Source organism: Arachis ipaensis, chromosome B6, assembly GCF_059453495.1.
Source record: "Arachis ipaensis isolate K30076 ecotype BB chromosome B6, ASM5945349v1, whole genome shotgun sequence".
Taxonomy (NCBI): domain Eukaryota; kingdom Viridiplantae; phylum Streptophyta; class Magnoliopsida; order Fabales; family Fabaceae; genus Arachis; species Arachis ipaensis.
In genome coordinates, this window is record NC_142441.1 from 18,206,769 (window position 1) to 18,278,857 (window position 72,089).

The 72,089-nt window shown below is 34.0% G+C and overlaps 3 protein-coding genes and 1 pseudogene across 5 annotated transcripts; all 4 read right to left on the bottom strand.

Moving 5' to 3' along the window:
- Positions 1-23,286: 23,286 nt before the first annotated feature.
- Positions 23,287-24,159, bottom strand: LOC107647982 (germin-like protein subfamily 1 member 7). Of its 3 annotated transcripts, none has more exons than XM_016352014.3 (2): positions 23,988-24,159; positions 23,287-23,837 (listed from the first exon to the last, which is right to left on the bottom strand). In XM_016352014.3, the coding sequence occupies exons 1-2, from the start codon at positions 24,142-24,144 to the stop codon at positions 23,287-23,289; spliced, it is 708 nt and encodes a 235-aa protein (XP_016207500.2). In that variant the 5' UTR covers positions 24,145-24,159. The 3 variants fall into 3 exon arrangements, with proteins under 3 accessions (XP_016207500.2, XP_088347404.1, XP_088347403.1); XM_088491278.1 differs by having other exon boundaries at positions 23,287-23,853; positions 24,013-24,105; XM_088491277.1 differs by having other exon boundaries at positions 23,982-24,105.
- A 12,554-nt stretch (positions 24,160-36,713) lies between these two features.
- On the bottom strand, positions 36,714-40,737 carry LOC107646405 (protein FAR1-RELATED SEQUENCE 5-like). The gene is made up of 6 exons (XM_088490483.1): positions 40,584-40,737; positions 40,492-40,535; positions 38,409-39,144; positions 38,180-38,320; positions 37,933-38,093; positions 36,714-36,821 (listed from the first exon to the last, which is right to left on the bottom strand). The coding sequence occupies exons 1-6, from the start codon at positions 40,735-40,737 to the stop codon at positions 36,714-36,716; spliced, it is 1,344 nt and encodes a 447-aa protein (XP_088346609.1).
- An 18,990-nt stretch (positions 40,738-59,727) lies between these two features.
- Positions 59,728-60,620, bottom strand: LOC148554762 (uncharacterized; annotated as a pseudogene).
- A 3,806-nt stretch (positions 60,621-64,426) lies between these two features.
- Positions 64,427-66,763, bottom strand: LOC107646404 (uncharacterized). The gene is made up of 4 exons (XM_016350589.2): positions 66,430-66,763; positions 65,789-66,207; positions 65,360-65,566; positions 64,427-64,843 (listed from the first exon to the last, which is right to left on the bottom strand). The coding sequence occupies exons 1-4, from the start codon at positions 66,761-66,763 to the stop codon at positions 64,427-64,429; spliced, it is 1,377 nt and encodes a 458-aa protein (XP_016206075.1).
- Between the last annotated feature and the right edge of the window lie 5,326 nt (positions 66,764-72,089).

Sequence of the window (72,089 nt, forward strand, 5' to 3'; positions counted from 1 at the left end):
TCCGAAGGGATGCGAGCGGGATCTATTGCCACCGACCTCACATCTAAGTGCAAGCGGGACGAACCACCGCCCTTACGCCGCCGCCGCTACCTCGAACAGGCGGGATCCAACCTCAGCCCCTTTCCGGGCGCATAGCGTCTCAAAAACTCAATAAAAGTAGTACAATGGTTTTTAAAAACATTTTTAGCATAAGATGTATCCATCACTTCATTCAAAGCCCTCGACTCTTCTCAACCACTGTTCATTCTCATTTCATTTCCAAACTCAACAGTTCCTTAGTTCTCATCTCATTCATCAACCATTCTTCACCTACCATTGGACCACCTTCAGTACGCCAGAAACCTAGGCCTCCGTTTTTCTAAAATTTTCCAAACAAACATCAACTAAAATCCTTAGCTTATTTCCCATATTCCCATACTCAAAAGTAGGCCCAAAACCTTTAAAATGGTGTTATAGAAGCTTACAACCTTGTCGGGAAGCTGAAATAGTTGAAAACAAAGTTTAAATTTATGAAACAGGGCATGTGCGTCTGCACAGGGGTGTGCGTGCACGCCCAGCAAGATTTTGAAAGCGTGCGTACACACAGGGGTGTGCGTGCGCACAGGTACTAAAATTTATAAAGTCTGTTCACTCGCACAAGCTGTGCGAGTGCCCCTAAAAGACGTCCCTTCCCGACTTGTGCGTGTGCACAGGGCTGTGCGTTCGCACAGGTCGTAATTCTTCATTGATGTGTGCGCGCTCAAGCTGTGCTAGCGCTGCCAACAGAATGCACTTTTCTGCCTGTGCGTGCGCACAAGGCTGTGTGTGCGCACATATCAGAAAATCTTGAAATTCTGCAACTTTGCAAAATTTCAAATTTTTAACACCAATTTTGAATGATCATAACTTTATCTACAAAATTCCAAATTTTGCAAACTTTATATCAAATCGAAGGGTTTCCATATAATCTTTAAATATAAACCAAATTCAACAAATTTTGAAAACCGAGGCAAAAGTTATGATAAGGAAAAGTTCATCAAAATTCCACTTTTACCTAAAACCTCATAACCTCAATTTTAACCAACCTTCCATTCAAAACCAAATCAAAACCTACCCAAACATCATAAACCACTACCACACATAACACATTACCTCTTCATATCATTTTCCTTAATTTCACTTAAATTACTCAACCATTATACCATATCTCACTACCAAATCCATAATTTCCTACAAAATCATAAATCCACACTCCTAATCATAATCAATAAACAACAACCTCGACCACCAAAACAAATCCTCATAAATTCCAACAATCATTATCAAACCCTATCCCTCATAAAGCTCATCAACACCAATGATACCCAACAATACTCAACAACCACCATAACCAACAATCATAAATCATCATCAATATATGTCATCAAACACCATAATCATCAATATCCTTTATTCCAACCCACCATAAATATTTCACATTAACTCATCATCTAAATTCTCAAAAGTATCATTATTCATCAATATAAGTAATCATCATCATCCACAATAATTCCATACACCAACAATTAACATCAATTCACATACAATTACTCATACACCTACAACATTCAATCCTATCTTAGGGTCAACTAGCCTAAGTGTCCATGAACATTACATATTACATAAAAGAAACTAAAATATACCTTGGACGATTCCCAAAACATTCCAAACATCAAAATGAAGCCACCAAACTTGCTCCAATGTCTCAACCAACACCAACAAACACCAAGGTTAACACTAACAACACATATATCACCAAAATCAAAACCTAAGATACATAAAACAACTAAACACAAGAAATTAGTGAAGCCTTACCTTACCCAACGTGATTAGAGGTAAAATTCAATATTTACCCGCTACTAGAGATCACCTAAACAAGCAAAACCACAAAATCTACTCAAAAACTAAACCAAAAAATGAACAGAACCTAGGGCACGAAACCGGAGTGTGAAGAGATAAATCTTACCAGATTTTTTTAGATATAAAGGAAGAGCTTGTTGAGAGCTTCGCGTGGCCACAAACGGCTCGTCAATCGGAGCTCCGGATCAAAAGTTATGGCTCCCGGAAGGTGGAGGTGAAAAGAGCACTCTCTCTTCTTCCTCGCTTCACTCTAACCGAACTCTCTCTCTCTCTCTCTTTGTGCTGAAATGAGCTTCCTTGGCTCATTTACTCACTTATATATGTTGGACCTTGTGCCCAGTTTGGACCTGGTCCAACCCGTTAGCATTTTTGGTTCGTTTGGCCTACTTTGGGCCAAAACCTTTAAGATTAGTGTCCGGTTTTCGATTCTAAATTATTTTCCTCCTTTCAAAACAATAAATCACTTTACAAATATTATTTTCCAAAATACGCAGTGTTGGACAGACCAGAGCCGGTACTGCTGCCTTACTCGTCAGTATGCATTTTTACAAAAACTATTCGAAAGAAATACATTTTCCAACTCAGAAAAATTCACTGAAACCAAATTTCTCATTTATATTTTTAAATTAAAACTTCTAAATTTTGAATCTATTCTGGGCACTAAAATTATTTTATTAAAACGGTTTTACGTGAAAACGCGGGTTCTTACAGACACAACTAATACCAACAATTGGTTAACCAATTTTTTATTTCGGACATCTTCTTCTAATCTCCCAAGCCTCCAATCAAAGTTCATCTTCACTTCATGATTATCTTCATAAGATTCTGGTTTCTCAACTGGTTCATCCTGCCCAATATCTGCCCACACAAAAAGCCCACACCATCTCTTTCTACTTGTCTGTAATCAAGCAAACATATAACATGCTCAAGCTTCAGGGAAGAAGAACAAGAGAAGAACAGTCAGGTAGGTAGGAGCAATCATAACAACACAAGTAATACTGATAACTCACATTATAATTGGGACAACCAAAAAATAGTTTATTTGGGTTTGAATCTGTCCCAAACCACCTGAGAACTGGGCGGCAGCTGCAACCGCACCATTTCGGCACCCCAGATCTTCTGCTCCTGCTTTGCGTTCTCGTCCGATGGCCACTGCACGGTGAACTAATAGAGCTTCCAGCTCTAGTGCTTCCACCACCCATCATGGATATTCACTTCCAGCTCCAGGGACAACAGCAACAACAAGAATGAGAAAACAACGATGAAGAAGAAGAAGAAATTAACTTACTGAACATTTGGGAATTTAGGGTTAAATATAGAGGGAGGGACCACATTGGATATAAATTGAAACTGTGCTAGCTCAACTAGCCATTAGCACCATCTAGCATGGCAAAATGAGGCCACGTCAGCGTCTTGATGATAACTCATCACCGGAAAACTGTTCAGGGACTATTATGGTGCCCGGAGCCTTATCTGGAGGATTACAATGGTGCAATTGGAGTCTCAGGGACCACATTGAGTAATGACCCGAATCTCAGGGACCATTATAGGTATTTACTCGCGTAGGCGCGCTGCCACAAATTGATTGATGATGCTGCACTGCTGCCATAAGGTTTGAGACAGAGGAGATTTATATCTAGGGATTAGGTTAATTTTTTTTATGCTGGGACGGCGGCGGGTTATATCCAATTGTCCATAAGCCCAACAGATAATGTTTTTTTTTTTTTTTATAAATAATCCAATAGATAAGGTTATTTTTATTCATATCATCGAGCTTTATTCTTATGAATAAAAATAAGACTTGATTTGTATATAAAAAAAACTTAATTTTTAATATTTATTTTATTTTTTGTTTTTATCATAAGATCAAAAGATTTTGATTGGTATAATATTTTAAATTTAGATGACATTTTAAGATTTATATCATACTATAATTATATTTTAGTGTGTGTATTTATATTTTATTTATTATTTTATTATAAAACAGTTTTTTCGATTAAACTAATGGTTGAATCGGTTAAACCAATAAACTGATGAATCAGTAATTAACACAGTTCAATAACCGGTCCGATTTTTAGAACTTTGTTACTGTTTGCCTCAAATCATGTAATTGTTGTCTTTGTTTACCTTCTATATATTGTTTATCAATGCTTTTATTAATCATACAGCTAACAAAGTCACCAAAAGTATAAAACTAGAAGATATTCCTCTCAAATTAAAAACTCTTAAATCCTTGTCAAAGTTTTCAAAAGTTTACACGATCATTCCTCCCCCTAAGTACCAAAAATCCTATTGAATTTAATATTCAATCTTAAACCTTGAGTGTAATACAAGTGAATGATAAATTATGCAGGAACTCCAAAGTATAAAACTGACTATAAATAGTTCTGGTAACATTAAAATTGATCTACAGATTCTTTAAATTAGAAAGACGATGGCAAATTGATAGCTAGCTACGGGGGTGAACCAGCATTATATATTTGCAATATAAGTAACACTTACCTATGTATCATCGACAAGAATACCATCAATTCTTCTTTCTTTTGAAAGAAAATAAACAAATGTCAGTAAGCATTGCCTAATTAAACTTCATTTTCAAAAATCTATTCTTTTAACAAAGTTAAATTCTCACCTTCAAATTTAAAACACAAATGTTAGAGAGTGAGCATTGCCTAATTAATTCAAAAAAGATGCATAAAAAAAACCATCTGATTTAAAAGTGTAATTTCATAAATCAACAAACAGTGTTATTTTACCCAAGCCATGGACAAAATCTATTCGTGCTTCAAACAATTTTAGATTTATAAAACCAATTCTTTTTTCTTTTAATTCTCAAAATATCTAGAGAATCTAAAATTGATGCCATATTTATAAATCTCAAATAAAAGCAACAAGGTCATACCTTTGGGGCAACTGTGGAAGAAGGACAAAATTGACACTTATTGGGAACTAAAACGACACAAACAGCAAGCAGGAGTATCAGCGACACAACCAGTAGCAGCAGTAGCCAACGAATAGAGTTTTTGACAAGAAGAAATCAAAGAGATGCGCAATAATAACATGAACAAAGGCTCAGCACAACAGAGCTTCTGATGAGAAGCATACATGATGAGTTTAGAGAAGGATTGAGAAGAAGGTTTTGAATTTTGTGAGTCTAGGTTTTTATTTTGCGTCATTAGGATTTTTTTAAATAAATTAAAAAAATAATAGAGAAAGGGAGGAGGACAACCTACCTGGAGGGAGGAAGGAGGCAACTCCGGTGACAAAGAAAACAGTGGCGGCAGTAGTGGCGGGAGCGATGAAAACGTGGTGACAGCGCGACCAATGCGGCGCAAGGAGCACCAGCCGAGTCCACATTGTCTATGGACGCTATTGGTGGTGGCCAACGCTAGCATAGGGGCAGAGGGCTGTTGGAGGTAGTTAGGGGAGAGAGAGGGAGAGAGAGAAGAAGAAGGTTAGGGAGAGAATAGTTCGAAAATGAGGAGAGAGTGAGTTTGCGATTCGAATTTAAGATGAATATTATCTTCAGATTTATTGGCAGATAAATTCGACGGTAACACTTTGTGAATAACTAAAACATAGCGTTGCACTAATTAAGGTTACTAGCGGTTTTTTCGCCGACAAATTCGACGGTAATATTCGCGCCAATTTTTTTCCTTTTTCCTCTAATTATTTCCATCGAAAAAAAATTCACCGATAACTCTGTCGCTAAATTCTAACGCTAAATTCGACGAAAATTCCAATAATATTTAACATTTTTCTTGTAGTAATGTACGTATAAAATCACCGTAAAATTTATAGTAAGAAGATCGAATGGATTTTGCTAATAAATGTCGTTATTAATTTCATAAATGGTGGTATCGCTATGTTTTTTATTTACTAATGTTGGAAAATAGAAGAACAAGGCACACACACTCACGAAAAATATAAAATGAAGAAGAATGTATTGAATGTATTTGTGTGTTGTTCTTTATGAAATGATTACATATGTATTTATACTTCTCTTTGACATCTAAACTTAACACATCCTAATAAAAAAATGATTTAAATTAAAACTAAATATAGGCAACCCATTCAAATTGTGGTTTCTATTCATTCTTAAATTCTAACCATCAAGTTTATTTTTAACATTCTCCCTTAAACTTGATAATCTTCCTACTCCAATCATAATTCTTAACTTTTGAAAAGTATCATATTTTAGAGGTTTTGTGAAAATGTCAACAACTTGATCAAGTGATTTCACATACTCAACCTCCCCATGCATGTTTTCAATACATTGTTGAATGAAATGATACTTTGTTTCTATGTGCTTGCTTCTGTCGTGAAACACTGGATTCTTTGCTAGGACAATTGCTGACTTATTGTCCATCATGATCTTGGTGGATTCAGCTTGCTCAAAATAAAGTTCCTTCAGTAGTATCTTCAGCCAAATTGCATGACATGCACAGGCAGTGGCAGCAACATACTCAGCTTCACAAGTTGAAAGAGTGACTATGGGTTGTTTCTTTGAACATCAAGAAATTGCATCATTTCCTAGAAAGAAAACAAATCTAGTAGTACTCTTCCTAGCGTCAATATCTCCAGCATAATCACTATCACAATAGCCTATTAACTTGCACTCATCTGAAGTTGAATAAAACATGCCATACTCAAGAGTACCTCTAAGATAGCGAAAAATTCTCTTGACTGCCTTCATATAGGTTTCTATTGGATTCTCCATGTAGCGACTGACTAACCCAACTGAAAATAAAATGTCAAGTCTGGTATACAGGTCAAATACCTTAAACTCCCCACAAGACTTCTGAATAATGTTTGATCAACTTTTCTTACACCTTCTTTCTCTTTGAAAAGTTTGACTCCACACTCCAAAGTGTATTGGTAGGATTGCAGTCTAGCATGTTGAGTTTCTTCAATAGCTCTCTTGCATAAGTCTCTTGTGAGATGAAAATTCCATCCTCCATTTGTTTCACTTCAATTCCCAGATAATAAGACATTAGTCCCATATCACTCATCTCAAATTCTTGAGCCATTACCTTCTTAAATTCTTCAAACATTATTTGATTGTTTCCTATGAATATAAGGTCATCCACATAGACACAAACAAATAACAAATTTCTTCTTTCGTCTTTCACATAGAGTGTATATTCATGAATGCACCTAGTGAAACCATTATCTTGAAAATACGTATCAAGACGATCATTCCAAGCTCTTGAAGCTAATTGCTTCAGTCCATATAAGGCCTTTTTAAGCCTTAACACCTTATTTTCACAACCATCAACAACAAAACCCAAATATTGTTCAATATAAACTTCTTCCAGAAGATTACCGTTCAGAAAAGCAGACTTCACATCCATTTGGTGGATTTTCCAGTGGTTTTGTGCTGCAAGTGACAATAACAGCCTTATCGTCTCCAAACGAGCAACTGGAGCAAACACCTCATCATAATCTATTCCTTGCTTCTGCTTATACCATTTTGCAACGAGTCTTGCCTTATACCTTTCTACACCACCTTTAGAGTTAGTTCTTCTTAACTCTGTAAACCCATTTGACTCCAATAGCTTGATGACCACTTGGAAGTAATGCAAGTTCCCAAGTGTTGTTCTTCTCAATTGTTTGAATTTCTTCCTCTATAGCTTGTATCCATTTCTCATCTTTGACAGCTTCCTTAAAACTTAAAGGCTCATCATTCGAGAGTAGACACAATAAATTCTCATCCTCTAGCATTATAGTTTGCTCATAGAGATTAGTGAGACTTCGATATCTGCGAGGGCCTTCGCTTGAACTAGAGAATGGAGATGACAATAATGATGATACTGGGGTTAATGCTGGTGTTGAAGGATCAATTTCATCTTGCACTTCTTGCATTGGAGCTTCTTCTTCCTCAAAGTAAGGCAAAAAAACATAAGTAGCTTCATCTTGTGTAGTCTAATCCCACTTTGTACTTTCTTCAAACTCAACATCTCTGCTTATTATTACTTTATTGTTGTTGGTATTGAAGAACTTGTAGCCTTTAATATTTTCTTCATAGCCAATAGATACGACCTTTTGGCTCCTATCATCAAGCTTTGATCTTTATTGCTTAGGAATTTGGACATATGCAATAGATCCAAAAATCCTTAAATGTGAAACATTAGATTTCAAACCACTCCATGCTTCTTGAGGTGTTATATCTCTCAAACTCTTGGTAGGTGAGCGGTTTGAGAGATAACAGCACATGCAACTACTTCTCCCCATAACTCTTTTGGCAATGACTTGCTCTTTAACATCATTCTCACCATATTTAGAATTGTCCTATTTTTTCTTTCAGCAACTCTATTTTGTTGAGGTGATCTAGGAACAGTCAGGGGACGTTGAATACCATGGTTTTCATAGAATGCCTTGAATTCATTTGAAGTGAATTCTCCACCTCTGTCAGTTCTGAGAGCTTTTATCTCATAGCCACTTTCCTTTTCAACGAGGGCTTTGAACTTCTTGAATGCATTAAATGCTTTACTCTTTTTCTTTAAGAAATAAACCCATATTTTTCTTGAATAATCATCAATAAAAAATAGAAAATAAGCACTCTTACCAACTGATAATGGCTTGATAGGTCCACAAACGTCCGCATGGATTAGTTGAAGTGGCTTGGTAACTCTTGATTTGGACTGTTTTGGAAAACTCTTGAATGTTTTCCAAGTAAGCAAGCTTCACATAACTTATGAAGATGATCAATTGTTGGAATTCCTTTTACCATCTTCTTTGTTTCCAATTCTTTGAGCCCACCAAAATTTAAATGTCCATATCTCATATGCCAAATCCATGGTGGATCTTCAATACATGACTTTAAACATATGGCTCCACCACTTCTCATGTTTAACAAGAACGTACGATTTCTTGTCATAGAAACCTTAGCAATAAGATTTCCATTTTTATCCCTAAGCCAAAGATAACGATCTTCCATGACTATCTTGCAACCATTCTCCATAAGTTGCCCAATACTCAAGATATTATTCTTTATCTTTTGGATGTAATAAACATTGGAAAGAATCTTATGACTTTCGTTCTTTAGCTCGAATATAATCGTCCCTTTGCCAGTGATCTCTACTTTTGATTTATAACCAAAACGGACGTGTCCTTTTACGTTAGTGTCAAGTACTACAAATTTACTCCTATCACCTGTCATATGGTTGCTAGCTCTATTGTCAAGATATCATGTACAATCTTCAGAATTTTGATCTTCCTTGAGTGTAAGGAATAATGTTGGTTCTTCATATTTTCACTGTGCACAACAAGTTTATTCTCTTCTTCTTTGGATGTCTGACATTCTCAAGAATAATGTCCATTCTTTCCATATGAATAGCATTCAATGTATCTTTTGTCAACTGTTCTTCCTCTTCCATGTCCTTGAAAAAAATTTTGATTTCTTCTCTCTTGAAAATAATTTTTCTTATCTCTTCCTCTTCTGTAACTACGTCCTCGTCCTCGTCCACGGCCTCGATCTCGTCCTTGTCTTCCACTTTCGTTTGCTTCTCCTCTAGCATTCCACGAAAGTTTTGTCTGCAAGACCTGCTCCACACGTTCTTGCTTGCTTTTATCCATTCTTTCTTCATGGGCCCGTAAGGAACCATTCAATTGACCAATGGACATAATATCCAAATCTTTGAACTCCTCAATGGCTACCACCACATGGTAAAATTTTGAGTTGAGAGAACGAAGGATTTTCTCAACAACACCAACATCTTCTAATTTTTCTCCAAGTCTTTTCATTTGGTGCACTATCGCCAAAACTTTGGTGAAATAATTCGAAATGGATTCAGTCTCCTTCATCATTAGAGACTCAAACTCAGCCCTTAGAGTTTGAAGACGAACCTTCTTCACCTTTTCAACTCCTATGACGGAATTTTGAAGAGTATCCCAAGCTTTCTTTGCGTTGGTTATATCAGCAATCTTCTCAAATATATCATCATCTAAGCCTTGATGAATGATAATAAGTGCACATTGATCTTTCTTTCTTTTGTTTTTCAATTTGTCCTTCTAAGCTTCTGTTAGCTTCTCCACATTTTCTGGTTCTACATAGCCTTTCTCAACCATCTCCCACACTCCTTGAGCATCGAGAATTGCTTTCATTCGGGATGCCCAATTGTCATAGTTGAGCCTAGATAATTATGGATATTGAAAAGATAAAGTGGTTCCACGAAGACATTTTATAAGTGGCTCTGATACCACTTTATTGGAAAATAAAAGAACAAAACACACACTCACGAAAAATATAAAATGAAGAGGAATGCATTGAATGTATTTGTGTGTTGTTCTTTATGAAATGATTATATATGTATTTATACTTCTTTTTGACATTTAAACTTAATACATCCTAATAAACAAATGATTTAAATTAAAACTAAATATAGGCAACCCATTCAAACTCTAGTTTCTATTCATTATTAAATTCTAACCATCAAATTTATTTTTAACAACTAAAACATTAAAAAGATATAAAAAAATGTGGCATTAATAATAACTTCTCACTAATTAAACTCAATACATAATTTATTGAACCAAAAATCAAATAATCAAATACAACAAATCTGGTATATATATATTGCTCGTGCATTTTATTTATTGTTCTACATTATATATGAGTTCAAACAATATATCATACAAATGGAATGAAGTGGCTGGTGATTCACTCCATCAATTAGTTATTGTCATACCAGAACTGTTTTTCAAGGTAGTTAATTACTTTTTTGTCCACTTGAAAAGCTTTAGTCAAAATTTCAGAAGAAATAGGTGGAGTCGATCCAAAAACAGCATTTGCAATTGTGATGACATCTGAATTCTCACTGCTAAGACCAGCAATAGCAACAGCGTTGCCATAACCCACGTTCAATTGGAAGTACATAAGACCAATTAGGAACACAAACACATCACCCTTGTTGAGCACTTTAGTAAAAAGACGGTTGGCGTTGTTTTGATTGGAAGTGACAAATCCAACAAAGAGAGTGCCTTCAACAACTGTTAAAATCTCTGTGGCTCGAGGGTGAGTGTGAGTAGGGATGAGCACGGGTCGATTTGGTTTGGGTTTATGATAAAATTAGAACCGAATCGATCAAAATATAATTGGTTTGGTTTGGTTCGGATTTGTATTTTTTTGTACATGTACCCGAACCAAACCAAACCAAACCAATTAAAAACGGATTGGTTCGGTTCAGGTAATTGAATACCCGATGACTTTGAAATTCATAAAAAAAAAACCAAATTTTTATCTTAAAAATTCAACAAATACAATAAACATGTAACATCAATAGAAATAATCCAAATATGTTAAATACCAAATACATTAAAAACTAAACTCATTAAAATCAAAACATATTAATAGTGAATAATTTTTGTCTAATGAAAAAGTCATGTATATATTTTTTATTTTTTATTTAATTAATATATGATCGGGTTTGCGGGTTGGTTCGGGTTCCGCACCCCCATAATCGATACTCGAACTAATCATTAACAAAGATCATCGATTTAGTTCAGGTTGGACCCAATTACCCGTTAGTTTCAGAACTAATTTAATTAGTTCGGTTCGAGTTCGGACGGATAATCGAATACCCACTACTCGTACTCACTCCTATTCGATAGTTCATTAACACTGATAGGAGTCACTTTTGAGCAAGTTTGTGTTGAACTAACCACGTTAGAACCAAAAAAAAAATGAACGAGTGATCAATTTGTTTTCAGGTTGTTTGTCTTAGGACTTGGTCTTAGTTATTGAGTCTTGGTAGCTGAAATTTAATTTACTATGCCTTTTAGAACTAGTAAGTACATCATATTATATTTTTTGGTTGCCTCTCTTTGCTTTCAAGTTTATCTATTATTTGACGACCAATCATGTTGTGGTTTATACTATTTATATATTGTAATATGAAAAATTCCTAGAGCAGCAGTTGGGGGAAAAGGGATATAGTCATAAGGAAAAGAAAGACCATTTCAGATTCACATATGTATGTCCCCAAATTGAACAAATGGCGATCCAATAATATTGTGAGCTGACTGCTTGCTCCTTCTACATACTAATGTGACAGTAAAATATTATGCTCATAATATTCTGTGACCTTGCTAGGCTTAATTAATCTTTCTTGAGAAAGATAATCAGATTATCTTAGCTACAAATTGTTGCCTTAGCTATACGCAGTTATAATAATAACAATCACAATAATCAACGTACAAAAACAATAATAACAACTTTTTTTAATTGGCAAAGGAAAAAATATATTCGTCACATGAACTCCTCCTTTTATAAGCTGTTATACTCTAGGTCCTAAAAACTGGACTGGTCATCAAACTGTTTTAGTGACTGATTTATTAGTTTATTGGTTTAATCAGTCTAACTAGTGGTTCAATCAAAAAAACCATTTTAAAATAAAATAATAAATAAATTATAAACAATACATAAAATATTTGTTCCTATACTTTGCATTGTTATGTTCTTATATGATATGTGCCTTTTTCTTAGCTTGTGGATCAATGCCACTGTGTGTGAAATGATTGTTGTCATCAGAATTATTACAAGAACCATGATTGTGTGAGATGATTGTTGTCATCAGAATTGTTACAAGAACCATGATTGAAAATACTTCATCGCCCAATACTTACATACATACATAATGAATTGAATCAATAATATGCATGATGGGTATGAATTAATTTATAAAAAGTTAAAACATGCATCATATAAATATACCTTTTGTTCCCAGCCAATGTTGAGCACTATAATTCCAATGAAGCCTTTAGTATTCATAAGTAGACCAAGAATTACACCTTCCATGACAGGTATTTGGAATAGGAGAGAAACAACAAGAGTACCAAGGACCTTGCCAATACAAGTAAGAGGAACTATCTGTTAATGTTACAAGTGTGAGGAGTGCATGAAGTTAGTCCCACATCAAAGAACGCAAGGAAGAGTGAGGAGTTTATAAGATGAGAAACCCATTAACTTGACGCCTTAAGGTTTTGAGTTGGATGTGGTGTCTTCTCATCTTATGTTATCTCATTTGATTCCTCTCCGAAATCTCTCCGGTGGTCGAGAGCTCCCCACGGTTGGCCCAACAAGTGGTATCAGAGTCGATGGTTTAATCGGTCTGGTGGTTTTAAGGAGTATTCAAGGTGAAGCATTGAAGTCTTCCCGGCAAAGGTGGTCCAGCGGCGTGTCCCGCGGTGTTTTGCGGCAGTGTGATGGACGAATACTCGTGGCGGAGGAGCTAGAAAGAGGGGGAGTTTATGCTTGATATGGAGACTCACACTTGAGGGGGAGATTGTTAATGTTGCAAGTGTGAGGAGTACATGAAGTTAGTCCCACATCAAAGAAAGCAAGGAAGAGTGAGGAGTTTATAAGATGAGAGACCCATTAATTTGACGCCTTAAGGTTTTGAGTTGGATGTGGTGTCTTTTCATCTTATGTTATCTCACTTGATTCCTCTCCGAAATCTCTTCAGTGGTCGAGAGCTCCCCACGGTTGGCCCAACACCATCAAGATCACAAATCCCCATCTAGCGGCTCCCTTGATCAAGGTGAGATTAGTCTTGAGGCCACTGTTGGCCCAACACCATCAAGATCACAAATCCCCATCTAGCGACTCCCTTGATCAAGGTGAGATTAGTCTTGAGGCCACTGATAGCAAAGAAGAGAGGTAGCAGAAACGGGACAAAAATTAAAGAAGAAGGCCATATCAAAGAACAACAACTTCAGAGCTTTAAAGTTCAAACCAAGAACAAGACTAAACATTCAGTGAAGAACTGAAGATGAAGACGACGAAGATGAAGACGACGTGCCGATCTACTGGATTCCGGACACGGGGAAGAGGAAGAAGCGGCGGCGCTGAGGACCTGGGGATGGCGGCGGCGCTGAGGATCCGGGAATGGCGACTGCGATGAAGGGCTAGGGTTTTTTATTTTTCCTTTCTTCAGAGTTCTTCAGTAGTGACGAATGTTGGGAGAAGAAGAGGGGGGGTTGGGTCTCGAATGCATTATTGCATTTGCTTCTGTTTTCTTTTTTTTTTCAAATAAAAAACGGCGTCGTTTTATCCGAACTAGCTGGTTACCGATCCAGTCCAACCGTCCGATTCTCTGCTGGTTCGACTGTTTTTGAGCGGTTTTCCTACTAACGGTTTTAGACAATAAACCGGACCGCTTTTGTTGCCGGTTTATGATTGAACCGATTAAACTAGCCGGTCCAATCCGATTTTCAAAACCATGATTATACTAAATTTATTAATAATTTGAATAAATGACAAACAAATTTTTCATTATATGTAAATTAAAATGTACATTATATATAAAATAATAAATTTATGCTTATCATAAAATAAGTATAAATATTTTTATTTATTTATTTTTATTGTATTTTATAAATATTATAAAATATTATAATTTTATATATTTGATTTAAATTATTTAACTAATATATATAATATTTAAATGTGAATTTCTATTATAATAATATATTATATCTAAATTTATATTAATAATTATTAATAATAATATAACTAAGTATAGTATTAAAAATACATAAAAGAAAATTTTTTTTACTTTTTGCCTGTGATGGAAAGAATTTTTTTTAAGAAACCACACACATAAAAAATTTTTTAGTTTTTATGTTTTCAAATAAAAAAAGTTTTATTTATTTTTTTCTTTTTTTCTCATTTTCTCTTAAACCAAATAATGTGCTTGTTCGGGTACCATTAAATTAATAAAAAAATTATTCTTTTTAATAAAAAATCTTTTTTTATTTTTTAGTCTATTTGACAAATTTCTAATAATAAAAATAAAAATATTAAAAAAATAAAAATATATTTTTTTGAAAGTTATAATTTATATCTTTTTTTTTTAAAAAAAATTTCTTAAAAAAAGGATATTTTTTTACATAATAAATAAACAAAAAATTACTTTTATCTTATTTTATTTAAATATAATTAATAAATAAAAAATCTCTTTACATAAAATATTCAAACATAAAATTACTTTTATTTTATAATAAAATTTTTAAAAAAAATTATTAAAAAAAATGTCGTCCAAACAAGTGTATACCTTAATGTAGATAATTGTATTGATTCTGTTTTCATATGAAATTTGACGTGTAGTGTGTGTAGCTATATAGATTGAAATCACCTTCTGCGCACTATCTTATTCACATTCATATTCCACCAATAAAAATGGGACATTTGTTAAAATTATAAAATCAACATTTAAATAAATATATTTTTAATTCTTATTAATAAAATATAAATTAAAACATAATAACGAGACTTGTGATCTTTTTTTCTGGGTAATGTTAATTAAGAAGATAATAATAATTTAAAATTATTTTATTTAATGTAATACATTAATAATTTTATACATATAATATTTATAATTAAATATTTATTAATTATATCTAATATCATTTAATTATTTTTTAATTATTCTCCACATACAAGCATTTTACCCATACAAGTCATACAAGTTTATATATTCTATTTCACGTTAGATACGCCTCTTCTAGCACGTCAATTTCACGTGCCTTCTAATTTAACAGATTTTTTAATCAACGCACGCACGTTTTTCTTCGTGCCGTTACTGCACGTTTTTCTTCTTCTTCTAATTTAACAGATTTTTCAATCAACGCGCGCACGTTCTTCTTCATGCTGTTACTGCACGTTCTTCTTCTTCTTCTTCTTCTTCTTCTTCTTCTTCTTCTTCTTCTTCTTCTTCTTCTTCTTCTTCTTCTTCTTCTTCTTCTTCTTCTTCTTCTTCTTCTTCTGCTCTTTCGTTATCGTCGTCACCAACACCACCACCACCACCACCTCCTCCTCCTCCTCCGCCTTTTTTTATTGGAATTTCTTCTCCTCCTTCCTTTTCCTCCTTCTCCTCCTTATCTCGTTGTTGAAGATAATAAATAATTCAACTTCAGATTACCAATTGAACCAAAACAAAATTGATTATTGTTTTGAATCCAATCAAGTAGCTGAGGTGTGGTTTAATTCTAGTTAATTTTTCTGTTAGTAGTTTATAATTCTGTAGGTGAATAATGTTTCATCGTTGATGGTTTGAATTGAATATAATGTAAAAGTTCTGTATTGAAGAAAATATTTTTCTGTATTTGCAGTAAATTTGGGTGTAACACAAAAATATTTGAGTTAACACGAAGATATTTGGGTGTATTCTTTAAGAATTTTCGGTGTATGTGTGCTGATAAATTCTGCATAATTCAAAACTCTTCTTCTCCCTCCTCCTCATCTTCTGCTGCTTCTTCTTTTTTATCATCATCATCATCTTATTTTTTTTCTTATTCATCTTTTTTTTCTTATTTTATATTCTCAAGTTTCTTCTTATTTTACTCTTTTAACAAGAATAAAAATAAAAAAATCAAACAAAGAAGAAGAAGAAACACATAATGGTACAAAATTACTATTGAAAGAGGATGAATTTACATTCGTTCAACTAAAAGAAAGAAAGAAATAAGAAAAAAAAGAACAAAAAAAATGCAATATTAGGAAAAATATTTTTCTGTATTTGCAGCAAATTTAGGTGTAACACGAAGATATTTACGTGTATCATTTAAGAATTTTCGGTGTATGTGTGCTGATAAGTTCTGCATAATTCAAAACTCTTTCTCTTCCTCCTCATCGACTTCTGCTGCTTCTTCTTTTTTTCATCATCATCACCATCTTTTTCTTCTTTTTTACTTATTCATTTTTTCCTTTTTATTTTACCTTCTCAAGTTTCTTGTTATTTTACTCTCTCACCAACACCACCTCCTCCTCCTCCTCCTCCTCTTCTTTCTCCTTCTTTTTTCATTAGAATTTCTTCTCCTTCTTCATTTTCCTCCTTCTCCTCCATCATCAGTTATCTCGTTGTGGAAGATAATGAATAATTCAAGTTCAGATTATCAATTGAATAAGAACGAAATTGATTATTTTGAATCCAATCAAGTGGCTGAGGTGTAGTTCGATTCTAGTTAATGTTTTCGTTAGTAGTTTATGATTCTGTAGGTGAATAATGTTATTTTTGTTTGTGAAAATTGTTGTTCATCGTTGATTTGAATTGAATGTAACGTAAAAGTTTCACATTAAAGAAAATATTTTTCTGTATTGGGTATAACACGAAGATATTTGGGTTTATTGTTTAAGAGTTTTCAGTGGATGTGTGCTGATAAGTTCTGCATAATTCAAAACTCTTCTTCTCCCTCCTCTTCATCTTCTGCTGCTTCTTCTTCTTCTTTTTCATAATCATTATCTTCTTCGTTTTTTTCTTATTAATCTTTTTTTTTCTTGTTTTATCTTTTCAAGTTTCTTCTTGTTTTACTTTTTTAACAAGAATAAAAACAAAAAAATCAAACAAAGAAGAAGAAGAAACACATAATGGTACAAAATTACTTGAAAGAGGATGAATTTACATTTGTTCAACTAATTAAAAGAAAGAAAGAAATAAGAAAAAAAGAACAAAAAAATGCAGCATGAGAGGAAATATTTTTCTGTATTTGGAACAAATTTGGGTGTAACACGAAGATATTTGGGTGTAATACGAAGATACTTGGGTGTATTGTTTAAGAATTTTTTGTGTATATTTGCTAATAAGTTCTGCATAATTCAAAACTTTTTCTCTTCCTCTCCTTCATCTTCTGCTGCTTCTTCTTCTTCATCTTCTTATTTCATATTCTCATAATTCTTCTTGGGAGGAAAAAATCAAATAGAGAAGAAAAAATACATAATGTTACAAAATCAATAGAAAGAGAAGGAGGAAAAAATGCAGCAACAACAACAGTAATAAAAAAACGACGACGAAGATAAAACACACGAAGAAAAAAGAGGAGAAACGTAAAAAAGAAGGAGAAGAAGAAAGAAGAGGATGAGGAGGAGGAAGAATGCGAAGTGCGCTGTAAAAACGGTTGAGTAGTGCGCATGTTAACACACTCCAATGGATGAACGTTCTTTTTGTTGAATTTGACCTAACTTGTATGACTTGAAAACTAAAATGATTTATATGCGTAATACTTTTGCTTATTTTTATTTAATTTTCTACTATGTCCGAATATGCATTTTATTTTGGTATAAGGTTGTTCAGCTTAAATTATTCATCTATCCAAAATACACCAAATTGTTTCTGCACGTACTGCGGTACGGTGCCTCCCTAAGGTACAAGCGAATCCTATTTCTCGAATCGCTAATTAGGTTTGAGTAGCTTCCTCAAGCCACTCTCCGTAGTTCTTAACAATCAACAAGTGTAGGAGTGGGAGCAAATTAAAAACCAGCTTGTGGTCGTTCGGCCACATGGCCACAACTGAACTGAACACACATTTGATGTATGACATGCTATATATTGATGTTGACTTCTAATGAAATTAGATGTGATGAGAACATTAAAACTTCGATGGAATTAAGGAACTATTATTTGTATATGTGAGAAATAAAGTCTATCCAAAGTAGAGAACAATGAAGAAAGAAGAAGAAAATGAATGTTAACTATTACTATCACTCTTCTACAGTAAATTGAAGAGTCTTATTTATACATGAATTCTAGAAGCTACTAACTCTAGTTTCAAAAGTAACTAATGTGGTTAATCATTTTTCCTTTGTATATGCTATTATCCCCCCACAAACTCATGGTGGTTTGAATGCCAACCTGAGTTTGCTTTTAAACTTGTTAAAGCTGGCTAATGACAGAGGCTTTGTTAACACATCTGCCACTTGTTCAGTTGATGGAATATGTGTGACAGCAATAGAGCCTTTGATCACCTTGTCCCGAATAAAGTAGAGATCTAACTCAAAGTGTTTAGTCCGATTATGTAGGATTGGATTATATGCAAGCAACATAGCTGAAATATTGTCACAAAATACAGTGGGGGAAGCTGGGCAAGGCTGATGCAATTCAGCCAGAAGATTTTGAATCCAAATGAGTTCCATGAACACTGCTGCCAGGGCTCTATATTCAGCCTCAGTTGAGCTTCGACTGACCGTGGGTTGTTTGCTGCTTTTTCAAGACACCAGATTTGAACCATAGTACACACAAAATCCAGTTGTAGATTTTCTATCATCAAGATCACTTGCCCAATCTGAGTCTGAAAAAGTAGAAAAACGTAAATCAGTGCATTTATGAAATTGCAATTTGAGCTCAGCAGTACCTGCCAAGTATCTCAGGACTCGTTTAACTGCAACCCAATGTTCTTGGCAGGGGTTGGACATAAATTGACTCAGTTTGTTCACTGAAAAACTGATATCAGGTCGTGTAATTGTTGCATACTGCAACCCGCCCACTATGGAGCGATATAAAGTTGGATTTTCAAAAGGAGTTCCAACATTGGCAATCAATCTAAGAGAGCTTATCATTGGAGTCATACTTGGTTTGGATTCATTCATGCCAGCACGTGTTAGAAGGTTATGTATATATTTAGTTTGGTTCAAAGAAATTAAGGAAGAGGAATGTGTTATAACTTCTATACCTAAGAAAAAGTTGAGCTCACCTAAATCTTTCAATAAAAAGGTAGAATGAAGTTTGCTAAGAACAGTTTTTATTTCAGATTCGTTATCTCCAGTGACAAGCATATCATCAACATAAATAAGAACATAAATAGTAGAATTAGAAGTATATCTAGTAAACAGGGAAGGATCAGATTTTGTTACTGTAAAGCCAAAAGATTGAAGGGTGGAAGTAATTGTTAAGTACCAAGCCCTTGGGGCTTGTTTAAGGCCATAGATGGCTTTATTTAATTTGCATACAAGTTTAGGATTAGAGTGACAGAAACCTGGAGGTTGGGACATAAACACAGTTTCATGAAGAGTTCCATTTAGAAATGCATTGTGAAAATCATCCTAATTGTAACTGGTTTTATAACAGGTGAAAAAATTTGATCAAAGTCAATTCCAGCAGTTTGAAGAAAACCTTTTGCAACCAACCTAGCTTTATGTCTTATGATCTCACCTTTTGCATTCTTTTTAACAGCAAATATCCACTTACAACCAACAACTTTTTCATTTTCAGGTAATTCAACTAAGGACCATGTATCATGATATAATAGTGCTTTATATTCTGTGAGCATAGTATCTCTCCATAAGGGATTGTGGAGAGCACTTTGAATACTTTTAGGCAATAAATCAAAATTAGAAGAGACTGAGAATTTTGCTACCTGAAGAGCTTTTGGAGTTCTATTACCTGTCTTGGACCTTGTCTGCATTGGATGGATATTTTCTGAACGAGTGGTTGTAGATGGGGGGTTTGAGGAAAAAGGCAAATCAATGTGAGTAGAAGTAATCGATATGAGATCTTGGGTAGAAGTTGCTGTCCCATTAGCCTGTGAAGCTGTCTGCATTGGATGTATTTGTTCATGTTCCTCACTATGACGTGTATCACCAGAATTGATGTTGGGCATTGAAGATGAAGGCTCAACAGAAGAGGGATGAATGGATGCAATCTGAGGTAAAAAATCTAAAGCAGTAGCATTGCTAGTGCAAGTTTCATTAATAGTAGTAGAAAAAAAAGAGTGAGATGGAAATTGATGTTCATGAAACACTACATCTCTAGAGACAATTATTTTTCCACTTTTAGTGAGACACTTATATCCTTTTTGATTCAAAGCATAACCTAAAAATAAATAGGATTCAGATCTGTATTCCAATTTATGAGCAGTGTATGATCTCGTGTGAGGAAAACATAAACATCCAAAGATTTTCAAGAAAGTATAATCAGGTTTATGATGATATAATAGTTCAAAAGGTGATTTATAACCTGTAACAGATGAAGGCATGCGATTTATCAAATATACTGAGGTTGCAAAAGCCTCATTCCATAGAGTTAAAGGAAGTGTAGCAGTAGATAATAAAGCTAAAGCAGTTTCGACTATATGCCTATTTTTTCTTTCTGCTAATCCATTCTGTTGAGGGGTATGGGGACAAGTGAGTCTATGAATAATTCCTTCTTGTTGTAAAAATTCAATAAATGTGTGAGATAGATATTCTCTAGCATTATCAGTTTGAAGTGCTTTAATAGAGTATCCTAACTGTTTTTCCATCTGGGTTTTGTACAATTTAAAAACACTAAAGACTTGTGACTTGTTTGTTAAAAAATATATTGTAGTGTGTCTTGAATACACATCAATGAATGAAGCATAATATCTAACACCTGTATGAGCAGTGATTGGGGATGGCCCCCAAATATCAGAAACAATCAATGATAAAGGGCAATCATAAGTAGTATTAGATGGAGAGTAAGGTAACCGATGAGATTTTGCTAAGCAGCAATGTTCACATACACTAGAATCAGAAGCATTTTTATTATTCAGAGGTAACGAACAATTTGTTACAATAGACTTTACAATTGGTAAGGCTGGATGACCAAATCTTTTGTGGTAAACATCCAATGTCAAGGTTTGAGCAACAAAAATTTGAGTATTAAATTGTCTAAATTCTGATTTAGGAAGAGTCACTTTTTCAAAACGATACATTCCATTAATTGTTGTGCCTTGGAGAAGCACTTCTTTGGTAGCCTGAGATTTCACAAAACAAACATCAGGCCAAAACGAAAAATACACATTGTTATCTCTAGCAAATTTGGATACACTAACAAGGTTATGTGCAATTGAGGGAACATGCAGTAAATCATACAAATAATATCTTTTATCTGTTGGTTTATGATGCAAATATGAATTACCAATATGCTGAATTTTAATACCTGAACCATTACCAATATAAACTTGATCTTGTCCATGATATTCTTGTGCTTGTTGTAGGTTTGACAGATCAGGAGTACAGTGATGAGAAGCGCCAGAATCAGCATACCAAGATGGATCCGCAATTGTAGCAGGTGTAGCAAGCATTGCTTTGGGATTATGGAATGAGGGAGGTGGAGGGAGTGCATTGTGCATCGAAGAGGTGGGTGAATTTTGTTGTGCATGTTGAAATTGTTGATCAAATCTAAAATAACAGTAACTAGCAATATGCCCCAACTTGCCACAAATTTGACATTGTGGCCGATTTGAGTTCCAAGAACCTCTTCCTCCACGATTTGTTCTTCCTTCACGCCCTCTTCGACCATAAGTGCCTCTATTAGGTGTAGGCGGTGTGTTTCTTGCATAGGCAGAATCAAAATTAGTCTGAGTAGAAGGTTGTGATTGAGTAAAATTGACCTGTACCATTGAGGGTTCTGGTTTCTTAAACCTCTCCACAATGTCTTCTTGAGCCATCAGGAGAGCTTTAAGGTCTGGAATGGAATAGGGTGGATCTTTGGCAGTGACATATGTCAAGAATGACTGATAATCTTCATTTAATCCATCTAAAATGACATTAGTGTATTCTGCATCAGTTAGAGGAGCTCCAACAGTGGCGAGTGCATCCACCACTTTTTTTATTTGAAGAAGATAATTTGATGCTGGACCAGTCTTCTTGATCGATTTCAATTGCAGTTGAAGTTGCCTAATACGAGCTTTTGTTTGTGACGCAAAGTGGGTGTGAAGTCGGCTCCAAATGTCATGTGCAAAAATACAACCAAGAACTCGATGTTTGAACGAGGGATCCAGGGATGAGTAAAGCCAGGAAGAGACATTGTAGTCATCAAGCCTCCATTCTTTATATGTCTTTGTTTCATTTTGTGCCTTTTCATCAGCAGCTGATGCGTATTTTGTTGGAATCTTCTGTTGGTCCAGATGATCTTGAAGTTCTTGACCTGAAATTGTAAGAATAGCTGAATGGCGCCAGGTGAGAAAATTATCATCGTTGAGTTTTTCTGGTAAAGGAACAGAAAGGGGCTTTAGAATTGACACAGAGGGTGATGCTTGAGTAGCAACAGCAGCAGATGATGGATTATTGTTGATAATTTCTGGCTCCATAGATCTTGGGCACTATCTGATACCATGTGAGAAATAAAGTCTATCCAAAGTAGAGAACAATGAAGAAAGAAGAAGAAAATGAATGTTAACTATTACTATCACTCTTCTACAGTAAATTGAAGAGTCTTATTTATACATGAATTCTAAAAGCTACTAACTCTAGTTTCAAAAGTAACTAATGTGGTTAATCATTTTTCCTTTGTATATGCTATTAGTATATATATATTTTTTTAATCAGCTAAAGGATGGACATGGACGTGAAGTTTAAGTCGCATCAAAATTTAGAGTACTAAATGTTAACAATTATCGCATGATCTCTTAAGTCTGCCACATTATGGGAGAGTGGTAACGCTTTGAAAAAATTGACCGGATAAGCATAATTTTTTATTTTATTTTATTTTATTTTATTAAAATCACACACTAAAATTAAATTAAATCAAAGCAGAACATGAAATACAACGTAGTGCATGTGAATTATAACCCTCATGCGTTTTATTATTACAGGGAACTGCATGAGGCATATGCATAACATACACTAAAAGTACAAGTAGAATTATTCAATGATGAGTGCTCTCTGTCGTCAAACTAGTTGTTATCATACGAAAACTGCTTTTGGAGATAGTTGATTACCTTGTTGTCCACTTGGAAAGCTTTAGCCAAAATTTCAGAAGAAATAGGTGGAGTAGATCCAAACACAGCATTTGAAATTGTGATAATACCTGGATTTTGACTGTTAAGAGCAGCAAAAGCTAAAGCGTTGCTATTACCGATGTTAAATTGGAAGTGCATAAGGCCAATTGGGAACACAAACACATCACCTTTGTTGAGCACTTTGGTAAAAAGTCGGTTGGTGTTGTTCTGATTGGAAGTCACAAATCCAACTAAGAGAGTTCCTTGAATAACTGTCAATATCTCAGTGGCTCGAGGGTGAGTGTGAGGAGGAATTAAACCCTTAGGTCCAAAATCTATGCGAGCAAGTGATATACCCAATGTATTGAGTCCTACTAGTTCGTTAACTGTGACTGGAGTTGCTTTTGACCCAAATTTGTTAAGAACATTTCCAGGATCTACGTGCTTGAAAAAATCCTCAGGTACCACAAGTTTAGGGTCTTTGCAAAATTTTCCATTCACAAATACTGCAAAGTGAAAAATCTTATATTAAAAACAACTAGTCATAAGATGCTTAGCTTAACCATAATATTGAAAGGAAACTAATTGAAATTTAATTTGAGTAACAAAAACTATGTGATTATGTGGAGAATATGAATGTATATATGCACAGATACCAGCGTTTTTGATGCCATTGGGGACAGCAACACAAAAGTCTTGGAGAGAGCTGGGATCATAGGCAGAGGCAAAAGAGGCCAGAGCCAAGAATGCAACCAGCAAGTATGTAGCTTTCATTTTTATTTTGCTACCTTCTATATATCTATAGTTTTGCATATAATTTCTTGTTAATTGTGTGAGAGACTTGAATATCTTCTGCATGGAAAGCTCGCTATTTATAGCATGGAACCATTGAAGTGGCTTTGCAATTTAACCACGCTACAGGTAATTAATAGCGTTTGAAAGAGAGACAAAGACTGAGATTGAGATATAAAGACAGAAAAATATTTTAATAGTGTTTGGTGTAAAGTGAGAGATAGAGATTAAAATAAAAATAAACCTCTAATTTAATTTGCACAAAAGGTAAAGTTAGAATTAATTAATTAACATGGGAGTATTTTAGGTATAAAATATTATTAAAGTTTCAGTCTTCTGTGTCTCCACTTTTTGAAAGTACTGAAATATTGAAATTTTAGAGAACAAGCCTAAAATTTTAGTACTAATCTCTGAGCCAACAAATATAATACTGAGTCTCAATCTTCCAATTTCCATCCTAATACCTCAAAACAAACGCTACCTAATATTATTCTACAGTATTTGCATTGTGGAACCATTCTTCAACAACTATGTGCATGCTAGTCCAAATAATACATTTTAAAATATAGTCATGCTACATATCCATGTAATTTGTATTCAAGTCCATCTAAGTTGGCCCAACACAAAAAAAAATCCAATACCATTAAATGAGTGTATATAACACGCACCCCAAACCCCCCAAAACGTTAACATTTATTCGCGCTTCATTATGAAAAAATATTCCTTCTTCTTCAACACGCACGAAACCGCTACTCTTCGAATCTCTCTCAAAATCACTCAAACTTCACTCACGTTCTTTGCAGAAACCGTTACTGGAGAAGAATCGCGAGAAGATTTTGCAAGGAAGAAGCAAAAACTAATGAAAACAGCAAAAGAGACTGCGAAAGGTATGAGAAAAACTAATGTTCATTTAAAATCTTGCAATTTCGCGTTTCTCCTAGTTGCATTTTAGGTTCACTGGATTGAGTTGCTTCGTTTAGTAGATCGAAGTATTCTGATTCCATTTTTACAGCGTAACTAGGGCTTCGAATGAAATGTGTTCTTATTTTCATTCAATTCAGTGGAGTTGCTAATTTTGATTCACTTGATTGTTAGTCTGTTCAGTTGACTTCTTTTGCATGGAGAAATACTATTCTTGATGATTGAATGTTTATAATGATTTATTCAGCACATGAATGGTGTTCTGTTCAGTGAGCTTGGTGATTTTCATTCACTTGATAGTTAGTGTGTTCAGCTAGCTTCTTTTGCATGCAGAAATACTTTTCTAGCTGTTTCATTATTTATCATGTTTTATTCAGTATATCAATGGAGTTCGGTTCAATGGGCTCGGATATTTTCATTCACTTGATTAAAATATGTATGCTTGTACTTGTTGGTGTATTGAGTGAAGTATTGACCAAATTTTTTTGTCCTTACAGAAAAAATGAAGACAATGGTGACAAAGAAGGACAAGCCGCGCTATAACGTAAGCACATTAAATATATTTATCTGCTTTCATTCGAATAAAATCTATTTTTTATTATAAATATATCATCACATTCTGTTTGAAAACTTGCAAAAAACTCACGATTGCAGATGCCAAACAAAGGCAATAGCAATAGTGTTCAAGAATTTGAGTAAAAAAAAGAAAGATATAGTTGAAGAAATAGGATTCGGTGCCCTGGCACATGTCCCGAAAATGAATGTCTCTCACGCTCTCTTGAGAGAATTGATTGATTGCTATAATGAGTATCATGGATGCCTGAAAACTCTCCATAGGAAAATATACATAACACCTCGCAAGATGGCAGCTGCACTGAGCATAAGCCATGATGGTAATACACTTTTCACTTTCTGTTTATTTTTGGTTCATTACTTCCTTTGATTTTGGTTCATTAAAGAACAGAAAATTAAACTGAGTCTTTTTGGCTGATTTGTTGCTATTAAAATATTGCAGGGAATCGTTTTCCTGAAAAGGTTGAGTATGGCAAATTGAATGAGCCAGACAAGGCAATATTTGACAGCCTCAAATGTGTTGCGTTGGCATATTTGACAAAGTCTAACTTGGATATGAGTGTTGAAGGGGAGGAGAACCGGCAAAAATTCCGGAGGACTTTTGTCGTTTTCGTACAGAAGTGCTTCTTGCTGCCAACAACGGTAAGCATGGCCTCCACGATCCATAAGCCTCCTATCTTTCATGTGGATAACATCCGACAGTGGGATTGGGCAAATCATGTGCTCAGCTTCTTGAGGAAGGGAATTGAAAACAAGAGAAAGGGAAAGAAACAGTTCCTTGATGGCTGTGTTTTTGTTTTTATGCTAATTTATTTCCATGAAACTAAGTTCCATCGCTTGGATGCACCTGATGCTCCCCCGCCACCGTGGATGGCCCACTAGACAAAGAAGATGATGCTCGACCGGATTACTCAGGAAGCAACAAACAAAATGGTAAATTAAACAAAAATTTTTCCCTAAAATTTTGTTTCAGATGCTTCTAAAAATACTCTGCTAACTAAATAAGCTTGTGTTTTAGGTTATAATTAATTTATTTCTCCTAGTTACATTTTAAGTTTATTGGATTGAGTTGCTTGATTTAGTAGATCGACTTATTCTGAAATGTATTTTTATTTTCTTTCTGTCCAGTGAAGTTTCTAATTTTTATTCACTTGATTGTTAGTGTGTTCATTTGAATCTTTGTGCATGCAGAAATATTTTTCTTGATGATTAAATGTTTATCACATTTTATTCACCACATGAATGTTGTTCGGTTTAGTGGGGTTTGTAATTTTGATTCACCTAATTGTTAATGTGTTCAGTTGAGTCTTTGTGCATGCAGAAATGTTTTTCTTGATGATTGAATATTTATCACGTATTATCAGCACATGAATGGTGTTCGGCTCAATGAATCTGCTCATTTTGATTCACCTGATTGTTATTGTATTTGCTCATTTCAGATGCTTCTAAAATACTATGCTAACTAAATAAGTTTGTGTTTTAGGGAATTCTGTATAGAAAGCAAATAAAGGAGAAAAAAATAAAAAGAAAGAAGATGGAGAAGAAACCAACTTTTTTGAAGTGGAAAGAGAAAGGAAAAGGGAAGAAAGAAGAAAAGAAAATTGTTGATCTGGATTCTTCTTTGGAAGAAGACACATTTTCCGAATTTAAATCCGAAGCTGAATCCGAATCCGACAAAACACTGCCAGCCAAGAGAACAAGACAACAGAGGGTGGTTAAAAAACAAAAGATTGTTGAGACAGATTCAAAAACAACAAGAGAAACTGAAAGCAATAACACGGATTTAGAAAGCAGAAGTGAATCTAAAAACCAGTAAGTTTGATGTTCATATTGGTTTCATTTTACTTGTATTTGGTCAAAATTATTCTTATGCGCTTGTTCTTATGTATTGCAGAGAAGAAGAAATTGAAAAAACAGCCACAAAGAAAAGAAAACAACCATAGAAGGTGGTTAAAAAAGAAAGCAAAAAAAGGAAGCCTATGCCGACGGATTCAGAGAGCACAAGCCAATCTGAAAGCCAGTAAGTATTGAGTGATGCTCATTTATTTGATTGTATGATATTCATCTAGTTTAGTTTTTCTTTTTTTTGCTAAAAATTGTTTATGTATGTGACGGAGAAAAAATATCGGTAAAGATTTTGACAAAAATTATCGCGTTGCAAGTATAGTTCTAAACCGACAATTTAACCTCAATCAATGTTTAAATTGTTTGTCACAAATACAAACCCAATAAAATTAACTGAAGTATTCAAACCTCGGGTCGTCTCTCAAGGAATTGCAGAGAAGTGCATTTATTATTGGTTATGAGATTGTATCTTTTTTTTTTTTTGAGTTTAATAAGCAAGGAATGTAAATAACAAGAAAATAAACTAACAACTAAGAAAAGTCCTAGCAAAGGTTGAGAATCGGAGCTCCTATCCTCATTATCATTGTCAATTGTGATGGTAGTTGCAAATTACTCTCACTTAGTTATCCTCTAACAATTGAACGAAAGTCAAGTGAGCAAATCAACTTGAGTTCACAAGTCCTAATCAAACACTAGAGTTAGTGAAGCTCAAGCCAACTAGCAACTTTTAATCACCAACCAACAAGAGACTTTGACAATTCAAGAGTCTCCAAATTAATCAATCCAAGTTAAGAACATGAAAATCTAATTTAAAATCTAACCAAGCATTTTATCAAACACTTGGTAGGCACAAAATAAAAGCATAGAAAAGCAATGAGAGAATATAAAATCTAAAACTAACAATTGTAAGGAATCAATAATAACAAATGAAGAAAGAGGCAATAAACATGAAATACTTCAAATTGTATTAAATAGAAAATTGAATCTAACATGAAGAGTTCATAAACTAAATTGGAAAAATAAAGAAATCAACTAGAGAAGTCAAACTAAGATGCTAGAATAATAGAATGTAGAATAGAAACTAAATTAAAGCAAGATGGAAATCTGAATTGAAGAAGAAATAGAACTAAAAATCCTAAAACCTAGAGAGAGGAGTGAACCTCTCTCTCTAGAAAACTACATCAAAACCTAATAATTGTGTGAAATGATAAGTGAATGATTCCCTCATCCAGCTCCACTCTATAGCCTCTAATCTTCACTTTCGGGCTTGGAACTGGGCCAAAAGCAGCTCAGAAATCGCCCCCAATATTTTCTGTTTAATGCAGCATGTGATGCTCTGTCACGCGTACGTGTCAGCCACGCGTACGTGTCGATGAACAAATTCCTGGTCACGCGTACGCATCATCCACGCGTACGCATCGATTGCCTGCTACACTGGTCATGTGTACGCGTCGCTACCAGATTCTGAAATACTTGATTTCTTGTATTCCTTCCACTTTTGCATGCTTCCTTTCTATCCTCTAAGCCACTCCTGCCATATAAAACCTGAAAACACTGAACACACATAGCACGGCATCGAACGTTAATAAGAGAGGATTAAAATTAGCAAATTTAAGGCCAAAGAAGCATGTTTTCAACCATAGCACAAAATTAGGAAGGAAAATGTAAAACATACGAATTCTATGAATAAGTGTGAGAATAATGGATAAAATCCACTCAATTCAGCTTAAAATGTACCACGAAATAGTGGTGCATCAGTATGCTTGTTAAGTAAATTACAAATGTGATATTATTCAGTAGAGTTGGTCAAGTTGATTCATTTAATTGTCAACTATTTAGTTGAGTCCTTTTTCATGCAGAAATATTTTTCTTGATGATTGAATGTCTATCACTTTTTATTCAGCACATGAATTGCGTTCGGTTTAGTGGGCTTTGTAATTTTTGTTCACTTGATTGTTAGTGTCTTTACTTGTCCTTTTACATGCACAAATATTTTTCTTGATGATTGAACGTATATCACGTTTTATTCAGCACATGAATTGAGTTCAGCTCAGTCGTGTTGCTCATTTTTATTCACTTGATTGTGTCTTCAGTTGGGTCCTTTCACATTAGAAATGTTTTTCTTGCTGATATTTGTCTCCAGTATAAATTCGATGTGTTTGTCTATGTTGCAGAGAAAAAGAAATTGAAAAAACACCCATAATGAAAAGAAAACAATCGGGGAGGGTGGCCAAAAAACAAACCAAATCAGGAAAGCTTGTTTTGACAGATTCAGAGAGCAAACCTGAATTTAACAAGGAGTAAGTTTCTCGAATCATGTCTTTGGTTATTCATGCTTTCGTTTTAGGTTCATTGATACTTATTTTATGAATTTTCAGAATTAAACAAGAAAAATACAGCATTGCGAAAAGAAGAAAATAGGCATTGTAGATGTTAAGAGAAAAAAGATCAAAGAGAAGAAATGATGGAGCTCACACAAAAAATGTTACTCCCGATAGGTTTGACTCAACAGATGCACAAAATGATTTCTCTGAGACGTAAGATTCGGTTTCTTATATTGAGTTCTTTTTCTTTGTTTGTTAACTTTTGCTACAACCTTTTCTAATTCCTCTAGATTCACTGAGTAATATTTATTTATCTTGCTTAGATTGCCGATTGTAAATTTGGGTAGCGAACCTATCTTACAGACTCAGGCGAGCTCCACACCATCTATGAATGCATCGGACAATACCAGGTAAATTTGTTCATGGCAGGCTTTAGTTTCGGTTCAATGGGTTCTAGAAATGAATTTCATGTGTTTCTAAACCTCTCTTTTAATTTTGGCTGCTGATTTTAATTTGGTATCTTTTTTATTAGGAAAAATACCCCGGAAACCACGATAAAAGTTTTTAGAAGAAATAAAATCCATCAAAAATAGAGTTTTAAACCTCCACCAGTGTAAGTTTAAAATATTTATGTTTCTCTTTTAGATTTAGGTAATAAATTTTATTTAATTAATCACACGGAATCGTGTTTAAATGTCAGTAGCACTACACCTGATTTTGACCTACAAATCATTGAGATTCGAGCAGAAACTCGTTCTCAACCTTTGAAAATGTGAGTTTTTCAATGTGCAGATTTTAGATTCTCAAAATATATTCTAATTATTCAGCATTAACTTCTTCCTTCTTTACATTCCTTAGAGATCCTATTGCGGTGTCTCTTCCGAGTTCTCTTAAGGAAGAGTTACTCAAAGATGACTATATCTATGTCCCTTCTGATAATGAGTAAGTTGTGCATAAAATTATATTTATTAATTTTAATGGTATAAGATAATAGTTTGGGGTCATTATTGAACTGTTTTCTGTTTAACACAGCAGCTCTTTGAAAATGCAACAGCAGCCTTGCAAAGAAACACCGGCACAAAAATCAGAACAAGAAGCACCTGTTGATGTGTAAGTTTTACTGCTTGTACAAATATTGATAATTTTGGTTCACTACATGATTTAATTGTGGTTCAGTTGAACCCAAAAATGAATTCAATGAGTTCTTATTTTTGGACTCTCTTCTGTTTCTTACAGCTGCCTTGCGAAACTCGAAAAGTAGGCTGCGGAGGAATCTTCCCCGAGGAAGACGGAGCCAAAAGCTCCATTGAATGTGTAAGTTTTAATTAATATCATTTTTTATAATATTATGTGTTATATATTGCTTTTTCATTGTTCCTTTAAGTTGTAATTAGAATTTTTTTTATTAGTTTTAATGGTATAGGATAATAATTCTGGGTCGTTATTGAACTCTTTTCTGTTTAATACAACATCCCTCCCGAAGAACACCAGCAACCATGCCAAGAAACTCCAGCGGGATGACAATTGGAAGAAGAAGCACAACCTGATTTGTATGTTTTCTACTTGTTCAAATCTGGATAATTTCGGTTCACTACTTTGTTTGATTTTGGTTCACTATTTTGTTTAATCCAGAAATTACTCTCTCTACTGTCTTACTGTGCTGCTCATCCTAGGCAATGGGAAGATGATGTGCCTTCCTTCAGCCTTTGGATCCCCCAGCATCTCAACTGACTCCCCCGTCTCAAGTGACACTGACTCAACCAACTTAGCCCTCTGAGCCAACGGTGTCAGAGCTTGAAGTCTAGGCAGACGTGGTGGTAGATGCTGGAATGACAGCGGCATTAAAGTTTGCTGAAGCAACAAGTGTCGAGATGAGCTTCACAGCTGCTGAAGTTTACAAAACTACAGAGAAAGAAAAAGAAATCACGGAGGAGTTGAAGGAGAAGTGTTATCATTTGATGACACATGTCAAAGAAACCAAAGATAGTACCGATGAATATGACCCCTTATTCATCTTGAACCATCAAGCGAATTTCGAGGGGCTTAGACATCACTTCATGTATCTAAAACATGTGGAAATCACGGTAAAATCTTTGCCTATTGCGTTAACATTAATAATTTTTCTAAGAGCATATACCCATTTTGGTCCTCAAAGAATTTTAAACTGGACACTTTAGTCCCCAACTAAAATTAATTACTCTATTGGTCCCTAACAATTAATTCCGTCAGTCACTTAGGTCCTTTACTCCGTTAACTCTAACGGAGGACAAAATAGTCCCTGACAACTCTGACAGGGGACAAAATGGTCCCTGACAACTCTAACAAGGGACAAAATGATCCCTAACCCCTTTATTCGAAAACGACACTGTTGTTTCCCAATTTTTATCATATCTCGCATAACCCTAACATTCATACTCTCCTTCTTCACCTTCACAGTCTTCTTTTCCATCTTTTCCTTCCTCCTCTTTAGCTCCAAGATTAAGCTATGGTATAATTGTCACACGTATCGCACCTACCTCAACATGTCATGGACCACACACTTCCTAAATCTCTGCACTTCACCCACCAAAAGCATCCACTTCCACGTCTTCGATAACATCACCTCCAACCCCGACAGGTCCACGACATCCTCAAGACCAAGTTCCACAACTACTCCAAGGGCACGCCTTTCTCCACTCTCCGGCAAGCAATATAGATTATTGGACATTAGGACATCATGAGAAGATTCTCCTTCGAAATCATATGCAAATTCTCATTTGAAATAGACACCGAGAGCTTCATTCCTTCTTTTCCAGAGTCCAAGTTGGCAGACAGCTTTGACCTCGCATCCAAGCTATCAGTACAACGAGCAATGTCGTCGTTGCCGCTCATATGGAAACTAAAGCGATTACTGAACATTGGTTCGGAGAAGAAGCTGAAGGAAGCGATCGGAGTGGTGGACAATATGGTCATGGAGATGATAGGGCAGAGGAAGAGGGAGATGGCAATGACAACGACAACGACGAGTCTTAACAAATCAGACTTGCTGTCTAGATTCATGGGATCCATCGAAGACGATAACTAGTTGAGAGACATAGACATTAGTTTCCTGAGTATGAATTGGTTGAGAACAAGTTGATGATTTTTTTCTTGTGAACATTAAATTTATAGAGTGTGCATTGTGTAGTTTGAAGTTACACTGTTAGACTGCTAGTGTTATGCGAGATATGATGAAAATTGGGAGAGAACAGTGTCATTTCCGAACAGAGGAGATCAGGGACCATTTTGTCCCCTATTAGAGTTGTCAGGGACTATTTTGTCCTCCGTTAGAGTTAACAGAGTAAAGGACCTAAGTGACTGACGAAATTAATTGTTAGGGACCAATTGAGTAATTAATTTTAGTTAAGGACTAAAGTGTCCAGTCTGAAATTCTTTGAGGACCAAAATGGGTATATACTATTTTTCTAAAGACTCTAATACCGCATATCTCAGAAATGTTCTTCCTGTAGGTTGGTCAATACACATTGCATAGTTCTCAACGACATGAAATGTCCCCGGTTTGAGAAAGATATATATTGTGTGTCAACAGATATTGTGGTAAGCCAATTTTTTTATTCCCTGCTGATTGAATGTGTATAACGTTTTATTCAGCACATGAATTGCGTTTGGTTCAGTGGTATTGGTCATTTTTATTCACTTGATTGTTTGTGTCTTCAATTATGTCCTTTTGCATGTAGAAAATGTTTTTCTTGATGATAAAATGTGTATCACGTTTTATTCAGCACATGAATTACATTCGGTTCAGTGAAGTTTGTCATTTTCGTTCACTTGATTGTTAGTGTCTTCAGTTATGTCCTTTTATTCAGCACATGAATGGTGTTTTACTGGTTCTTTTCTTATTTAACTGAGGTTTGTTTTGCAGATGTTTATGTTGGGAAACCATGGCGAGAAGTACATTGATCCAAAGACCAAGAAGGCCTACCGGTACGATGTCGATCGATATGCACACCAACGCTAGTTTCTTGACAAATGAAAACTCACATCGCATCTATTTGTAAGTCGTGATTTCTAAACCTTCTTTGATAATTCTCTCGTTTGCTATCATTTGGACTGAGATATTCTATCATTTTTTCAAACTTCAGCTGTTTGTGCCGATTTGCAATGGAGGAAACTGGTGGTTGTGGATTGCCGATGTCCGAAAAAAAGGCATTCTATGTGCTTGACCCCGTGAACAAGAACAAGAATGAAATACCTAATTTGAGGATTAAACTGAACAAATTTGTTATAAGTTATTTAAATGTTTCCCTTGTTGATTCAATGCTTTTGATGTTTTATTCAAGTCATGATTTGTGTTCGGTTCAGTGAAGTTGCTAATTTTGATTCACCTAATTTTAGGTCACCTTTTTTTTTATCACTTTTAGGGATTAATAATATCCCATATGAGAGTTTACACTGGGACGGAACCCATAATGGAGGACGAAGATGGAGAAGAAACAGAGTATATCAGGCTCAATGGTCAAAGTACAAGGTAAAAATCTTTCTCTTCTATAATGCTATTTTTAATGTGTTTTATTTTGTATATTATTAATCATATTTTACTTAAATTCTTTCTTAGCTATGACTGTGGCATATACATCATGAAATGGCTTGAAACAATTAATCCTCGAAAGATCAAAAGCAGAAGAGGTATCAATATAAAGCTAAGACACAAGTAAGTAGTTTCTAAATTAATAAAATTCTTTCATTTCTTATTTCAGTTGGGTTCATTTCTTATGTAACTAATTCATTTCAATTGAAATTTAGGAAGAGATTGATGCTTTTAGGCTTGAATATGGTCCAAATATTCTGTTCCACAAACTGTACAAAATGAAAGACCAAGTCATTCGAGTATGTGAAGCAATAAGACTCCCGAAACCATCTGCTGCCCTCTCCAATCCTTTTTGTAAATTCACGTCTGGGGATATATATAGTAGTAAATAGGATATACTTTGTTTCACTGGTTGTAATTAACACTATTTTGTTTAAAAAAGCAAACACTGCTTCTTTCAATATATATATCTGAATATTAATGTAAATCTTAATGTATATATCTAATGTTAATGTTAATGTATATATCTAATGTTAATATTTATATCTGATTCAAAATGTATATATCTGTTGGAACTGTCTACCTACTGTTATGTTCCAGGATCACAGTGAATGGAATCAGGGTATTTATCAAATATTAAGAACCCCAAATAAATAAATGAACCGAAATTAATACACACAGTGAACCAAAAAAATGCGTATATCAATAGAGCAGAGAGATAATTTGAAAAAATGTATATATCATTATTCAGTTTCAGAAACACCTGAACTCTCTGACATAGCAGAATAAATTGACTATTCAATACCAAGGTTCTGAAAATCAGACCGGACCGGCCGATTTAACCGGATTAACCGGAAACCGGTCATCTAGCTGGTCCAGTTGATACTCAAAACTGACTTGCAAAAAATCGGCTAAAAAACTGGCCGAACCGGTGGTTAACCGATGAACTGAGCAAACCGGCTAGGTTTTCTTAATGTCCGGTTTTGTTTTCTTTCTCAAAAACGGCGTCGTTTTGACACCAAAAACAAAAAAAAGAACAAAACCCAATTGCACCCAGTCCCAAATCAACCCTAACGCGTAACCTACTAACCCTCTCCCTTCTGAAATCATTTTCTTCCTCTCCCAGCCGTCTCCTATCCAGCACCGCAATCTCTCTCTCCGTCGTCTTCCCCTTCCCTTCGCCTGCACAAGCTTGTCGCCCCAGCCCCACCTTTTTCTCTCTGTGTGACTCCAACCTAACACTAAATCTCTTTCCACCCGCCGCCTGCTCCGGTCGCCGAAAACCCAATATCAGAGGAGCACCCAGCCACGCCCCCACCATCAGCCCCCGGCGTCAGTGCGGTTGTTGCCATCCTCGTCTTCTCCTCTCAAAGGTCTATTCTTCTCCTCGCGTCCCCCTGTTCTCTTCGCCCTGTCTCTGCTGGCAGCTCTGTTCTCCTCGCCGTTGCGAGTGTGTCTACTTGGTTGTCTTCTCTTCGCAAGTCACCTCCGTTTCACTGCTCGGTCATCATCCCTAATAAGCACTCATCTACTCCTCCTTGAGTTGCTTTTTTTTTCTTGTTAATTTTTTAGATTGTTGTTGTATATATTCTGATTTCTGATTTTTGAGTTAATTATATGGATTAGGTTAATTGTATGGATATTGAATTCTGAATTAATTTTATAGATATTGGAATTTAAGATTCTCTTCTCAGGTCTTTATCATTTCAAGTTGGTTAATTGGATTTCTTAGCCCCTTTTGAGTTTTGAACCTCTTGACTACTTAGCAATTTAGCAATTTGATCTTTGTTTATTTAATTTTTTCAGTGATTTCTTGAAATTGTAAGATTGATTTTTTTCTGAGTTGTTGATTCTGGGTTATGGTGCAATGTTTCTATCATTGTTTATGCTGTTGTTATAGTTTTATTATTATTTTTATGAAATTGGAATACCTGTTGTGGTATTATATGCACTTTGATTTTTGTTAGTTATGAATGTTAATTTTTAAAATTGTTTTTGAATTTTTAATGGATAATTTAATATATAAAATTATAAAATCTTGAATTTTATCCATTTAAAAAGTATATATTAAATTTTTTATAATTTAATTTTATATTTAGTTAAACCGGTTAAACCCCGGTTGAACTCCAGTTGAATCTCTAAACTATTGAACTAGTTACTTTATCGGTTCATTGACCGGTCCAGTTCTCGCAACCTTGTTCAATACACAAAAAAAGTGACTATTGAATAAAGAAATTCACAAAAGCTAATATCAAAAATGGAAAAAGTGACTATTCAATAAAGACTAACAACAGTCAGAAATTAATCCTCCTATAACTTTAGTGAACCGAAATGTGCTCATAGATGAAAGGAAATTTATGTTAATAAAAACTGAAACTCGTATAATCCTCTCCGGGATAATACATATCCAGTGCATTGTGAAAGCTCGAACTTGGCTGAATCGTTGGTCCATCGTCTAAAAGATTCAACTGCAAAAAGAGAAAATAAATCGTATATTAGCAAAACACACAAATGAATGTTTTCCAAATCGAAAGCAAATCAATTTTACCTCGCTTGGAGCTGGCTTTTTTCTTTTTCTTCATGGCAATTGAGATATTTTTTTCCAGGTTTGATCCTAGTCTGTTCCTGGGCCGGCCTCTTATTTTGACATGTGGCGGGCTTTGAAGGTCGTTCACGTCGCTTCTTCGTGGAATAATGAACTTTTTCCTTTGCTTCTCGCTTGATATTCTCGCATCTCGATCATGACATTGTCAAACGCCTAGTGTAGAATTCTGGTAAGCTCCTCCGACTCTGAAACGAATTCGCATATATTGTGCAATCAAAATACCAAATCGTCGAATCTCTTGCTTCTCGGCTCTAGTAGAGGCTCATCTTGGCTACTCTTGATGTATGTATGCCTCCTCTTTATGTTCTTGCTCCAACGCTCCAGTATGTATTTCAATCCCACGTTATCTACTCGCTCGAAGCTTAGGATGCTCAGGGAATGGTGGCATAGTATGCCCCTTGACTCAAATAGCAGGCATTGGCACTTTATCTCTCGTGATACTGCGTCGTACGTGACGAAAAACTTGTTGAATGTGGAGTTAGAAACCTGCTCCATCACTTCGTATGTTGTGAAACCTAGGGTGGAATGCTTTGATCTTGTGATGCAGTTCACCTTTTCACTGAATTGTGCTTGAACTTTCCTGAACTTCTTGTGGGTATACACGTGCTAAAATTGAGCCTCTATTGCTGATTTTATTGCGCATAATATCACGGTGTAAAAATATGTAGCGTCGAATTCTCTCTCTCTTTGCTCTCTGCTTGCTAGGCAATTATCGTATTGCTTCATGAATTGACTCAGGGAACTATTTCGTGTGATGAACTTGTTGAAAAATATGTGCATGCTCTCGCTCCTTTGTGTGCTTCTCATCCCCGCCCAGAAGTGGTTATCCAGGTAAACTGAAATCCATATATGCCGATCCTCGTACAACTCTGCAAAATGAACCGAACTAATGAGCTGTACTAAACCGAAATCCGTACATGTTTTGATCCAAAAGGTAAAGGCATGAAAATAATTCGAATTAAAAGCTTGGTTACCTGAGAGCCACTTGTTGCATCCGAGGCTGTACTTTGTGAGAAAATCGTTCCAGTTTTGTCGAATGCGTCTTTTATGAATGAGTTCCAAATAACGTGGCTCATCTCTTGTTCGATTTCTTCGTGTCGCTTGTAGCCATTTAGTTTGTTTGGGATCTTCATATCTGCCAGATGCACCACCGGTGAATTGTTGTTAGCATGCACATCTCAATAGCCCGTTGCATTGATGCGCATTGGTTGGTGAGAATGCCTTTTGGTGCCTTCACTCCCATGCAACGGAGCCAACACTCGAATAACCATTTGAATGATTGGATGTCCTCATTTTTCATCAGTGCACATCCGAGAAGTGTCGACTGACCGTGGTGATTCACACCCAGAAAAGAAAAAAAAAAACAGATTGTACCTGCATAAATGGACACTCTCACAATGTGATGAACCGAAATGTTTGGATTTGGTGAACGTAAAGACTGAATTTGGGTGAACCGAGTACCTGTTTGTGTTGTAGGTGGTGTTGAATGAAACCACATCTCCGAAATACTCGCAAGCAGCCCTGCTTCTTGTGTCGGCCCAGAATGCATGTTTGATGGAGTGATCGCCTTCGAGGTTGAGCTCGAAAAATAAATTTTGGTTATTCTCTTTCATTCTTAGTAGGTACTTCCTGAATTCTTTGGCATCGTCTTGTTCAGAAACATTCCGTACTTCCCTTGTGATGTAATTTCTCACATCTTTTTCTATAAAACTGAGTTCCCAGTGACTACCAGCTACTGCTATGAACGATTGGTAAGTTTTGCTTGGTCTGATTTTGGCTTCCTCGTTGGTTTCGATGGTTCGACACACAAACATGCTTAGCTCCCTATGTTGTTTGAGCATCTCTGCACGGTCTGGACAGCAGGGGTGTGAGTGATTCAGAACAACTTTGGAAATTGTCCAGAGACCGACATCCTTCAATATGTGTACGTAGATCCTGGCTGGACAGTTTATGCCGGCTGAGGGGTTTGTCTTCAAAGTAGGAGATATCTTGGATTTCCACCTCCCCTCTCTGCTGCATACGATTAGTTGATTCTTGATCTTGTCTCCGTCCCGAGTCGTGTTCCTTATTTTGGTAGAAAAACTGGCAAGTTTGGAATAATATTTGTAGAACTTTCCGGCTTCTTCTAGTCTCTTGAAAATCATCCCCACCTTTGGGACAAATTGTTCATCCACAGCACACCTGGTCTGCATAATAAACCGAACATGTTATTATGGTGAAACAATAGTATAGAACTAGATGAATGGAACATTATCCATGATATAAATTCAAATTCAAACAACTTTCTGTAGAGTGAACCAAACACGTACTCATGGTGAAACAATTGTATAGTACTGAGTGAACGAAACATAATACATTATATAAAATCAAATTCAAACATCTTTTTGCATAATAAACCGAACACGTACTCATGGTAAAACAATTGTATAGTACTGAGTGAACAAAATATAATACATTATATAAAATTAAATTCAAACATCTTTCTGTAGAATTATCAATTCAATTCAGATTTAGAACACCTGCGTCCATTCAAATTCAATTAAATTCAAATTAGTAATTGTATTCCATTCAATTCGATTCAAAATTGAATAATCTAAACATTGTCTAGTTGATTCGTTTTAGAAGAATAATCCAATTCGCTCTCATTCAACTAATTCGAAGTTGAATCATTCATTGTTTCGATTCAGATCAAACAAGAAAACGAAGAAGAATAGGAAGAAGATAAATGTAACGTAAGCAGATCGAAAGAAGAAAACGAGAAGATGAGCATGAGAGGAGAACGACGAAGCTTATTATGTTGAAGGTAATGCAAATCAATAAGGAAGAATGCAGAGAGCAAGAAGAAAACGCAAGCAGAGAAGAAGGTTTAGGTTGCAGCAGAAGGTTTACGTTGAGTAAAGTTTTAGGTTGCAAAACATTATATGTAGCGTGTGTATGACAAACGAACGAAGGGGAGGCACGTCTAGGCAAAATAACTTGAATAGCTTAGAATGTATTTTTTTTACATGGATGTAGAACATTATTGTTTAAAATATAAAAAGATGCTCCCCATAAATTAAAGCCAATGAAATTATTTTTGGTATATAATCTCACATTAAATTGGCCTCTTGTATTCATTTTATCTACAGATTTTAAGTAAGTACTCGCTTTAAAAGCGTAATTTGATCGTCAATTTTTTTTTTCCAAAAAGTTAGGTAACATTTAACAAACTTTTTGTTAATTAATTGGTACTAGTAATATGTAAGTAGAGAGAGTAAACACTCATGGCTCAGGATTCGGTGGTCCAGGAACCTTTGGACCACTTAGTGGTCCAAGTAAGAAAACATGTTTTTTAACTTTTTTTAACAACTGTTACATAGTCCTTAACTAATTTTAATTATAAATTGACCCTATATATTTTATATAATTATAAAAACGATTTTTTATTTTATAAATAATTAATTTATCATAAATTTATCATGTTCATTAACAATCAAATACAAAAACAACAACAATTAGATCATCCATGGATCCCAATTTTCTTAAAATATTACATTCGATCCGAGACGTTCTTGAGGATTCATGAAATCGTGTTTCGCTGAAATCCAATCGATTGGAATATCAAACCAATCGATTGAAATTTAACCCAATCGATTGGATTTCAGTTTATCACTAGGAATTGTAGTTCCAAGTTGATCACCAAAATCAACTTTGATAAAATCACAGTCCAGTGACATATTCTGTGTGTTGGTAGCATCATTTAAGACCCCCACTATATCTTCGTTAGAAGGAATATCCATGATTATTATCAACGGAAGAATATATTAGGAGTAGACTTGGTTGAAAGGCAAATAGTTAAAATAGTTTGTGAACGTATACAAAATTAGTCAGATTGAACACATATATATACCCAAAAAAGATAACAAAATTTGAATTCTATCTTTTAAAAAATTTGCGAAACAGCGGAATAATCTTAAAACTGTTTAAGATATCTTATCTTTTAATTAAAACCAAATACTTTTCAATTTCAACTTAAGAACATATTTTCAATTTAAGAAATTAAATTTGATCAATTTATCTAATTATATCTTATCTATAATTATCTTTAATTAGCTAAATACTCAAATGAAATTCAAAATCATAATAATAATAATAATAATAATAATAATAATAATAATAATAATAATAATAATAATAATAATAATAATAATAAACGTAACTTCTAATTCAATACGCATGATTTGGGTTTAATATATAGCGATTTTGAAATTTCAATCGATTGGATTACAATACCAATCGATTGAAAGCTGAAAAAAACACATTTAGGACACTTTCCAATCGATTGAAGTTTCAAACCAATCGATTGAATTAGAAGTTACGTGCAAAGTTCAATCGATTTTTAGCCGTAACCAATCGATTGAATATTGAGACCAATCGATTGTTTAGCCGTGACCAATCGATTGAATTACATAAATTTAACATTTAATTCATTGTTCAATCGATTGGTTACTTTCACCAATCGATTAATTTATTCAAAACCATACTTACCAGCAATATACAATCCAATCGATTGGGTTAAATTTCAATCGATTGGTTTGATATTCCAATCGATTGGATTTCAGCGAAACACGATTTCATGAATGCTCAAGAACGTCTCGGATCGAATGTAATATTTTAAGAAAATTGGGATCCATGGAGGATATAATTGTTGTTGTTTTTGTATTTGATTGTTAATGAACATGATAAATTTATGATAAATTAATTATTTATAAAATAAAAAATCGTTTTTATAATTATATAAAATATATAGGGTCAATTTATAATTAAAATTAGTTAAAGGCCTATGTAATAGTTGTTAAAAAAAAGTTAAAAAACATGTTTTCTACTTGGACCACTAAGTGGTCCAAAGGTTCCTGGACCACCGAATCCTGAGCCAACACTCATGTAAATAGATAAGAAAAATAGGTAAGTTTATATAATCAATTTAATTTTAATTAAAATAAAATTTTTATTTTAATTATTATTTGTATAATTAATTGATTATAATTTGACATTTGAATAAAATAAAAGCTTAAAATATTTCCTAATATTAACTCTTTTAAAATTGTTCGAATATCTTTTCGAAATTAGAGAATAAATTATTTTTTTTTATATGTTATCATATAATAAATTTAATTGTATATATTTAACATATAAAATAATTTTTCTATATATTTTATTTGAAAAATATAGAGTATTATGTGAATTAAATTTTAAATTATTAATTTATTCATCTTTTTTATCTTTATAAGACTATGAAATATACTTGGTAAATCTTAGAGTATATTTAACATATGTTTTATAAATAAATATTTATTTAAACTTTAACTGTATATTAAATTAATTAAATATATGATTATTTTATATGTTAAAAATATATAAAATAATAAATTTATCATGTAATAATATAAAAAATTAATAATTTATTTTTAAATTTCTAAACAAGTAGCTAATTGCTTAAAGTTAACTAAGAAACTGAAGTTAGGATTAACTTCGGTATGTATTCTTAAGATCTAGTCACTAAAATTTAATGCATAGTTTTAATTAGATTTAATAAATTAGTAAGTACTAATAAGTACATAAGTAAGTACTCACTTTAAAAGTGTTATTTGATGGTCATTTTTTTTTTTCCAAAAAGTTAGGTAATATTTGACAAACTTTTTGTTAATTAATTGGTATTAATAATATGTAAACAGAGAGAGTAAACACTTATATAAATAAATAAGAAACATGGATAAGTTTATATAATTAATTTAATTTTAATTAAAATAAAATATTTATTTTAATTATTATATGTATAATTAATTGATTATAATTTTTATTTTTTAAAACCAAAAGTAACCTAATGCATTAAATAAGCTTAAAATATTCCCTAATATTAATTCCTTGAAAATTATTCCAATATCCTTTGGAAATTAGAGAATAAATTACTTTTTTTTATATATATTATCATATAATAAATTTAATTGTATATATTTAACATATAAAATAATTTTTTTATATATTTTATTTGAATAATATAAAGTAATATGTGAATTAAATTTTAAATTATTAATTTATTGCATCTTTTTAAATTTTATAAGACGATGAAATATACTTGATAATTTTAGAGTATATTTAACATATGTTTTACATTTATTTATTTAAACTTTTACTGCATATTCAATTAATTAAATATATGATTATTTATAGGCTAAAAATATATAAAATAATAAATTTATTATGTAATAATATATAAAAAATAATAATTTATTTTTAAATTTCTAAACAAGTAGCTAATTCGTTAAAGTTAACTAGGAAACTGAAGTTGGGATTAACTTCGGAGTTAGTATTTATTCTTGAGATTTAGTCACTAAAATTCAATGCGTAGTTTTAATTAGATTTGATAAATTAATAAGTACTAATAAGTACTTAAGTAAGTACTCACTTTGTTATTTGATTGTCAAATATTTTTTTTTTTTTTCCAAAAAGTTAGGTAATATTTGAGAAACTTTTTTTTAATTGATTGATACTAATAATATGCAGACAAAGAGAGTAAACACTCATATAAATAAATAAGAAAAATGGATAAGTTTATATAATTAATTTAATTTTAATTAAAATAAAATCTTTATTTTAATTATTATATGTATAATTAATTGATTATAATTTGCACTTTTTAAAACCAAAAGTAACTTAAAATATTTTCTAATATTAATTCCTTGAAAATTATTTCAATATCCTTTGGAAATTAGAGAATAAATTACTTTTTTTTATATATATATTATCATATAATAAATTTAATTGTATATATTTAAAATATAAAATAATTTTTTTATATATTTTATTTGAATAATATAAAGTAATATGTGAATTAAATTTTAAATTATTAATTTATTGCATCTTTTTTAATTTTATAAGACGATGAAATATACTTGATAATCTTAGAGTACATTTAACATATGTTTTATAAACAAATATTTATTTAAACTTTAACGGTATATTCAATTAATTAAATATATGATTATTTTATAGGTTAAAAATATATAAAATAATAAATTTATTATGTAATAATATATAAAAAATAATAATTTATTTTTAAATTTCTAAACAAGCAGCTAATTCGTTAAAGTTAACTAGGAAACTGAAGTTGGAATTAGTTTAGCATTTAGTATTTATTCTTGAGATTTAGTCACTAAAATGTAATGCTTAGTTTTAATTAGATTTGATAAATTAATAAGTACTAATAAGTACTTAAGTAAGTACTCACTTTATTATTTGATTGTCAATTTTTTTTCCCCAAAAAGTTAGGTAATATTTGACAAAGTTTTTGTTAATTGATTGATACTAATAATATGTAAGCAAAGAGAGTAAACACTCATATAAATAAATAAGAAAAATGGATAAGTTTATATAATTAATTTAATTTTAATTAAAATAAAATCTTTAAGTAAGTACTCACTTTAAGTAAGTAATTAATCTATTATATCTATTATATTCTATTTTTATTATATATTATTAATTTTACAACTAAAATATGCTACATATTACTTTTTCATTATAATTGAAATTAAATCTTTTTTTCTAAAATTAAAGAATTCTCTTTTTCTTTTGCTAATTTTACAACTAAAATATTCCACATACCACTCCCTTTTTGTAATTGAAATTAAATATCTCCTTTCAAAATTAAAGAATTATTCTTTCCTCTCTACTAATTTTACAACCAAAATGTGCCACATGTCACCCCCTCGTTGCAATTGAAATCAAATCTTTCCCTCCAAAATTAAAAAGTTCTACCATCTTCCCTCTTCATTTCTCTATCTCTCTCATTCCTTCAACCACTCTATCTCTTGTATATCATTATCAATAGGAATGGCAAAATTCCCCGAGATGCGGGAATCCCTGCGGGGACTGCCCCGAATGGGGATCCTATTGTGGGGAATTTTTTCCGCAAAGATGGGGATGAGGGACAAAATTCTCCCGAAGTAAGCGCCGGGACCCGAACCGGGATCCCCGCCCCATCTCCGCTATTCCCCGAAATTTATGAATTTCCTGAATTATCCTTAATAGTTTATTTCTCATATATGTTTTTTAGTCATTTTTCACACAAACATATATATAGAAACCCAAAACTCCTAATCTTTATTTGCATAACCCTTCTTCAATTTAGAGATCCCTAATGACACTGTCCATACTCCATCCAACCTCTCTACAGCCACCCCCTTGCCACCCTTCTCACTGCATCGTCACACCTCACCGTGCCATCACCCTTACCGCGTCGTAATTTCTATTTGCGGCGTTCCTTTTTGTAACTCTGCTATCGTGTCCATTCTCTTCTCTGTTGCTGCGTCTCCCACCTCGTCCACTACTTTGTCCTTTGACTCGTCGTTGCGTCCCCCCATTACATCATTTCGAAAGAAGTCACCATCGTGTCATTTAGACTTTTTGTATAAAATCTTGCAATTTTGTATAAGATAGATACTTGCAGCTCTATTCATATAGAAATTAATAATTAGCTAGAACTATTATGCAGATGGGGAATGGAGTCCCCGCGGAGAATGGGACCCCGTGGGGAATGGAGATGGGGAGCAATATTCCCACGGCGGGGAATGGGGACAGGGATGGGGAGCAAATATGAGGGCGGGGATGGGGAGGAGGGAGGCATCCCCGCCCCCATCCTGCCCCCATTGACATCCCTAATTATCAATGACTAATTACGAATTTGACAATCAAAATGTGTAACATCACATTCTTTAATTGTATTAAAATTAAAATTGAAATACTAAAATAGAAATTGAAATTAAAATATACTTATATTATGTATCATATATCATATATTACTATCTAATTTAATAACCAAATGTGTCACATCACACTTTTTTATTAAAATTGAGTCAAAATGTATCACATGTCACTCCTTCGTTGTAATTGAAATCAAATCTTTTCCTCCAAAATCAAAGAGTTCTCCCCTCCTCCCTCTTCATTTCTCTATCTCTCTCATTCCTTAAACCACTCTATCTCTTTTATATATCATTATCAATGATTAATTACGAATTTGACAATCAAAATGTGCAACATGATATTCTTTAATTGCATTAAAATTAATATTGAAATACTAAAATTGAAATTGAAATGTACTTATATTGTGTATCATATATCATATATTACTATGAATACTATCTAATTTAATAACCAAATGTGTCACATGTCACTCCTTTATTGCAATTAAAATCAAATGTTTCCCTCCAAAATTAAAGAGTTCTCCTCTCCTCCCTCTTCATTTCTCTATCTCTCTCACTCCTTTAACCACTCTATCTCTTTTATATATCATTATCAATGACTAATTATGAATTTGACAATCAAAATGTACACCATGACATTCTTTAATTGTATTAAAATTAAAATTGAAATACTAAAATTGAAATTAAAATTGAAATATACCTATATTACGTATCATATATTACTATCTAATTTAATAACCATATATGTCGCATGACACTCTCTTCTTAAAATTGAGAGAAAATTAATAAACTCTCACCCTAAATTCTCTTATCTACCTCTATTTTCCTATTTCTCTCTACTATTTTCACTCTATATATAATTTATATTTTATATTAGTAATTTGACAAATCAAAATATGTCATCCGATATTTTTTATTACAATTAAAATAAAATTTTTCTTCCAAAATTAACAAACTATCACTCTCATTCTTCATCTTTATCTTTCTCTCTCTTTTCTCTCATTCTCTATTTTTTTACCTTTTTATTCTACAGAAAATAAAATTAACAAAATAATATAATTCAAATAAAAAATATTATTATTATATATACATATTTTTAAATTTTTTATTTAGTTTTAAATTTTCACCGCTTATCTTTCTAATCTATATTTTCATTTCTCTTCTTTCAAATATTTATTACATATAACTTGGAGAGAATACTAATATTATAATTAAAATTTAAAATCAAGATTCAATTGTTTAAAAAAAATTAATTTTGAGTTAATTTTATAACTATCAATATAATTTTTTTATACTAATATCTAATTATATTTTTTATATACATAGAGAGAAAAATATTATTTTTAAATAGCAAGTATAAAGATTAATTATTTTTATTTGTGCAACAGACTTAACACCTAATTAAATGTAAAAGTATACACGTTAAATTGTTTCAAATTTTAGATAACGAATGTTAAAATTAATTATTAATAAAAAAAACTTTTTCATATAAAAATAATAACTACAAACTTATTATGTGATTTTTTATCTATAAAGACCTTGGTCTTCTTAGGCAGAGACTTTGTCAACCTACGACTTTTTTTTTTTGTAAAATTAGTTTAGTTGTATAAATCTTTTGTTTCATGCATAATCTATACTGTTAGGACAAAGTGGACTATAGTTTTAAAAAATTTATATTTCTGTAATATTATTACGGATAAAAATACTAATTGGTACTAATAATAATATGTAGGTAGAGAGAGTGAATACTCATATGAATAAATAAGAAAAATGCGTAAGTTTATATAATCAATTTAATTTTAATTAAACTAAAATCTTTATTTTAATTATTATTTGTTAATTAATTACTAATAATATGTAGGTAGAGAGACAATAAATACTCAAATAAATAAATGAGAAAAAGGGTTAAGTTTATATAATCAATTTAATTTGATAAAAAATTACAATAATAATAATTATTTGTGTAATTAATTAATTAATTATAATTCGACACTTTTTAAAACCAAAAGTAGTTTAATGCATTGAATAAAGTAAAAGTCTAAAATATTTCTATATATTATTGAATAATAAATTAATTATATATGTGTTTAACATATGAAATAAATATCCCTATATATTTTATTTAAATATAGAGTATTATGTGAATTAAATTCTAAAGAATTAATTTATTACATTATTTTTATCCTCACGAGACTGTAAAACATTTGGTGGTTTTAGAGTATATTTAATGCATATTTCAAAATCTTATTTTTATTTAATTAATTTATTATATTCTTGAGACCTACGCTAAAATTTGATGTGTAGTTTTAGAACTGGTGAATTAGTAAATTACAATACTACATTACTCTTTAAAGTAATTGGGCTTCTTCTAGGCTAATCCATTTATCCATGCATAGTGTGACCTTTATATAGAAAGTTAGCTTGTGTGTATACAAAATGTCAAGAGCAGAGGGCTAAAGGGGAAAAGTTGTAAGCGATTGGGTCAAACACTGACCTCCTCTAATTTATTGTCACAACTCATCACAAGAAGTTCGTTGGTGGTTTGGTGTCCTTTAAATGATTTATTATATTGTAGCGGAAGTTAGTTAAATTTGAAGAAATCCAAAAGAATATGTAACGTAGAGTTAGTTATAGTGAAAAAATAGAGAGTTGTTATGCGGTAAAGAATTAAAAATTTCCATGAGAGTACAGTAGTTGACTCCAAATTATGTTTCATGAAGCAAAGATATAATTTAAGGACAGCAGCCTAGAATATCCAATGGAGGGGTTGTGATTCTTTTCTGATGTTCCCATTTAAACCTAATTTCCTATATCTATTTCTCTTGTATGAAAGAAATTAGAAGTTTGTTGTATAATTTTTTTTCCTTTTATCGGATGATTCACTTTAATAATATGAGTTAGCTTACCATCTACTGTCTCTTTGTTGTTATGCGAACCTCACTATTTATAAGATCTTTAATCCAACTTATTATATACACATATATCCCACTTTATTTATTTTTTCTTTTTTTTTTCTCGATGGTTCCGAGGTCAGCGTCTCAAGTTCAGTGTTGTATTATTGTGCAACAAACGATGATAGCAGACACTCAAAAGAAAAGACAAAATGTATGCAAAGAAGGGAGGAATAATAACCAGGCTGATTCACCTACAACAGTGATTTGATTGGAACAATACACGATTTTAAAAAATGTGATTGGAAAATAAGCACTACTTATATTCTATTGGCTCCTCATACTTTTCTTTTAGGGATCTCGCTAGGGAGACAATGGATTATTTGTACAATGTGGGTTCACTAAGGATCGAATTCTTGACCTTTCAGATCTAGCATTCTAATATCATGTATGATACCACTCATTCCAAAAGCTTCAACTGATGAGAAAGAGTAACAGTAATGATTATATCTCTAATACTCCCTAAACCTCCATTGTACACATTGTATAAATATTCTATTGGCTCCTCATACTTTTCTTTTAGTTTAACAACCAAATGCAAAGAATATTACATTTCGACTCCATTTGGAAGAGAGATTAAAATGGAAAGATAAAGATTTGGAGATAGAAATTGAGAGACAAAAATTAAATTAAATTTTTATATTATATTTTGTGTAAAGTGTATAGAATTGAGTTATGTTTTAATATTCTATTTTGTTGGGAATAATACACCATTTCTCCTTGAGAAAATATCTTTTACAAAGAAATAAAATAGACACAATCACAACACAAGAATTTAACGTGGAAAACTCCAATTACTGGAGAAAAAAAACCACGACCGTTGTCAAATGACAACCAAAGAATATCACTATGTGAAAATTGTTACAATACATAGACTTCTTTCTCTCTAACACCGGCACCCCAGTACACCCACACTCTCAAAGCAAATATTTAACTACACCTCACAACACTCTCTAATCAAAGAGTATAGAGGAAAAAAAAAAGTCAAATACAAGCTTTAAGTGTTTCCGACTGGTGCAAAAAATATGGAGAATTTAGCCTCATATTTATAGCCTAGGCCACCCACTCCATTTGCTATCCTAAGCAATGTGGGACTAATTCAACCAAATCCTAACAAGCTCCACCTTGATTGAAATAGTCACACATCTTCAGCTTCCATAGTCAACACTGACAATTCTTTGCTGCCATTGTCTATACCGACAATCATAGTTCAGAGAACTATCATACTCCACCATGAAAGTATACTCACTTGGAATTAGACCACTCCAAGCATTTCGCCTTGGTACAGATCGAAACCTTGCTGAAAATTCATGGTGCAACTTCCAAATTGGCTTTTCCTGGAAGTTCTTCAGCCATCGACATAACTCCGCCATACACCTTGCATCTCAACGCCAACCAATGCCCGTGTGCAATTGTGGACCTGATTGCCACAACTTATCCTTATCCATGGCAGTGCGGCAATACCATGAGGATACTTCTTATCTTCTAGAGAACATCATCTTCAACGCCTTGTGCAAACCTGACTGTATCAACACATCCTTGACTTGTATTTGCCACAAGCCAAAATTGATTCTTCCATCAAATTTCTCTATTTCAAGCTTCACAGCACTTGAATATCCTGACATTGTTGCAACCGTATACTGGAATAGTATAACTCAACTGTAGACCGTGCACTAGGAAGGGTCCCCAGGAAAGAGAGGTGGGTCACAATGGACACACTTAAATACCAAGTCTTTCCTTAGCCAGAACATTTCCAAACTACACTCTCACAGTGTCACACTGCCTTCCAGCAACAACAACAGCAACCAAAGATCAACCTCAAGCCACAGGACAAAATTCTTTTCTGATGTGGAAGGTCAGACTAGGCTGCAACCACAGAGCATACTAAGAATAAATCCCACCGAACCGAAGCTCTGATACCACATGTTGGAAATAATACACCATTTTCCCTTGAGAAAATACCTTTCACAGAGAAATAAAATAGACACAATCACAACACAAGAATTTAACGTGGAAAACCCCAATTACTGGAGAAAAAAATCACGACCGTTGTCAAATGACAACCAAAGAATATCACTATGTGAAAATTGTTACAACACATAGACTTCTTTCTCTCTAACTCTGGCACCCCAGTACACCCACACTCTCAAAGCAAATATTTAACTACACCTCACAACACTCTCTAATCAAAGAGTATAGAAAAAAAGAAAAGTCAAATACAAGCTTTAAGTGTTTCCGACTGATGCAAAAAATATGGAGAACTTAGCCTCATATTTATAGCCTAAGCCACCTACTCCATTTGCTATCCTAAGCAATGTGGGACTAATTCAACCAAATTCTAACATATTTGATTTAAGATGAATACATTTATCATCTCCTGAGTACACGGATTCGGATTCGAAAAAAACCTAACAACAATTCACAAACGAGAATCAATCCTAATCATTAAATCTAGAAAACACGAATATTTTAAGTTTATGACAGGACTAATTAACAATTTGAACATTTGACAATAATACTTTTTCTTTCTTCTACTATAAATTAATCCTAAACACATTAAAACAAAATCATCCTCAAACCTTAAATAATGTCAACATGAAACCAGCAACAAATATTATAAATAGAACCAACAATAACATGTACAATTATTGGGTTCTAATTTCAGCTTCTACCTTCTCAATTTTTCAAGTCATTTACCCTCACTTGGTCAACATTCTCGGTAGAAGTCACCCTTCTACTGACATCTTCTTGTCCAATGTCAGCCCAGACAAACAAACCACACCACCTCTTTCCACTTACATTGTAGTTAGGATACCCAAAGAATGACTTGTTAGGGTTAGACTCTGTTGTAGACTACCGGAGAACAGGACGGCAGCCACAACCACACTACTGTTGAACACTCGATGTTCTACTTCGATTGAGAATCTTTGTGTTGGACCGCATAGAACTCTGGCTCCCACTTGCAATCAAGATCCTAAAATCAGAAGAGAGCACAACGAGTAAGAAGATGAAGAACAAAAAAAAAATGAGAAGAAGAAGAAGAAGGAAGAAAAAAAATTTAAATTATAAAAGGGGACAAGGACCATATTAAAGCTAATCAAATTTTATGTTATATCATCTGATTATTATTGTGTCCAGCATGATAAGAATTGGCCACATCACTAATAGTGTTAGTGCTTCTGTGATGGAAAAAGGAAAAAGGATTAATATGATGTATTTTTTTAAATTTAAAAAATTAATTTAGTGCAATTAAAATTTCAAAGATTAAATCAGTACAATTCATCAATCTCAAAACTCAAAGTAAAACTTAACTCAACTTACCACGTTAGCTCCAAAAAAAAAAAATGAACGAGTGATCAATTTGTTTTCATGTTGTTTGTCTTAGGACTTGGTCTTAGTTATTGAGACTTGGTAGCTGAAATTTAATTTACTATGCCTTTTAGAACTAGTAAGTACATCTATCATATTATATTTTTTGGTCGCCTCTCTTCCAAGTTTATCTATTATTTGACGACCAAACATGTTGTAGTTTATACTATTTATATACTGTAATATGAAAAATTCCTAGAGCAGCTGTTGGGAAAAAAAGAATATAGAGTTTGTTTGGGTGAGTTTTAAAAAAAAAAAGATTTTTTTTAATTATTTTTTTTAAAAAGATCTTATGAAAAAAGTAAAAGTAATTTTATATTTGGGTATCTTATGCAAAAAGATTTTTTTATCTATCAATTATGTTTGAGTATAACGATATAAAAATATTTTTTTGTTTATTTATTACATGAAAAACATCTTTTTTTTAAAAAAAAAAGATCTTTTAAAAAAATGTAAATTACATCTTCTCAAAAAAAATATTTTTTTTTTATTTTTTTAATACTTTTATTTTTACTATTAAAAATTTAACAAATATGTTAAAAAATAAAAAAATCTTTTTTATTAAAAAAATATTTTTTTATCAAAATAATAACGCCAAACAAACACGTAGTCATAAGAAAAAGAAAACAGACCTTTTCAGATTCACATATGTATGTCCCCAAATTGAACAAATGGCGATCCAATAATATTTGTGAGCTGATTGCTTGCTTCTTCTACTAATTTGACAGTAAAATATTATGCCCATAATATTCTGTGACGTTGCTAGACTTAATTAATCCTTCTTGAGAAAGATAATCATATTATTTTAGCTACAAATTGTGGCCTTAGCTATACGCAGTTATAATAATAACAATCACAATAATCAACGTAGAAAAACAATAATAACAAGTAACAACTTTTAATTGGCAAAGGAAAAAATATATTCGTCAGATGAACTCCTCTTTTTATAAGCTGTTATACTAAATTTAATAATTTAAATAAATGACAAATAGATTTCTCATTATATTTTTGGGTCGATCTTGTTAAGGATATAATAAAAATCAGTTATTAATTTTAAAAAATTGCACATCCAAAAATTTAAAGACTGAATATTAAAAATTTTAAATTTTACTGATATAAAAAAAAATTAAAAAATTTCTTTTGTTTAAATAAAAAAAAATCATAATAAAGTAAAATTAGTCTTATTTACATTATATGTAAATTAAAATGTACATTATATATAAAATAATAAATTTATCCTTATCATAAAATAAAATATACATATTTTTATTTATTTATTTTTATTATATTTTATAAATATTATAAAATATTATCATTTTATATATATTTGATTTAAATTATTTATCTAATATATATAATATTTAAATGTGAATCTTTATTATAATAATATATTAGATCTAAATTTATATTAATAATTGTTAATAATAAGGGCAATTTACGCATCTAAATTGTTTGACTCTCAATATTACGCAAATACATTGTTTCCAAATTTAATACGCAAATGCATTGTTTCACTATTTTATATAAACCGCTACTGGCAGTAGCGGTTTACAGGTGTGCATAAACCGCTACAACCAGCCGCGGTTTATGTGTGTGAGTGTGTGAGTGTAAACCGCTGCTGCCAGCAGCGGTTTACGTGCGTGTGTGAGTGTAAACCGCTACTGCCAGTAGCGGTTTACGTGTATGTGTGTATACTATTTAAATAATATTATAAATAAAAAATTTAATTTATCATTTCACAATATAATTTAAAAAATATAAATATGCATGTAATAAATTTTTTATTTGTATTTATTATTAAAATGAGATTAAATAGCAAATCAAAGAGTGAGTACTCACAGAGTACTAAAATATATAAACTAAGACTAAATTTTTTTTTTATCTTCATCCCTTCTAAAACTCATGAATGATAAAATAATTTATTTTTAGTAAAAAATCCACTAAAGCATACACTTTTTCTTTAAAAATTACTTCATTTTTTATCCATATAAATCATATGATTGCAAAAAATATATACTCCGTTTTCTTTCTCTCAATTTTTTTGTAACTTAATTTAGCGGTTTCTGTGTTCTTCTAGCGGTTTAAGTTGATTAGAAAAATGTTTGTTTATGCTAAATTAAGTTACAAAAAAATTGAGAGAAAGAAAACGGAGTATATATTTTTTGCAATCATATGATTTATATAGATAAAAAATGAAGTAATTTTTAAAGAAAAAGTGTATGATTTAGTGAATTTTTTACTAAAAATAAATTATTTTATCATTCATGAGTTTTAGAAGGGATGAAGATAAAAAAAAATTTAGTCTTAGTTTATATATTTTAGTACTCTGTGAGTACTCACTCTTTGATTTGCTATTTAATCTCATTTTAATAATAAATACAAATAAAAAATTATTACATGCATATTTATATTTTTTATTTTATTCATCAAAATTATGATGCTATCACTATTATTTATCTAATTAATCAACTGTAAAATACAAATAATTTTTATTTTTTGGTATAAGACAACAAAGTTGCACAAATAAAAAAAATCATTTAGCTAGAACCTCAAATGCAAATCAGCAGCAAAGAACACAACCCATTTTTCAAACTCTCCAATCTCCTTTGTATGGTTGATATAAATAAAAGAGAATGAATGATTTTTAAAGAGTAAAATATATAATTTAGTAAACTTTTGGCTAAAAATAAATTATTTTATTATTTACAAATTTTAAAAGAGATGAGAATAAAAAAAATTAGTCTTGCTTTATATAATTCAATACTTTGAAGACTGTATTTTTATTTGTAATTTGGTCTCACTTCTAATAATAAATACAAATAAAAAATTTATTACATGCATATTTATATTTTTTAAATTATATTGTGAAATGATAAATTAAATTTTTATTTATAATATTATTTAAATAGTATACACACACATACACGTAAACCGCTACTGGCAGTAGCGGTTTACACTCACACACACGCACGTAAACCGCTACTGCCAGTAGCGGTTTACACTCACATACACACGCACGTAAACCGCTGCTGACTCACACACTCACACACATAAACCGCGGCTGGTTGTAGCGGTTTATGCACATCTGTAAACCGCTACTGCCAGTAGCGGTTTACATAAAATAGTGAAACAATGCATTTGCGTATTAAATTTGGAAACAATGTATTTGTGTAATATTAAGGGTCAAACAATTTAGATGCGTAAATTACCCTTTTTTTTATGAAACCCACACAAAAAAATTTTCTTTTTTAGTTTTTATATTTTTAAACAAAAAATAAAATTTCATTCATATTTTCTATCTTTTTTTTTCTCTATTTTCTTTCAAACCAAACAATACCTTACCGTAGATAATTGTATTGATTCAGTTTTCATATGAAATTTGATGTGTAGTGTGTGTCGTTACATAGATTGAAATCAGTTATCTGCTCACTATCTTATTCACATTCATATTCCACCAATAAAATGGGACATTTGTAAAAAAAGTTATAAAATCAACAAAAATTTAAATAAATATACTTTTAACTCAATATAAATAAAAATATAATAATGAGACATGTGATCTTTTTGTTTTGAGTAATGTCAATTAAGAAGATATAATAAAACAATAATAATTTAAAGTTATTTTATTTAATGTAATACATTAATAATTTTATACATATAATATTTATAATTAAATATTTATTAATTATATCTAAAAAAAAAATAAATAGGTCCCTGAACTTTTTATTTGTAGATATTTTACTCCTTCAAGATTGAAAAATACAAAACGATCTATGACCATTCAAAACGCCTGACATATGGATCCTTCCATTCAATCTGCTCTCTAATGTCAAACGGACAAGGCTGATGTGATGCCTGTGTGTCCATTACGGAGTGATGTGTCCGTTACGGTGTCAATGTGTCATGTACACAGAAGGTTGAAGGACAACTAGGTCTTTGTACTTCTAAAACGACGACGTTCTGGGAGGTGCCCTAACTCTTCAAATTGGTTTCAAATGCCATTACAGCTGTATAGATAGGGGATTTTTGTGTGTTAAGGATCTGTTCTATGGTCAGTGAAGGCGGTTTCTCAAGCACGCAACGAGTCCGATTGCCGTCTACACTCGTTGCATGGAAGATGGAGACGAGAAGGACGGCATTGCTTTGATGTGCAAACGTGGAGTTATGCTATATTGTAACAGTACAGGACACCAACTAATCCTAACCGATTGTTTCTTGGGTGCCCCTTCTTCAAGGTAACATAGTTCTGTAAATCTTGAAGCAGGTTCATGTATTTAATTGAATTTTGATTTTCTTTTCGATCTTGCAGTTGAAAAATTCATCCCACTGTAAGTTCTTTGTCTAGCTTGACGTTGCAAAAATTGGGGATACAGAAAAGTTAATTTGTGACAATGAGGTTGACGACATGGAGCAGTACTTGTGCAACAATAAAGTAGAATAGAGACTGGTTAAGTTGGAGAGGAAGCTTGCTTATCTAGAGAGGAAGAAAAAAACTAATCTGTTGGTGGTTAATTCTTGTGTGTTTGTTTGTAATTTGTGTTCCTGTTGTTGTAATTAAGTGTTCAAAAATAGATAACCAAAGAATTTGTGCATTGTTGTTGTGATGAACTATGACTGGAGTTGACAGAATGTAGTTTTTATCCTTTGATAAATGATAATATTTTATGCTGTAATATCATGTGTTTAAATAGCTATATATAATATCTTGTTGATGATCTATCTATGTGAAATTTATTAAATAATTTGGTTCATGAAATATTGAACCATAAGATATGATAAGTTTGAAGGATTACAATCCTAACAAAATAACATAACATAACATAGTTGGTCACCACCTGAACACTAAAACTTTGCCAAAAAGATACTAGAATGCATAACGCACAAAAAAAAAAGGCTTAATCTCAAGTTTCACATCAACTACAACTGATTTCCTAAAATAATTACATCATTTCTTGGAATTGTTAACTCCTGGGGTGGGAATGAACTTAAACATCCTTTGAGTTTCAGTGCTTGTTGCAGACAAAGTCTCCTCAGATGATCCTCTACTAACTCTTGCATTTGATTGCTGTGGTGCTGAAACATGTTGTTGTTTGTCAATAGCATTTTTCCTAATTGGTTGTTTTGGTCTCAAAGTACTGTTGGTTGGCCTTGCTGAAACTTGGGCTGGAGGCTTAAATGGTACTTAGCCTTTCCTTGTAGGAACTGCAGAAACAAGTACAAATGAGGCTTTTGGAGCAGGTTGTTGTTGGGTCACATTTGGAGTTGTGATAGCATGTAAATGGATATGTAGTTGCTTGAGATATTCAATCAGTAAGTTCAAGATAAGTTCTACATAATTTCTCAAATAGATATGCACTTTTTATGATTTACCCCAATAGAAGGCTGGCCAGTGGGGTTCTGATCAGAATGGTTCTGGTTGGTTGCCTTAGCTGCATTTTGTTCTTCACCCTGAAATACTATGTTGATGTCATGAATGAAGGGAGACACTAAAGTCCTCAAGTAAAGTTAAAAAATATAACTTGGTCCCTTAGAAATGTGAAAACAGATAACTAAATCCTTTAATTTGTTATTAGGGGGATAGAAACAACCTTCAAGTTGTCAAGTTCCTCTGCATGGGGGCTAATCGTAAGAGTAGTAAAACCACAAGTGAAAGGCTTTTATTGTTATTATTCATTGGTTTCTTCATCTTTGGTTTTTAATTTGGGTTCGATGGCACACCCTTGCATGTTTTATAGTTGTGTTCCCTCTGACCACACTTGCTACATGTCCCATAAAAACTCCTCTTCAATTTTTTACCTTCAATTACAGTCTCTACTAGGTCTTTTTGCTTATTATGGACCTTTAGACGACCAATTGGTCTCTTAATGGTTGGTTGGCGTAGGCCTAGTTTGATCAGTCCTTGTCCAGAACTCTTCACTGGTTACTGGTTGGATGAAATGTTCATAAGTCTTCTTCGGAGATTCCATGCATAACTATGGATGCAAGTAATCTTCAAAGTTATCATGTCTTTTCCTAATTGCAGCTACGGCATGAGTACACGGCATTCATTTTTCACAAAAACCCTAACAACAAAGTAAAAACAATTCATGTAAGGATAACACCAAATACAATTTCAAATAATGATAATACCAACAATAAAGTAAAGACAATTCAAGTAAGGATAACACCAAAATATAATTTACAGTGATAATAATAACAATAACGAAGAAAATATAAATCCACACTGATCAGTAAGTTGTCACCTATTACAAGTGCATGTATGCTTGATCAGATCCACGTCCAATTTAGAGCCCTTGTAGGTGACCTCAAAATGTTTGGGCTCGTTATCACCAATCCACTCTGTAGTCTATTTGTTGCTTGGTTTGACAAGTCGATTCAACCTCTTTTCTTGAACTAGTGTAAGCTTTTTATGATGGCACTCTATCAGTCTCTTGTGTTGAACCATAGGCTTCATGAGATAGCATCGCAATTTTTCGCACATTGTGAGAAATAGGTTTACACCTGTACTTGACAATTTTCACATTGAAATAGGCTCTCACCCATGTTGCAGGATCAAATTTCATCAGCTATGACTGGACATCCTTATTAACTTCCTTCAGCTTATCCATGGTTGCCTTGAACTCAGGGACAGTGGTACACCTTGCACAATTCTACACAATTTTCTTAATGTACAAGTCTTGAATCGGTTGATAAAATTCTTCCACATGTGTATGACACAATTCTGAATATGTGCATTCGGCATTATGTCTTTCAATGCATGGAATAGACCCTTACAAGTTATTCATTCGATTAATTGAATCAGAAAGTGGCATGATCAAATTTCATGAACTAAATGAAATTAACTACAGAAAGTCAGAAACTGAGGTACTAACCTTTTGCTGGTCGGACATAAAATTTCAATCATAATGTTGTACATCTCCAATATCCTCTTGTAAAAAGGTAAGAAACCACGTTCATGACTCATTCGATTCAGATCTTGCCACCGCAAAGACAATCACATAAAACTGATTGTTAGCATTCTATGCCATAGCAGAGAGTAATTGACCTCCATGATAGGTCTTGAAAAATGCTCCATTCAAATAAATCAAGAGTTTGTATTCACTCTTAAATCCAAACTTGCAGGCATCGAAACATATATACATTTTGTCAAAGGTAGGGGGTGACTGTGGCATGAGAATAACATCTAGCAAGGTAGTAGATCTTATATTGCTTCTATGTATCTCCATCAAGTAGTCCATCAGCTTCTCATATTGTTCCATCTCGTTTCTATAATCCTGTCTTTTGCTTTTCTTACAGCTCTATAAACCATTTTAAGGTGTACAGCAAGATCAAACTCTTCTCTTAAAAAATCAATAACTTCATGTGTTGTCATGTGGGGATGGATGGTCATCCTTTTCTCCACCTTCTTGCTGATCCAGTGTTGGTCAGCTGTATTGCTTCCTAGGTATCTTGCACATATATGCTCATTCCTATATGTTTTCACTTGGAAGCACTGCAGTTGTTTATTATAGGAGAAATGGAAAATCCAAGGAAAATTCTCACCCTTGCAGTCAACTCTAACCTTTTCTTTGTCATATTTTATCCAGACTAACTCCCTCCCCTCAACAATAAACAAATCCTTCACAACCTTCTTAAACCTCTTAATTGTAGCAAATCTTGTGCCAAGCTCAAATCTTCCTTCTCCGAAACCATACTGTTCATCAAACTCAGGCTAATGTTGTTTGTTTCCTTCATCTTCTGATGAAATAGGGGTATGCAGATCCTCATATTCATACTCATACACAATCTCCTCATCTTCTGTGTCTACACCACTAATATACTCTGTAATTAATGGCCTTATATTGGACTCCCTGGCAGACCTAGCTCTATTGGGTTGTCTTGTAGGCCCACTTGTGTTGGGCTATTTAGTAGGCCCATTCATCTTTGACGAACCTTTTCCAATTGAGCTCACTCTTCTTGCTTTAATTCTCTACCTTTTAGACACGTGTGGCTTTTTTTTTTTTTGCTTTTCCTGGGATTCAATGTGTTTCCTCAACGATGAAGATACTTGTTTCCTCTTTCCTTTGACAGTCCTAACACTACTACCCCCATCATCATCTTTACTACTCTCACTTTCACTTTCATAACTAAGAGGTAGTGGTTTATACAACTCATCTTTTGTACTATCATCACTATCATGATCAGTAAATGAGTCATCCAACATTTCTAACTCATTTGGATCCACTTCTTCCTCAACCTTATCATTTTTCTCACAAGCACCATATGCGATCTCAGAATCATCAACAGGATAATAAAAAAAATATAAAACTCATCAGTGTCTTTGTTCCTCAACTTAGCCTGTCACATTTGGTTGATCCTTGCATCTCCCTTAGTACATGCAATCCTAACTCTATATCCTTGTATTTCAAATCATACCAGTAAGTCTCCTTATATGATTGATATCCCAGTCCTTTGAACAGCGTTATCAAATCTCTAAAATTGACAAAATTTAAGTCCATGAGTGGAAATCTCTTAACTTGACCATGAAGATAGACTAACTATGGGTAGGTGTCTTTGAAAAGTAGTCCCATGATAGAATACAGAAACACCAAATACATCATCCATCTGCCATATTTTTCAATGCACAACACAACACAAAACCATACATTATTAACAACGATCCAAAACCTCCCTAAATATTACCCTAAACCTCACTAACCCCACACAACTAATTAGCCACTACCCTCACTTACACTCCCTATATAAATTCCATCCTAGGACATGTATAACTACAAATAAAAGGCAGAAGAACAACAAGTTTCAACAATGTACTTACTACTCTCCACGGTGAACGCAGCTACAACAACGAAACTTTACTGGAACTGCTTCAAAGAACACCAAAGATGAAGCGTTGTATTTTTTAAAGGAAAAACGTCAGTGTTAGGACTTCCTGTAATTGTCTATGACTGATATAGGCATCTTTTGCATATCTGATATGAAGCGTTGAACAATGTTTTTCGAAACGTCGTTTTAGTGCATATATAAGAACCAACATGTCCCATAACTTTGTATAACGGATCACGTTAGTCCCGTTAACAATATCTTGGCAGCACGTACAAACACTCCACACCACATAAGCGCCACCTAATCTAAATCTGTAACGTTTGGCCAAACACGTTGAATGGAAGGACCCATATGTCAGGCGTTTTGAATGGTCAGGGATCGTTTTGTATTTTTTAATCTTAAAAGAGTAAAATATCTACGAATGAAAAGTTCAAGAACTTATTTGTCCTTTTTTTATATCTAATATCACTTAGTTATTTTGATCAAATTTTCTATTACGTCCGAATATGCATTTGTTTTGTTATAAGGTTGTTCAGCTTAAATTATTCATCTTTCCAAAATACACCAAATTGTTTCTGCACGTACTGGCGGTGCCTCTCTAAGTTACAAGCTGATTCGTCCTGGTACTGGGGTGGCCGATTTTTAGCAATTTCGAGCAGGTGACTGTCGGAGAGGAAGAGCTATACGTCGGCCTGGATCGAACACAGCGGCGGGAATACCTACAAAAGATACTCTGACGCTCAAGTCAATAATGATCTTTAGTAAATCAGTTAAGTAAAGAATAGAAGACTGAGAATGGAACCTGATCCTTAGCCGAGTATATTAGTTCGGCTTTATAGAAGCTGTTTTACCCGTTTACTGTGGATAAGTCTGAGTTCGTATGTTGGTTGTGGTATTCTGTTTTGGTGATTAGGTTTGTTAAGCACGTTTCTTATTTTCGAATGAGCGAGGTCGATCTTATCTGTTAACGTGCCGAGCTTTCCGGACGACCGAGGATAGTGGTGACATATCATAGCCCCCAAGCTTACCTTGGTTTAGACAGGACTAAGGCGAGCTTTCAAACCAGGGATACCGCAATCCTCGGTCGCTGAGTTATTGCCGTGTATGTTCCTTATAGCCCCCAAGCTCGGCTTGGTTCTGTGCAGAATTCAAAACATTTTTGTAGTAGTGGCTTCGTTCTGCGCGCCATCATGACATGATTGATGTGAAACTGTCCTATTTTTCTAGGCACCCCTGTCCGTTGGATTTAGTAGTGGTTTTAATGCATTTCTCTTTTTTGACAATCTGGAGTAAATGCAAAGGTTTGGTAACCGTTTTGCTTTATAGGAGTTATCTTTTGCTATACCTCTTTTCTTTCAAACTGCTGGGTTTTGGAAAAAAGTTTATTTTCTCTCCCTGTCTGAAAATGAGTAAGCAAGGTCAGTGTTGATTCTTCCTGCCTTTCTTCTTTGTTTTCTTGCTTTTTCTTTTCTTGCCCTTGATGGAGAACTGTAATATGGGTGACCCATGTGATTGGGTTGATGCTAGGGTAAAAGAGCGTGTGTCTCAATTTGATGATGAGGAGTCGGTGAGGTTGTTGGGGTCGAATATTTGGGTCATAAATGGTAGTAATATTAGGATAGAGTTATTACCTTGTGGGAGGGGTGACCGGGTCTGTGACCGACTAGATGATTGGTCCTTCTTCTACATGTATAGCTGTCTGTTCACTGAGCTGGGTGTGAGACTTTCCTTTACCGAGTTTGAGTGTGGGGTTTTGTATTGGTTGAATTGTGCCCCAACCCAGCTTCACCCTAACTCTTGGGATTTTGTTCGGGCGTTCGAGGTATTAATGGAACTGTTAGACCGTCCGCCGTCTCTCAGGCTGTTTTTCTCATTATTTCAAGCGAAAGGGGTGAATAGGGGCTTGTGTGTAAACCTTAGCAATTATCCCCGTCGGGCTATATTTGGTCTATATAAGTCCTCGTTTAAGGACTTCAAATCCATGTTTGTAAAGGTTAGGAGTGTACCCGAGGAAAGGTGAAAGAGGTTTCTTCTAATGTTAGGAAGGGTCCTACTGCTTTGGTTCAATATGGTCCTGGGCAGAAACATAAGAGGAAGAGAGGACAAGTTCAAGGTAGCCTTGCCGAGGTCTTAGAAGGTAAAGGGGAGTCGTCCATGATACTGTAGATGGTTGAGTCTGCATATGAATCGTAGAAAAGGCTCCATGGATATGATGAAAATGAACATGCTAAATCTCTGTAGGCAAAGCTGTATCCTTTTAGTACCATGGCTGATGAACTTTGCTGTTTCCCGGATGACATAAAGATGATTGACGAAGTTGGCCGAGCTAGTGTTAGCCGATTTCTTTAGGTACAGATTTTTGTTGTAATGCTGTATATAGTTTTCTGTTGATGTTGCCCATTGATTGTTTTTCTTTTTGTAGGTGATTGGTGCTCGTATCGTGGCCATTGGTAGGGCACAGGAGCTTGCTTTGGTCCAGAAAGAGAAGGAGGCTTCCTGTGTTGAGGAGTTGTCTGGCATCATCCAGGAAAAGGAAAAAAAGATTGCTGAGCTCTCTTCTTCCGTGGAGAAAAAAGAGCTGGAATTGGTTGATGAGAGAAAACTGCACAAGACATCTTCTGAAAAGCTGAAGGTTATGGGTTCTGAGAATGACTAGCTTTCTGCTCGGATCAAAGAATTAGAAAGTGGAATCTACGAGGCTTTTGCTCAAGTTTTGAGCGTGCCGTTTCTCAGGTCAAGGTGCTTTACCCGGAAGCTAATCCGTCGAGGCTTGATGTTATGAAGGTGGTCGTGAATGGTCAGCTTGTGGATGACGAGGTTGCTGCTGGAAGTGATAGTGAGGAGTCCAGCATTGGTGATAAGGCAGATTAGGCCTTTGTTTATGCTTTATTTTGTAAGCTTTGTATATGGTACTTTGGTCTTTAGAACTTGTACTTAACTTGTTTATTTTTGGATAATTCCGAGTATTGTTCTCGGTTGTGATTTTTCTGGTTTCCGAGTATGGAGCTCGGTTTAATGGTGACTGTTTAGCCTTTTAAAAAATATAATATTTTGGCAAGGTTATGATAGTAGTAATGTTTTGTTTTGTAATGGTGTTTACGTATTGAAGATGGTCGTCAACGACCATTTTTTTGGATGATGAGGTTATTAATAGGGAGGGCGGTAGCTTTAGTATAGCCCTTATGACTTTGTTGTAGAAACTTGATTTGATTTTGTTGTTTGGATTTTTCCGAGTACTATGCTCGGCATACATTTTGTAGTTTCCGAGTATGAAGCTCGGATAATTGTGATTGTTGTTGACCGAAATATGTGCTAACTGCTATGATAACATAAATATTTTGCTTGCAATGTAAGTGATATCTGTATAATGATTTGTGGCATCCGGTCTCGTTAAAACCCTCTCCGAGTAAAACCCATGTATTTTGGGAAAAAACCTTTGAAGGGGAAAAAGAGTACCATCATTCGTGAATTTACAGCATGTGTCATGATTGATATTCCCTTAGTAAGGAGACATTCCATGTTCCTGAAAGTTGATCTCCTTTAAGAGTTTCTAGCTTGTAAGCCCCCTTTCCGAGATTCTGGAGAACTCAGAAAGGTCCCTCCCAATTTGCTGCTAATTTGCCATGTGCTGGAGGTTTCCGAGCTTCTTCTGTTCGTCTGAGTACGAGGTCTCCTTTATTGAAGGACCTATGAACTACCCTTTTGTTGTGTCTTCGCTCTATGATCTGCTTCCTGGCTGGTTGCTTTATGGCTGAGATGTCTCTTTCTTCTTCCATAAGATCCAGCTCGGCTGCTCGAGCTTGCAAGTTGTTCATTTGATTATAAAGTTCGGCCCTTAATGTCGGGACGCTGACCTCTACTGGGATCAGTGCTGCTGCACCATATACCAGCTTGAAAGGAGTTTCTCCTGTAGCAGATTGAATGCTGGTATTGTAGCTCCATAGGATTTCTGGAATGAGGTCGGCCCACTCTCCTTTAGCCTCGCCGAGCTTTTTCTTTAATCCCTACAAGATGATTCTGTTAGCTGATTCAACTTGTCCGTTGGTTTGCGGGTGCTCGACTGAGCTGAAATGATGTTTAATGTTAAAATTTGTTAGAAAGACAGCGAGTTTATGGTCCGTAAATTGTCTCCCGTTATCCAAGATTATCTCTCTTGGGATACGGTATCTACATATAATGTTTTTCCATAAGAAAGATCGCACTTTCTCTGCTGTTATATGTGCTAGTGGTTGTGCTTCTATCCACTTAGAGAAATAGTCTATTGATACTAAAAGAAACTTTACCTGGTCTGGCGCTTTCGGAAAAGGTCCGAGGATATCCAATCCCCACCTATCGAAAGGCTAGCTTACCTCTATGGTGTGGAGCTCCTCGGCCGGGATCTCTGAGAGGGTGGCGTGATTTTGACAATTATCACATGCCTTGACTTTCGAAATGCAATCCCTTTTTATCGTCGGCCAATAGTATCATGTTCGCAATATCTTTGCAGCCAATGCTCGGCCGCCGATGTGGTTTCCACAAACCCCTTCGTGCATTTCTGCCATGACATCTTCGGCTTCCTCATTGCTGATGCATTTGAGGAGTGGTTGGGAGTGTCCGTGCCTGTACAGGGTATTGCCGAGTACTGTATAGAAACTTGCTCTTCTTCGGAAGAGCGGCAAGTTCGGCTCCTCATTTGGTATGGCACCTGTGTTGATGTAATTGAGAAAAGGTGTTCTCCAATATGGTACCTGCATGATGCTTAAGATTGTTTCCTGCTCAAAGCTCGGCTTGTTGAATGTTAGTTGGGACAGGGCCGGTGTGTTTTTCGCCTGCCTTGTTGTGGCTAACTTGGATAACACATCGGCTCTGGTGTTTTATTCTCGATTTACATGAATAATATCAAATTTACTAAACTTTGAGATGTGATCCTTTGTTATGAGCTAATATTTCTCTAACAAAGGATCTTTTACCTGGTACTCGCCTTTGATTTGATGTACTACCAGTGATGAGTCGCAGTAAACTGTTATCTGAGGTATCCTGAGTTGTTGGGCGAGCTTTAGTCCTGCTAGTAGAGCTTCATACTCCGCTTGGTTGTTACTTGCATTGAAGCGGAATTTTAGTGATTGCTCGGCTATCACTTTCTCTCCTTCTTTTAACAATACCCCAGCTCCGCTTCCTTCTTTGTTTGATGCTCCATCTACATGTATACTCCAATTGGCTACTGTGTGTTGTGTTTCATTAGTCATTTCCGATACGAAGTCAGCAAGTACTTGTGACTTGAGAGTTTTTCTCGACTCGTACTGAATGTCGAACTCGGAGAGTTCGATTGACCACTTTATTAACTGTCCGGCAAGCTCGGGTCTGGTTAATATCTGCCTTAATGGTTGGTCTGTTCGTATTATGATTGTGTAGCTTTGAAAGTAATGTCGCAGTCTTCTCGTAGTGGTGATTAGTGCCAGCGCTAGCTGTTCTATCTTCGGATACCTTGTTTCTGCTGGTTGTAATACCTTACTAATGAAGTATACTGGGTTTTGCTTTTTTCCTATTTTCATCACTAGGACCGAGCTTATGGCATGGTTAGATACTGATAAATACAAATACAACGGCTTACCTGCCTCTGGTCTCTGGAGTATTGGAGGTGATGCTAAGAGCTGTTTGAGTTTCGTAAAGGAGTTTTCACATTCGTCTGTCCATGTGAATTTCTTGCACTTAGAGAATGTCTGGAAGAAATGATAAGATCGGCTTGCCATTGCGGGTAGGAAACGTGATAGGGTGGCTATTCTCCCTGCTAATTGCTGGACTTCTTTTACTGTCTTTTGGCTTGTCATGCTCAGCACTGCATTGCATTTCTCTGGGTTGGCCTCTATACCTCGTGAGGTTAGTATGAAGCCAAGGAATTTCCCTCCTTGGACTCCAAAAGCACATTTGTCAGGGTTAAACCTCATGTTATATGCTCGGAGTTAGTTGAAAACTTCTACCAAGTCATTATAGTGTGACCCTTGTGCAGGCGCTTTTGCTACCATATCATCTACATAAACTTCCATATTCTGGCCTATCTGCTGTTGGAACACTTTATCTATTAATCTTTGATATGTCGCACCTGCATTCTTTAAGCCAAAGGCATTACCTTGTAACAAAAATTTCCATGTTCTGTTATAAAAGCTGTTTTGCTTTGGTCCTCTGGGTGCATCAAAATCTGGTTATAACCAGAGTATGCATCCATAAAACTCAAGGTTTTGAAACCAGAAGCATTATCAACTAACTTATCAATGCAAGGTAATGGATATGCATCTTTAGGGCAAGCTTTGTTTAAATTTGTAAAGTCGACGCACATGCGCCATTTACCTGAACTTTTCCTTACCATTACCACGTTTGATAGCCATGTGGTGAAGCGGATTTCTCTGATGAAACCTGCATTGAGAAGCTTCTTGGTATCTTTAAGTGCTGCTTGTTTTTTCTCCTCTCCGAGGTTTCTTTTTTCTGTGCCACTAGTCGAACTGTTTTGTCGATTGCTAATTTGTGGCAGATGACCTCTGGACTTATTCCCGGCATGTCGTCCGGCGTCCATGCGAATAGGTCGGCGTTCTGGCGCAGTATGTGTATAAGTCTTGCTCGTTCTTTTCCTTCTAATGCTTCTCCAATGTATGTGTATTGTTTTTCATCTGCTGTTAATGTTATTTGGTGTAGGTTGTCCATTGGTTGAGGTCTCTCGCCGAGGTCTTCTCTTGGGTCGAGATCGACTAACATCGTGGTCTCGGCGGAGCTATGTATGGCTTGGACTTGGGGCCGAGCTATCTCCTTCGTCTGGACTTGCTTTAGACTGGCATTGTAGCAGTGCCGAGCTTCTTGGTGATCGGCGTACACTGTAGCTATCCTGTTTTCCTGCACTGGAAACTTGACACGCAGGTGTAATGTGGACACTATCGCTTTGAATATATTCAAGGCGGGTCTCCCAATTATAATATTATAAGGGCTATAACAGTCTACTATTAGATACTAAATATCAATGGACTTCGACATAGGGATCTCTCCTATTGTGGTCCTTAGCCATATATGTCCCATGATTGGGACCCTCTCTCCAGAGAACCCAATTAGATCTCCCGAGGAGGGCTGTATTAGTTTTTCTGACAACCTTATCTTTTTAAAGGTAGAATAAAACAAAACATCAGTGCTACTACCTGGGTCTATCAGTGTTTTCCTTACCAACAGCTCTCCAACCTGTATGGAGATCACTACTGGGTCGTCGAGGTTAGGGCTTGCTGATCTGAAGTCTGATTGATTGAAGGATATTGTGATGTCTGGGTCCTCCTCCTTCTTTGGTTGTACTGTTCCTTCGATTGCCAGCATCGCCCTATAGCTTCATTTTCTGGCCGAGTTTGTTTCACCTCCGCCTGCGTATCCTCCTGATATGTGGCTGATGATTCCTCTTGGTGGATCAGGAGTTGTCTGTTCTTTTTTGTTCTTATCTGTCACTGCTTGTTTATGCTCGTTCCTGTCCAGGTTTGCCCCTCTGGATTTCCGAGCTTTGACATATTTGTCTAAGAGCTCTTGGCGTGCCAGTCTTTCGAGCAGGTCTTTTGCAACGATGCAGTCGTTCGTGGTATGGCCGAACTTCTGATGGAAGGCGCAGTGCTTGCTTCTATCTACGAACCGTTGGTCTTGGTAGTTCCCTTCTCGGGCTGGTGGCTTCACAATTTTGTTATTCAGAATCTCTTTGATGATGTTTTCTCTCTTGGTATTGAATCTGGTATACGTGTTGTATTTTGGTGTGAGCTTGAAGGGCCTTTATAAACCACTATTTTATGGTTTATCTTGTGCTCATTTGAGTGGTTTTTATCAAGTTCTTACCCACTTATTCATATGATTCGCATGGTTTTACGTTTTCCTTTTCTGATTTTGTGCTATGATTGAAAATATGCTTCTTTGGCCTTATATTTGCTAATATTAATCTTCTCTTATTACCATTTGATGTCTTGATATGTGCATTAAGTGATTTCAGAGATTATAGGGCAGAAATGACTCAGAGAATGGAAAGGAAGTATGCAAAAGTGGAAGGAATACAAGAAGTTGAAGAAATTGCTAAGTTGTCCAGCCTGACCCTCTTGCACTAAAACGGTCATAACTTGAGCTACAGAGGTCCAAATGATGCGGTTTCAGTTGCGTTGGAAAGCTAACATCCGGGGCTTCGATTTGATATATAATTTTTCATAGTGGCCGTACAGCTAGACGACGCGAATGCGTGCTCCACGCGGACGCGTCGCAGTGACAAAAATCAGCGTGGCAGATTTCGCCCCCAGTGATTTATGGGCTGTTTCTGGCCCAGTTTTCAGCCCAGAAAACACAGATTAGAGGCTATAAAGAGAAGGAATGCATCCATTCATGAATACAACATTCATAATACATAATTTTAGGTTTTAGATTTAGTTTTAGAGAGAGAGGTTCTCTCCTCTCTCTTAGGATTTATGATTAGGATTTCTCTTATTTTAGGATTGCTTCTACAATCACAGGTTCAAAGTTCCTTTAATTTATTTTCTGCTTTTATTTATTCCAATGCTTTTACTTGTTAATGTTCCTAAATTGGCTTATGAACCTTTTCATGTTAAGATTTGAATATTCTATTTAATATTATTTGAGGTATTTCAGACTTATGGTTGCTTTCTTTAATTTATGTATCCAAATCATTTTCATTCAAGTAGATTTTCTTCTCCTTTGGCTTTGGTTGATTAATTGGTAACAGTTGAGTTATCAACTCAGCTGTTGATTGAAATTGGAATTCTCTGCTGGTTAATTTGTACTCCAATAACTCTAGTCTTTCCATAGGAGTTGACTAGGATCTGAGGATTAAATTAATTAGTCCATTTGACTTAACTAAGTGGGAGCAGAATCTAATTCTCATCACACCTGATAAGGATAACTAGGATAGGACTTCAATTTCTTATACCTTGCCAAGAGATTTTATTATTATTAATTTATTTTTCTTGTCATTTAAATTACCTGTCCTTATTTGAAAAACCCCCAATTTACAAGACTTATAACCAATAATAAGAACACTTCCCTGCAATTCCTTGAGAGACGACCCGAGGTTTAAATACTTCGGTTATCAATTTATTTAGGGGTTTGTTACTTGTGACAACCAAACTTTTGTACGAAAGGATTCTCTGTTGGTTTAGAAACTATACTATCAACGCGATTATATTTCTATAAAAATTCTTTACTAAACAGAAATCAGTTCGTTCTAAATGGCGCCGTTGCCGGGGAATTGCAAAACGTGTGCCTTATTATTGGTTATTGTAAATATTTTTCTTGTTTGTTTTCTTTGTTTTGATCTAAAAATTCTAAGTTTGGTGTCATTTTATTATTTTTTCTCTTTCCTCATTAAATTCAAAAATATCTTTTCTCTTTATTTTAATTGAATTTTCGAAATTTGTATTTAAAAATTCAGATTTTTATTTTAAAATTTTTATCTTATCTTATCTTAGTTTTAAATTTCAAAATTCAAATCTTTTTCAAAAATCATATCTTTTTCAAAATCTTATCTTATCTCATTTCAAAATCAAATTTCAAATTTCAATATTTAAATTCCAAAATTCAAAATTCAAAATTTAAAATTTAAATTTAAAATTTTAAAAATCAAACCTTTTCAAAATTTAAATCTTTTTCAAATCTTTATCTTATATTGTTGACTTTTTCAAAATTCAAATTTCAAAATTTAAATTTCAAAATTTAAAATTCAAAATTTAATTTTCAAATTCAAAAATTTAAATTTCAAAACCTTTTAATTTAAAAACTTATCTTCCCTTTCCTAACTTATCTTATCTTTTCTAATCTTAAAATCAAATCTTTTTCAAACATTTTCTCTTATTTATTTTATTTTCCTTTGCTTGTTTATTTGTTTTTGTTTTTAATTTTTATTAGCTACTATGAATTCTCACCTCTCTGGTTTTAAGTTTGTTTCCAATGTTGTTGTAAGGAATGGAAACTATAATGAAAATAGGCATCAAGGTTGGAAAAATCAAAAATGGAAGGAGCCACAAGGATTTGATCAACCCTCTTGGCAACAACCCCCTCCAATGCGCTATAACCAACAATCATTCTATGATGCATATCAAGACAATACTTTGGTGGACCCTTCCGTGACAACCAACCTCCACCAAATTACTATGGTCAAGAGCCATTCCAGGGAGCGTATCAAGATGATGAATATGGTGGACCCCCTTGTAGTTACCAACAAGCCCCACCATATACTTATGAACCACCTCCCCAACATACCTTTGAACCACCATAATCACAAGCCCCTTTACACCAAACACCCCCAAATGACCCTAACCCACATTTACCACACCAACCACCACATGAACCATACCCAGAACCATCACCTCAATATCCACCATCTCCATATCCTTATCAAGAAGAACCACCTCCGTATTATGAGCCCTTTCTCCCAGCAAATGAACCCTCCTATCCACCCCAATCTCCATTGGATAACAACACCCTCATCTCTAATATCATTGGTCTCACCTCTACACTCCAAAATCTTATATCTCGCATGGACCAACCCTCTACCTCCAATATTCAACCCTCAAACTTCAGTGCGCTTCCTTTTCAACCACATAATAATCTTCCCATCCCATCACCACCCTCCATGGAAGAGCGCCCACATCCATCAATCCAAGAGCAAGATGATTCCAGTTATGCTATTGATATGGAACAAGAAAGAAGGAATCATCTTCGCGAATCCATACTTCATAAGAAGCTAGAGGAAGCCCTACAGATGAAGGTAGTAGAGACCCTTGAAGTCGAAGAAGTGGTTGAAGAATTAGTGAAGGAAGACATCAAGGAGGAGTCTGATTTTGTCTTAGAGCAAGAGGAAGCCCAAAATGTGGAGATAGGAGAGACCCTTGCAGATGAAGGAATAGTTGAAAGGAGCTATCATGGAAAGGAAATCATCAAGGATGAGTACGATTTTATACTAAAACAACTGGACAAAGCAGTAATTACTAAAGAGGAGGAAGTGGTTGAAGACTTAGGAGATGCAGAACCTCCATGGAAAAGTCCAGTCATAGAACCTCCTTCCAAGACGTTTGAATTTGATGTTGAAGAGGGTGTACAACCTCTAAGGCATATCATGGCTAAAGACTTTGAAGAGGTTGATCAAGAGATGGAGATTAAAGAAAAAGAAGCACAACCTCCCATGCCCTTGGAAAGCAATAAAGAGGAGATTGAATTGGAAGAAAGCTACCAAGAGGAAGATGTTGAAATTGAAGAAGCTTA

Excerpts from the sequence above, each read along its gene's own strand:
- LOC107647982 (XM_016352014.3), bottom strand. The coding sequence starts at position 24,144 with ATGCAAAACTATAGATATATAGAAGGTAGCAAAATAAAAATGAAAGCT. Across the intron at positions 23,838-23,987 it reads CAATGGCATCAAAAACGCTG|TATTTGTGAATGGAAAATTT; the intron begins GTATCTGTGCAT and ends TTCACTTTGCAG.
- LOC107646405 (XM_088490483.1), bottom strand. The coding sequence starts at position 40,737 with ATGGATATTCCTTCTAACGAAGATATAGTGGGGGTCTTAAATGATGCT. Across the intron at positions 40,536-40,583 it reads ACTGAAATCCAATCGATTGG|CGAAACACGATTTCATGAAT; the intron begins GTTAAATTTCAA and ends ATTGGATTTCAG. Across the intron at positions 36,822-37,932 it reads ATGCAACAAGTGGCTCTCAG|TTGAATCTTTTAGACGATGG; the intron begins GTAACCAAGCTT and ends CTCTTTTTGCAG.
- LOC107646404 (XM_016350589.2), bottom strand. The coding sequence starts at position 66,763 with ATGAGGTTTAACCCTGACAAATGTGCTTTTGGAGTCCAAGGAGGGAAA. Across the intron at positions 66,208-66,429 it reads ACTCCAGAGACCAGAGGCAG|ACCAACCATTAAGGCAGATA; the intron begins GTAAGCCGTTGT and ends TAATACGAACAG. Across the intron at positions 64,844-65,359 it reads TGGCAGAAATGCACGAAGGG|GGATTAAAGAAAAAGCTCGG; the intron begins GTTTGTGGAAAC and ends ATCATCTTGTAG.